Genomic DNA, 61,483 nt, shown 5'->3' on the forward strand with positions numbered 1-61,483 from the left:
AGAACGAGATCGCGGATACAAGCGGCCGAAATGAGTTTCCTCCGTAGGGTGGCCGGGCTCAGCCTTAGAGATAGGGTGAGGAGCTCGGACATTCGGGAGGGACTCGGAGTAGAACCGCTGCTCCTCCGGATCGAAAGGAGCCAGTTGAGGTGGTTTGGGCATCTGGTCAGGATGCCTCCTGGACGCCTCCCCGGGGAGGTGTTTCGGGCATGTCCTGCCGGCAGAAGGCCCCCGGGTCGACCCAGGACACGGTGGAGAGGTTACATCTCCAATCTGGTCCGGGAACGCCTTGGGGTCCTGCCGGAGGAGCTGGTGGACAAGGCCGGGGAGAGGACGGCCTGGAGCTCCCTAGTTGGGATGCTGCCCCCGCGACCCGGACCCGGATAAGCGGAGGAAGACGAAGTAACAACAATTTATCAGCATACGTTTATAGTTTCTAATCAAAGATGTCAGATATAAAACTGCGAGTTCTTAGTTCACAGACTGATAAAATACCGACTGCATCTAATAAACACACTCAGACATTGCATTTTTTTAAAAGGTACTCATTTTGTTTTTACTAAGTAATACATACATTCACTTGGATTTCTCAATGAATGTAAAAAAAAACTACTCAAATATAAAATCCAAAACAAACACCATTAAAGTAACCAGTAATAGAATAGAAATTTCAATTATTTTCTGTTCTTTGTTTAATTAAATGTTAAAAGTAATTAATTACAATCTGCCCTTTGATTTGTCAGGATGGAAACGCCATAACTTTTTTCGAGATCAAGGACTTCTCCGCCCTCTAGCGGGTAAAGTTGATATGCAGGAAGTATACTCCTCACTGTGATTTAAATGACCTCGCATTTACTATATTTATACATGTCTGATGTAGTACTGGGTCTGTCAAAGTGAGTGTCAAAGACCCAGTGAGGAAAAAAAATATTCACTTAAGAACTGAAAATTAAAATCTGAATTTCAAGAAAAATTTTATGTTCCCAGAATAAAGTAAAACTATCCAGTAAAGTATTTTTCAGAAGTTTTTCAAAATTATGCAATTTCACGGATAGCCTGTTTTTTTTTATTCCATTAACATTGTTCTCTTTATGACTTTGAGGTATTTTGGACACTTATTGTGAAGGACTGAAGGAAGAATGTTGTGAACTTTGTTATTGAAGAAGCCAAAAGCTTTGATCTTGTTTTCAATTAAATGAAAATTCGTACTTGTAAACACACTAAATACTCCAAAATGACATCTTTACCTGAAACAACTTTGGCAAAATGTGGCAAATACGAGTAATGTCTTTCCTTTTTCAAAAAGGACTTTTGTGAGAAAGGAAATGCGACATTGTGTGAATTCCACAAGGGCTCGCTGTTTTACAAACAGACTTGTGGAGTTTCAGGATAATTAAGTTCTGCGTCAGTTTCCTGTTAATAGAGAAAATTGTGGGTCTGTCCTGACAGGATTTTTATTTTTTTTATCCTGATAAAATGCCAGAAGAATATAACTTTTAAATGACCATATGTCCAATGTTCTTTTTTGGGGGGGGGGGGACATGATGTTTCATTTTAATCCTGGACACAATAGGCTTTTCTGCATGATGTTTCTTTTGTGAGATTAATTAAATAAACTACACAACCTGCTGTAGATCTATGAAGCCACACCTGCTAATCTGACATCAGACTTTTATAGATGTGAGGATTACACGGGTGCTCCTACAGTCGGTACCACTGGCATAACCTGCACCACCTGCTTCCTGTTACTTTAAATAATATTGATTAAAAAGCATTTGTGTCCTGCATTTATAATGTTTATCTAAAAGATTAAATTTAAACACAATCAACATTTTTAAACAATGACCTTGCATTCCATTGTTCATGTGCATTTAGCTTTGTGTCAAAGAAAGTACATTTTTTCCCCACGGTAATTCTTAAAGAGCAACATGAAAATGACATGCAGTAGGTGATCTTATGAGTATTTTAGGTTGTGGTTCATCTCGCTGATTATCAGTGGGAGGTTTCTCCAGTTATCTCTCAGATGTTTGCCTCTGACCGCTGACAGCTGCTGCCACATCCTCAAAGAACCTCAGAGGATACAGAACAGGGATGAGTTTCAAAGAGCTTGAAGAAAATGGTTGTAGTTGTGCTCCTGATCAGATGGCAGCAAATCCTTCTGATTTCAGTGGCTTCAGCTGTGCCCGCAGGAAACAGTTTCTGGATCTTCTCGTAGATCCAAACAAATCAAACAAGTTCAGATCTACCTGAACTCTTTTCTGCTCTACTTCACCTCTCAGTGTAACTGCAGTCAACGTCAGGTCCTTCTCATGTTCAGACTTGATCTGAAGGGCCGGGACCAAAAGATGTTTTTATTAGAGATCAGCTGTTGTCATTTTGTAAACGTGTTTGATTATGCTCAATGGAAAGTCCAGGTAACACTAACAGCTACAGTGGGGCCAAAGTGGAATTCTTGTCGTTCAAAATTTTAAAAAGTCACATAAAATAACCTAGAAATGTCCTAATTGTTCAGCCAGGCACACGGCCATACTAAGTTGTGTACATAGACATCTGTTTGCAGAAAACGTGTATAATTTTGGGTTGAAATTTTAAATTTCTGCTAGAGTAATCATGAAAACTGGTAAATAGCTTGAATTTGATGGAGTACTCTCAAGGGTTCTACAGCCCCCTAAGGTGCTTTACAACACAGTCACTCACCAATGAAGAAAACACATATTGACATGCTGGTGGTGATGAGCTACCATGTAGCCACAGCTGCCCCGGGGAGCACTGATGCCACCAGGGCCGGATTATCATTGTAGCATCACTGCAGACGCTGAACCAATCCGCCTGTCGATCTCCCGATCCCTCCTATCCTCACTCGTGAACAAGACCCCGAGATACTTAAACTCCTCCACTTGAGGTAGTATCTCTCCCCCGACCCGGAAATACTAACTAGCTAAATAGTTATCAGCTGTAGTAGTTAAATTCTGTTGCAATGAGCTGCTACGATACACATATAGGACAGTGTTATGGATATTTTGTAACATATTTTTGTTGCTGGTGAGAGAGGAGTGCTGCTGAAATGTTTTTCACTGCTTCTGGGAGTCCTGTACTTTAGCAACTGGTGTAGGTCAAAAGTTCATCTTGGGGTTAACAATAAAACGGAATATTTAGCAACTACTATTTTATTTGCACATCTTGAAAAGTTTTAGTTTAATGTGTTTTTATTTTTTCCATTTATTTTTTTATTCACTATACAGCCTTTTATTGTTGTAATTATCATATATATGTGCTACTGTCATAAAAATTCCCTGTCTGAAGGACAAAGGGATTTACTATTCAGTTTTCATGCAACGCAGGTAACAACATTATTTAAAAGTTCACAGTCCAAATTTGAAGAGAAAAAAATCAGAAATAAAAAAAAAGCTTTTTCCGGTAAGTTATGTTAAAAAAAACTACTTCCTGTGAAAGTAACGACTTCTGGTTAAGGTAATGACCCACCTTATCATTTTTCTCTTAGATACGTATACGTTTATGTACACATCTAAGAGAAAAACGACACGACGTTATAGTTTTTCTCGTCAAATCCAAACTACTTCCTGCAAAGGTAATGACCCGATGTCTTGTTTTTCCGGTTACGTCATTTCTGGCGACGGCAAAGAAGACGCCATCTGATGTCTGCAGCCAGATTTTTTTTTAATCATTTAACAAAGTGCAAGTATACATCAAGAGAACACAAGAGGTATTTATACAGAAGAATACATTTAACAGAACATTCAGCCAGGGGGATTAATTATACAAATATATGTAAAAATCTACAAGTATCAATTGTTTTGAGAGCCTTTTTGTTAACAGATTGAGAAATTAGATTAATATATAGTTCTACATCTTTAAGAAAATATGGCATCTTATTAGCAAATTTACATTTATGAATATGGAATTTAGCCAAGAGAAGTAACAAGTTTATTACAAAAAAAGACTTATACTTGATTCATACTTATTCATCACAACAGATTTCCTAATATAGTGTGTACAGTTTTTCCATAGAAAGTTTAAAATTATACGGTCAATATCTTGTGACTCTTTGAATTTACATCCATGAAAGATCTTATTATCTAAATGCAAACTAGTAGCAGCACAAGTTAATCTGGATATCCCTTCAGCTTTGGTAATCAGCACTCTACCTTTCAGTGATAAATCCCTCTGTGTCATGGTCTGCGTCTGCGTCTGTGTCTTCCTTCATGTGTCTCCTGATGTTTCTCCATCCCTCTCTAGATGCCCTTTTGTGTCTCATAGCGCCCTCGTGTGTCCTTTGTCTGCGTCTCAGTTATGTGTCTTATGTTGTAGCCCTTTAAAATCATTCCTCCCAGGTCATGTGTCATCCATTCCCCTGCTTAAGTCTCTCTCTGTGTGTGTGTGTGTGTGTGTGTGTGTGTGTGTGTGTGTGTGTGTGTGTGTGTGTGTGTGTGTGTGTGTGTGTGTGTGTGTGTGTGTGTGTGTGTGTGTGTGTGTGTGTGTGTGTGTGTGTGTGTGTGTGTGTGTGTGTGTGTGTGTGTGTGTGTGTCCATTGCCCAGTTCAGTGTATGTGTGTGTGAGTGCATTTGTGTGTGATGGTGTGTGTGTGTGAGTCCTTCCCGCAGTCTTTTTGTTTGGTTTTGTGTTTATAGTTTTAGGTTTATCTGTCCTCCTTTGGTTCTGTTTCCCCATTTAGATAATTATTGTCACCTGCTTCCCTCCAGCCCTCACTCCACACACCTGCTTCCTGTTTCCTTAATTGTTCTCCCTGTGTATTTAAGCCCTGTCTTGTCTCTGTTTGGTGTTGGTCCACTATTGTAATTCTGTGTAGTCTTCTCGTGTTTCCGGTGTCTGGATCTAGTCGTCTCGTGCCGCTTGTGTTTTTGGATCTCCAGATCTTTATCTGGATAGTTGGACTTTAGGCTCCCAGCCTTTTGGATTTACTTTTGTTTTTGGTTACTCCTAAAATAAAAGGATTTTCTTATTCAAACCCTTGCCTCGTGTCATCCTGGGTTACTGCATTTTGGGTCCTACCGACCTCGAATCGTGACACTCTGAAGCCATTGGTTGAGTTTTGCTTTTGTTTTTTGCACAATTGAAGCAAAGTTTTAAGAGCATCTTAATTTCTGGTCTCTGTTAATTAATATACCCAAGGAGTTGACCTCTTGTTTGACAGGGATATTGCAGATAACATCAATTGCACAGTCTTTAATTGCCAATGATTCACATTTCTTTGTATTTAAATTTAATCCCGAGGCCTGAGAGAAGTCATTAATTACATCTAAAATGAGGGAGACTGGCTTGCATTCCTTAAAAATAGTGTAGTGTCATCAGCCAGCTGACTAACAAGGATCTCTTTATCAACTATAGTAATTTCTTGTTCAGAACTATTTGAGATGTGAGTTGTAAGAATTTGGGTACAAAGTAAAAATAAGTATGGCAAGATGGGGCATCTTTGGCGAATACCACGTTTTAGGTCAAACCTAGGTGTGGAGCCATTTCTCATTTTAATAGCTATTTCCATTTGAATATAAAGTTTTAAAAGCATCACAAAAAAATCTCCAAAGCCAAACAATGTTAAAGAATGAAAGATAAATTGGCATTCAATTGTGTCAAAGGCCTTATAAAAGTCCAGGAAAAGAATAAAACAGTCATTGGGTACTAATTTGGAGTAGTCAAGTAAATCTAACACTAATCTAATATTATTAGAGACATGTCTATTTCTCATAAAACCTGATTGTGTCTCATCAATAATTGTGCCCAACACCTTTTTAATTCTATTAGCAAGCAATAAATCCACAATTTTATAATCATTGTTAAGTAAACATATTGGTCTCCAGTTATCAATTAATAGGAGGTCTTTATTTGGTTTTGGAATAAGAGTTATTAAACTTTGAGTAAGTGTTGGAGGCAAATTGTTATTTTCTATACTTTCTAGGAAGACCTGCAGTAAATGGAGCCAGATGACCAGAGAATGTTTGATAAAGTTCTGCAGATAAACCAACTGTGCCAGGAGATTTACTGGCCTTGAGTGCAGAAATGGAATGAATAGTTTCTTCCAGTCAGAGGGCTGTCGCAATAACTCCTCTCTGCAACATCTATAATTTTTAAGTTTTGGATATTGTTGAGAAATAATGACGAGCTGCCCTCAGTATATCTTGAGCTGTATATATTAGAATAAAATTTAGCACAAAATTCTGAGATTAGTCTAGGATTAAATCTAACATTTTACTGGGAATTCAGTGTTTGTCTGCTGATGTTTCTATAGCTGAATTAATATACCACACTTAGATAACACTATTCATTTTAAAAAGGTAATTAATTAGAGCCTTTGTGCTGGTTTGCTGCTCCAATAAACTTAAAATCAATATCCACAAAAACACAAGTTTGATGTAAGCTAATTACAAAATATGCTAATAACAGTGGGCGTGTTACACAAATGGTACAGTTTAGGAACGATGAATCATCTGGTGTTGATTTGTTGGGATGGGCCCATACCAACAAATCAACACCTTTTCCCCAAATGATATTCATGGAAGCAACAAGCAGATTATGAGATTAGAGCTGATTAAGGATGACAGAATCCAACATTCTGTTGCAACTCTGCCTGTTTAAAGCAAATCTCTGTTTCTCCCAACTGAGGCCATTTAGAGTTTTCCGCAACAGAGAATGGCATTTCCTCAGATCTTCACCTTAGATTTGAATCTGACTTATTCGTGTGAAGGTAGGGGTTGCATTAGGCTTAAATCCCGGAGAGAATCGGAGTTTTTCTGCTGCAGCTTTTGACGCTTTTTGCGGGTTTGAGCCCGTGACTGGAGTCGGAGGCTGTCGGTCGGCAGAGGAAGGGAGGAGGCAACCAGAGAGAGGAAGGAAACGAGGATAACGTCACGAAGACTCGGAGTAAAACGGGCTGAACCCATTTAATGGACGATCCTTGAAACGGGCCGGAGGAACAACCGGGGCCAATTGTGTCGGTTTTCACCGAATTAGAGAACCATGTTCTGGTTACAGTTCTGGCCGTGAAGAGGTGCAAACCCACCGGAGCGGAAACAGGAACACAGAGCAGCGGATTTCATCCTTCTGGTGGCTTTTTAGACATATTTTCTCTCCTGGAGCTCCACCACCAGAGAAATGGAAATGTGTGGAGCCTTCCTCCTCCTCCTCCTCCGTTTGCCTGTTTACTGAAAGGGAAACAGCCTGATCGTGACACTCGGAACTTTTCTTTCTGGATCGCTCCAGAACTGCATCTTTAATGCGCGACGAAGGCTCCGATCCTCCGCGGCATTTTGGCGACGTTGCTGTCAGATTGTGTTAAAAAGAAGCATCGGGGGATTTAACAGGTAGCCACCCTTCACGGAGAGCAGCCGTGGGTCAGCCCGTCTGCAAGATGGCTGGGCGGTGATTTTCCAGCATTTATACTCCAAACGATCTGAGCTAAGTGGATGTTTAAGAGCCTCACACGTGTGGGAAATATAAAGAGAAGATGCGTTAGCGAGAGCTAGGGCAGGTTTGAATGTGCAGGGCCAGCCTCCTGATGTGGCTCCAAATGCAGTGAAATAAAACCCCCATGAAGCGAATCTGCGACCTTTTGCTGCTGACTTTGTAGCCGCTGCCTCCTTGCTGGGGCTTTTATTTCAGGCCTGTACGTATCGATCACACACGGAGGCTCTGAAGCCTCCTCCAGCTGCAGATGTGGCCGTGCTGTATCAGATCGGTGGGGCTGGGCCGGTTCTGTGCGGGAGCTTTGGGTTTCTGTCACCTTGTGTTATGAAACATGCTCTGAAAGGTTAGGAGGCTCAGGTCGGTGGTCTCTGATGCAGTCCAGACCAGTCCAGGTGGGAGGCTCCTTGCCTCTGTGCAGTATGGGGTGCTGATTGTGCAGGAAGGCGTGTTCAAATAGATATTTAAATCTGAATATTTGGAATAAATTTAAATATAAAAAGTTACATAAAAAATGCAATTTTATGTCATTCAAATGCACTAAAATAGAAGTAGCCTATCAAAATAAAAGCAGGGTAAGATCTCCATCATAAGGTCTCAGATTTTCTTTGAATCTGATTGTTTTAAAGCAATAAAAATCATTTCAGCATATCGATTCTGATTCTTTTAAATATTTAGGTTTAACTTGGACATTTTTTTCTAAATATGCATGTAAGTATTCTATTTTTTTACATTTTTATAACCCTTTACAATTGGCACCCCATATTTCTTTGTCTGTCCAGTTTTGTAGTTGTTGCTCTAAAGCAGCTTTAACATGCTTATGAGCATCTGGCTGGAATCAGCCTCATCCTCCTCTTCCTCCTCACTCAGCCTTTCTTCTAGCCTAGTGAACTAGACCAAATTCTTGCTTTGCAAAGTTTGTAAATTATACATTTATTTAGTCCGGCTTGCCAGGCTACCTTTCTTCTCCTCATCGGCTAAATGAGCAACTGTGACAGGAGACTGAGACCCACGAAGCACCTCCTTTGGCTTCCATTAGTGTCGTGTGATCCATCTGGTCGCCGACCCCTCAAGGGAAAAGTCGTCTACTGTAGCTAAACGCTCTTCCACGCAGTGCATGTATGCAGGGTCCTGAGAATTTGAATAGCTGCATGTATGCAAATGCCGGCTGAATGTCTGAATGTATAACTGGGCTCTTGTACAGCAACAGGAAACCCGGCTTCCTGCTGAATGTGATAAACATCAGGTCTGACTGCAGGTAAACAGCTCAGAACGCATTCACATCCTGTGATGCTCTGACAGGAGATCTGTGTGTTTCTGCTTTAGAGGGAACGCTCCACCGTGGCTTAGTCACTACAGATTATTCTCCCTACTCATAAACAGATTACAAGTGTTTTTCTCACCATAGCTTTAGAAAATATAATCTGGGCTTATATTTATATATTTATACCTCCAAATCCAGGGCTAAACGTGTTTAAAGTCAATTATTTTACTTACTTAAATGTTTTTACAGTTGACTGGATTACTGAAAGTATAATAATCCCAAATGGGAATTGGATGGATGGATGGATGGATAGATAAGTTTCTACAGGAGCGGTTCATAACAAATCCGCTGCAGGAAACGTGCTGGAAGCAGACTGCAGCACTAAGCATGTCAGCTCCATTTTCACTTAAGTTCAACAGGTGGCGGTCTGCCACTCTGAAGTTGCAAGTGCAACATTCTGGCCACAGAGGGTGGTAGGGGGCTGGGTGGCCTTTCATTAACCCTGTAAAGGATCATTTTAGCACACACTGACTCAAGAAAATAACAGAAAATTTAGCATAGTATGGCTTTAACCAAGTTCTGTCCAGTTCCTCTAAACCTGTTTGGTTAAATGGAGACTATTGAACTTAGTTGTACGTTGTTATGTTAAAGGTAAATGTATATTGCTGATTGCATTTAAGCAACTAGGTTTAATGGAACCAGTTGACATAACTTGGTTAAGCAAATTCAACCTGTCAATTCTTAGAGTGCTGCTGTTTCCTGTCCTGAGCTCTGAATCTGGACACCAGCTGTCATAAGGCGAGGGGTGGGGTATGTCCTGGACAAAACCTGCTCCTTCAGCTCATCTCCAGGCCTTCGCTTTGGTCAGATTCAGGCAGATGTTGTGGTTCTGATGTGATAGCCAACGTTATGCTCCAATCAACAGGTGAAAGCTCTGACGAATTCAAAGATGAGTGAGCTGGAGCAGCTTCGCCAGGAGGCCGAGCAGCTTCGGAACCAGATCAAAGTGAGTCAAGAGTTCAACGGTTGTCCTTTCAAATTAAAATACAGACATGCTGACATGTTGTTCTTTCATTTTGGACTGATTAGGATGCCAGGAAAGCATGTGGAGATTCAACACTCACACAGGTAAATGACACTGTGACAAATACTCAGATAAATAAAAGTCATCATCATTTTAGGCGATCAGATTATGATGCAAGTAGAAACAAGATCTCCCCCTCCCGACTCTAACATGTCCTAAACCTGAAGTTACACAGAAAACAGTCGTGCCGTTTTGGTTTTTAGAGAAATACTGGTTTACACACGTATAATCAGAATAATGAGCTTACTGTTTATGCTTTTACTTTTACTTCAACCATATTTATAGTATTATCTCAAGTTTTTTTAATTTTAAAAGAAGTCAGATATAGGTGGATATGTTTAAGGACACTTTGGGATTTCAAAGCTGCTGCATTAAAACCCTGAAGTGGTTATCACTCTGAAATGTCTGGTCAGACTGTTTCCCTTCAAAATAAAACCCATAAACCACAGGGTTACTTCTCTTTTTTCCATCAGATAATTAGGTTTCCCATTTTTTATGCATCCCTTCTCTGTAGAATCTCACATCACATCATTAAATTCATCAAGTTCAACCAAATTTCATCCGTTTCCTCACTTAGATCGCTGCTTCTATGGATCCCGTTGGTCGGATTCAGATGCGAACAAGACGCACCCTCCGTGGCCACCTGGCTAAGATCTACGCCATGCACTGGGGTACAGACTCAAGGTGAGAGTCCGTGTGATGGTAAAATACAGCAGCTGCATCTAAAAACTCAAGAGCAAGACCAGTTTCTCCCGAATTTGAGTCAGGACGAACAGAAGAACATACACAGATTCACTAAGAAGCTGGTGAACTGGTGAAGATGCGGGGACTTCTGCATGATCTATGAGGACATTTGGTCATGTTTGCTGAGTGGGACATTTACACAGGTGTATTGTGTAAGGTAATAGTACAGTGTTCCCACCTGAATGATGCCTGGAGGACTGAAAAGCTGCAGAACTTGTACAAAATAAAATGTATTTTTTTGTCTCTTGCCCCTACAGAAATCTGGTTAGCGCCTCTCAGGATGGGAAACTGATCATTTGGGATAGCTACACCACTAACAAGGTGAAGGCTGCAATACTTTTCTTATGAAGTCAGTGCGGTGACCTGTCTGAACTAGAACAGACAGAGGAGTTAACTTTTCTCAGACTGTAAAAGTTGCTGTGAATGGTGTCAAACAGAACAGGGAGTGTTCTAGTAACTTTTTATCAGAACATTTCTTTCTGGCTTCTTTGCATTTCGACAGTCTGCAAGTTAAAAACCTCTGAGTCAACACAAAAAGGCAGTGTTCTTTCTACGGCAAGCCTAAAGTACAAAAAAATACCTATTTGTGAAACCTGCCTTTGCACACCTGGACTAAACTTTAATTCTATAACTTAAAACCAATTTCGGGCTCCTGGGAGAGTTAAAGAAACCCGCCTCTCCTTTCCTAGATCCACGCCATTCCCCTGCGCTCCTCTTGGGTGATGACCTGTGCTTACTCCCCCTCTGGATACTACGTAGCCTGTGGAGGTTTGGACAACATCTGCTCCATCTACAGCTTAAAGACACGTGATGGCAACATCAAGGTCACCAGGGAACTAGCTGGTCACACAGGTGAGCGAGCACTTTGGCCCTTATTTAGTGTTTAGTCCATTACTCAAACATTTAAAATGTTTGTGACTTCCTTGATTTCAGGTTACCTGTCATGTTGCCGTTTCCTAGATGACAATCAAATCATCACGACTTCAGGAGACACCACCTGGTGAGTCCTGCAGGTCAAAAACATCAACCTGTAGGGTAACCGTGTTCTCCTGAGCCGGTAATTGTTTTTGACCAACTCTTTGCTTCTTGCCCCAGTGCATTGTGGGACATTGAGACGAGTCAGCAGACCACAGTCTTCTCTGGCCACACCGGTGATGTCATGAGCTTGGCGCTGTCACCCGACTACCGCTCCTTTGTGTCAGGAGCCTGTGACGCCTCTGCGAAGCTGTGGGACATCAGGGACAGCATGTGTCGGCAGACCTTCACAGGACACGAGTCAGACATCAACGCCATCTGTGTGAGTGAGCCGGCAGTTCCAGGTTACCTGTGAGCAAACCACACAAGGTGGAGTTTGGCCCTTCTCTAGTTTAAAGGTGCATTAAGTAAGAGCTTTATAGCGAAATAATCACAAACAGTCTAGTGTCTCAATCAAATTGGAAGGAAGGTTACACTGAAACAGATTTCTTCCTCGTGACAGTTTTTCTCCTTTTAAAAAAAGCCAAAGAGGGATATAGTTTTTGCTTACAATCTGTCCTGCCTCTGTACTTCCTGGTTCCAGAGTCGATTATAGTTGAGCCTGCAGTTAAATCTCTTGTACCCCAAAGAAGCCACGGCTTTTGTTTTTGTTTTACTCTAATAAAAGGTAGAGGCTAATGCTGAGCTAACAATGCTAACGATTAATTTAAAACTAATATATCTACTGTAAAAAACAATCTCAAGCTACTTTTTCAGTTACCAACAACTCGATAATACAGTGAAATGTATTTATCAGCTTACTGTGTGTGACTCGTCTTAACTCATCTACAATCTACTGGTGCTGATCCGTAAATGGCTTGTTTGTTTTGATACGTTGACTGCAGTACCGAGATTTGACCACAAGGTGTCCTTCTTACCTCACGCTCCTTTAAATGGATACTAAGCAAATTTACTTGCTTTTAGCACCCCCTAGTGTCCGTTATTACTTATCTGTGGTCAAAGAGAAACATATCTCCTCGCTGTGCGTTTGTCTTTTTAACACCTTGATCTAACTGCTGAAAGCCTTCACCAGTTTATAGAGGAGCGATTCATAACTAAGTCAGACAAATCAGCTGTGTTCACGATCATGCAAGTAACGAGCTGGAAGCGGACAGCAGTGCCATGCATGTAAGCTAAAATGGATCTTAGTCAACAGGTGGCAGCCCGGCACGCTGAAGTTGCAAGTGTACCCTGTAAAGGGTCGTTTTAGCACATACTGGCTCAAGGAAATGATTTGGTAAAGTTACATAGTATAGCTTTAAGCTCCAACAATCAGGCTGACTTTATTATATGTGGTGCAAATTTCTGACTGCTCTCAGACACTTTCTGATTCGTCTGCAGCTTTCCAAAATAACCAAGTTATTTTGCATATGTTCTGTCTAAAATGTATCCAAACCACTTTAATCATTCTTCCAAATGTGCTGCTTCTTCCTCAGTTCTTTCCCAATGGCAACGCCTTCGCCACCGGCTCCGACGATGCCACCTGCAGGCTGTTTGACCTGCGCGCCGACCAGGAGCTGAGCATCTACTGTCACGACAACATCATCTGTGGTATCACCTCTGTGGATTTCTCACGCTCAGGCCGTCTGCTGCTGGCCGGCTATGACGACTTTAACTGCAACATCTGGGATGCCATGAAGGGAGACAGAGCAGGTGGGCAGAGCAGTTGTCTGTAATCAGGTCTAATGGTTTTAAATGGCAAAGAACGAAGTGATGCAACTGTAAATAAAAGCATTTTAAGGTAAACAGCAATGCAGACTAAACAGTAAGCCTTGCACAAACAACTGCTGTGTGAAAACTAAACACCCCCTCCTCAAAAAAATACCCTAAACTTTTTTTTTCTCTTACTTTTTTGACAAAATCCCAGATTTGAAATTTCCCAGTCGTTTGCTAGTTTTGTCTACTTCATACATGTGCAGCTACAGAAGGTCAGGGCACACTATTCCAGACTGAATTGCACATTGATGCATCATTGAAATCATTTTTTCATAACTGGTGGAAACACAAAACTTGTGGCTGAAATGTTTACAGAATAGTGGTCAGGGTGCTTCCGAACTTTTAAATATCTGAAGTTTTTAAACCGTTTAAACACAATTCAGGTTTTTTAACTCAAAGTTAAATTATGAAACTGCAAGTCCAGAAGGAAACACAGCTCAGCCATTATTAGACAATAACAGAACCGGATGTGGACAGCGATCACTTTGGTTTCGTGGCAAGACATTTAGACTCTGCATTTGTCGATCCTTCAGGAGTCCTGGCTGGCCATGACAATCGTGTGAGCTGTCTGGGTGTGACGTGTGACGGCATGGCGGTAAGCACCGGGTCCTGGGACAGCTTCCTTAAGATCTGGAACTGAGCTGTGCACGCCAGCGGGAAGCCCGTCCACGTCCGGCAGCCTCGGGACACAATTCATCCCCGTATTCACACTGTATTTAAGATTTAACAGCAACATTTTACTGTACATAATATAAATGACTTGCATATGAGTTTACACACACACACACACACACACACACACACACACACACACACAATGCCTGAAGATGGAACAAATCCTGAGCACATGCTTACACCACCCACTGCTGACAAAAGTGCACGGCAACATATTTGCGTACGTACACACACACACACACACACACACACACACACACACACACACACACACACACACACACACACACACACACACTTAATCTGTAAAATATCTGAGACCAAATACAGTTGAATCTTCAGCTGCACCAACAAAATAGAAACACAAGAACCACTGTTACCTGAAGCCTTTTAACACATCTCGACATGCCCATTATTTCTCTCTCTCGCTCTCTCTCTCTCACACACACACACACACACACACACACACACACACACACACACACACACACACACACACGTTTCTACGGAGACGACTCCGTCTTTGTTTACAATCACCTTCACTTTTTTCATTTTCTGTACTGTTTCTTTAGTCTCTGTATCATGATCTCATTAACGCTAAGGTGAAGAGTCACACACATTAACACGTCACTGTTATTGACAGCGTATCATGTTGATATCGTTACATACCATCACGTTCTAATGTTTTCATTTGCTTATTTACTTTTTCACATTTATTTGATCGATGCTTTCCCTGTGTGCCTCAGATACACTGATGATTAGAGATAATCGATACAATAAAATCAAACTGATAATGAAAACATAACCTGACCCATCTAACAAGGGCAGGAGCCAGTATTTGTACTCTGACTTTGTCACTGTATTATCTGGACGTTAATATGAGTTAACTGTACATAATATTAATAAATATAAGCCTCTCCTGTCAGCTGTTGTGCTTTGTGTTCTGTGAAAGCAGTGATTCTGACATGGCGGCTCGTTTTTATATTTTGTTTGGCTGATTAATTTATCTCGTGGAGTATTAGTGTTTAGCCACCAGGGGGCGCTGGTGTTCATTCTGGATCTCAACAGCAGGGGTCTCAGCCTTAGCTTTAAGTTGGCCAGAATTAAAGTCTCAAGCACTTTTTTTTTTTTTTACAAACAGGAATACCGGTACATGAGTTTCTTTTTTCAGATGTCAGAACTTAATACAGAACTTTGCCTCCCTGCACAAATCATTTTAAATATAAGACACAATTTTACTTCAATTAACAAATTAATTTGTCCCTTCCCTGCATTTTTACAGATTTCTCTCAGCCCATTGAAACTTAAAAAAACTCTTTCTGAAAATCCTAATCAGCACATTTAAATATTCCTTCTAAAATAAGAAAGTAGATGAACAATCTCAGCTCAGGTTCATTCATATTAGGCATCTGGGATGCAGAGACACGTCTGCGTCAAAATTATTTAACGAAGAGATTTTCTCTGCTTCAAAGCAAAGCTGCTTTAAAATGACTCCAGGTTGTTTGAAAACTAAATGCATATTCTCACTCTTTTTGGACGTTCTTCCATATGGGTGCCCCGGTGCATTCTGGGACCTGTAGTATTTGTACAGTACACCCCTGGGTCAGTTACAATGAATAATTTAAATAGTCATTTCACCACTTCAGAATAACTTCTCATTTTATGTTGGTAACATCTGAACTTAGTTTGATTATTCAAGTTTATTAAAACCTGGGATTCGTTTACATTTTCAGAGTACTACAAGGCTAATTTGGGTGTTTATGGTTGGCCGTTACATCATAAAGTGGCACGAGTAGGAAAGATTTAATGTTCCAAGCTTTATTCAAATCTGTGTCACATGCAGTGTTGGGCAAGTTACTTCAAAACTGTAATGCATTATTTATTACTTGTTACCCTCATTTTAAAGTAATTCATTACATTACAATATTACTGATTTTAAAATGTAAGGCATTACACTACTTTTGCATTACTCTAAGTTACTTTCAACAAAACAACTTCAGTATGAGTTTGGTAATCTGATGCCTGGTGAACTCATGACACATCCGGTGGAAGGTGATGTGGTGTCTGAGCTAGGACTGCTGTTAAAAACAGTTCTTTAGAATGATTGTTTATGTAATAAATGCAACAACAAACTGTACTCTCAGCACGCTGCCATCTTAGATTAACTGAGCGACGAGTGAGGTGGTGGGGGCTCCAAGCCTATTTGCCTTGGTCCCCAAATGCCTTGATACGGCCCTGGATGTGGGACTGACTTCTGGGGCGATCTGATTCTATCACATGTATAAATATTAAATGCTTATATATTATTGCTTTTCACTGGTAAAATTGAGTATTGGGAATAAATCTACCTACATTTTTTCTTTTCAAGCATCTTTGTTTTGTTTTCTTGATTTTATTTGAATAATTTCCTGCCCTTTCTCTCTCTAACCGTCCTGCACGTTGCATGTTCTCTCAGTCTTCCAGAAAACCCGTTTCCTAGATCTCCTACTTTCTAACTAAATCAGCCAAAGGGATCTTCACATGCGCTGCGCTCCAGCAGCAAAGCAGCAATGAGTTGAAATCACCGGAGCCCAGATTAACTCAGCTGAGGCAAAGCACGTCAGAAAAGTACAGAATACCAGAGAACATGTGCTGATATGAACGATCGCAGGTGAATTATTTTGTTTTAGTGGAGCGATTTTGTGAATATAGCAGCGGCCGCGCACAGGATGCAGCTGGATTTGAGCCGTTACCGCTGCGTCCTCCCTTGTCTGCAAAGCTGAGTCCATAAATGACGTAATATATGCAGATACTGGAACTTTTTTCGGGTTTCCTGCAATTTGAATTTTTAAGAAACGCATCTTGATTCTGGGTTTAAAAATGCATTGTAATTACCGCGTTACTGACAATTGTACCGAATAAATATTACCATTTTCTTTCCCTGTAATGCCTTACATTACCACATTACAGCAAAAAGCAATGTATTACAGTAATTAATTACTTTTGTACCGCATTACTCCCAACACTGGTCACATGTAGCAGTCTCAGGCATCCATCCCGACTCTGTCCTACTTCTATCCTATACTGCCCTCTAGTGGTAGACACTACAGTGTTGGTTACAAATTTTGCAGCCAATGAAAACAGGGAATTTCAAAATTTCCTACTGAAGAGTGGAAAGAAAACCACCCTCTCCTTCACCCAATTCAGACTTGTGTATGTTACGCAGTTTAAATAGGAATAAATGTGTAGAGGTCAAGCTAGGCAGCTCATTGACAGGCATTCACAAACATTAGTCTCAAGTAAAAGAAAACCTTTGAAAAAATAAAAAAAGAAACTCTTGGACAAAACTGAGATCAAGGAATTTTATTTTTCAAACAATCTGTATTAAGACATGAAGTCATTCAGCACAATCTTGAAAGATTAAAGTTTATAAGTTTATGAAATACAATCTAAGAGTAACCCTCTTACAAGTAACACAGATGTGGGCACATTCAAACACTGCAATAATGAAAAAAATAAGTATCAAGGAATCGTCTATCCTGATGATTTAGAGCTCTCCCACTTTTCCTCTCTGCAGCTACATCTGTCCATTCATGTGACCAGAAATATGAGCTTTGTGGGAGTATCGCCTCTAAAACCACTTCTAACCTGGTGATGAAGGCAGTTTGTGACTTGTCGTCATCCCGACAGGTGATTGTGTCAAACTGACTAAGAGAAGTCATTTCCAGAGTTTCCAAACAGAAGAGAATGATTTTAAACACAAAACCAGCCTACATCAATTCTGCCAAAGGCCACTGAAGATCACCTTCACACCACACAGAGATGGGCATTCAGGGTTTAGATTTGATTAAACGCCCGTATTGCTTATAAAACAGAGGCATCAGGACATTTCTGTAAACTCAACAGTGCCTCCTCCATCCAGCTCTGATGGATGCAGTTTTTTTTCCAAAGGGGTTCAGATCTTTTTTTTGGAGACAAGGTGCTTCTACGAAATTCAACAACCTAAATGTGCTTCAAACCAAAGCTTCAAGTAGAAACGTCTGCATGCTGATATTAGCCAGTAGGATGAAAGCAGCATCTCACCGAGCTGCTGTGACTGCTGGTAAAAAACAAAAAAAGTCAATAATGTTCTCCAGGGTTCCTTTTTCTTGTTGGTTGAATTAATGTTTGAAAAGGTTTCAGTCGAAGCTTTCTCCCATTGTCAATGATTTGCTGCAAGGATCTGAAACCCTTCTCCATCTTGGTTTTCATGAGTTTAAGTCAAAGAATTGTGGGTCACCCATGAGATGAAACCATGACTGATCAGAGACAAAAATTAAAAACTAAACCGGGCATCCCTAGAGGAAAATAGCTAATAAAACAAGGATAACTTTCCACCAATTACAAACCACATTAATGGCAGCTCAGTGAAATACTAGGTTCAGTATTTTAAGGCAACTTTACCTTTTGACTGATTTAGTTTGATTTTCAGTCTATAGAGTCTTATTTTCCATTAGTAAGGTCTTCCTGTATTTCATTTTGAAGTCGTGTGTTTTGGGTGTTTGCAACGCTTTCACGTCAAACTCACGTTTTATATGTTTTCTATTGGACTTAATTAGCTAAATAAACTTTTTAAAACACACACACACACGTGTGTGTGTGTATATATACATATTATACACACACACACACACACACACACACACACACACACACACACACACACACACACACACACACACACACACACACACACACACACACACACACACACACAAATCAAGCACCAAATTTGCAAACCAAATCATGTACAGCATTTCTGCAGCAGTTTTAGCACATTTGCTAAAATGAGCTAACACTCTGCTCTATAACAGAATCACAACTAAACCATCAAAGTCAGAATATAAACACCTTTTCCGCGTGTTAAACGAGTGTAAGTCACTGCTTTGGTTGATTTTCATCTGGGATGTTGTTTAACAGCCTGTAAAACTTCAGGGTTTTGTGTAAAATTTGATTATTTTGACATTTTAAAACAGACATCTCCTAAACCAGCCTTTTCATTTTATTAGCACTTTTCCATAGTTAATATTTTGAAGTCCCTGCTGCACTTGCTTATGACCACCTGAGAATATCATCAGCGAGTGTCCGTGCGGACTCTTCTGCTCACTAGAACCTCCCTGAACCCTGCGACGTGCACACAGCCGACTCACCTGCTGGTCTAGCACAACCACCACTAGTCCATCATTTAGTCAGACTCAAACACCGACGGGATGAAGGGCAAAGTAAAAACCCATCTTGGTAATGCTCAGATATATTTGACTGCTCTGCTTTAAAATACATTGTGCTTCGATTAACTGTATATAAATACAAACCTGTTTTATTGATGTACATTCACGTTCAGCTCTCATTCACATCTTATAAAATAGGCTAGTCTCTCCACTACCATGTCACAAACATCACTACAGAATAAACACTTATTTTATCTGTGCAGCATGAACCATTGTCTGAGCTGACGACACACACACACACTTCTACAAATATGTCTCATTAATGGCTTTTCTCTATGCTGGCTTTCTCTGAGTAGATCCCATCAGATCTAATAAACGTTTCATAAATTTTCTTTTATTGCCACTTTTTGATTTTCGGTTTGGGCCATCCATCTGTGGTGCCCAAAAATAAAATAAAAATAAAAAAGCATCTAAACTTTGTCTAAGGGGTAGTCTGGATTTCATTTAATCGCACTTCACTGGCACCGAATATTAATCGTGGTTAGGGAACAAAGAGTTGTGCCTCTTTATTAGACTACAAGCAAGAGACAAACTGGGTTCTTGACGCTTCTTACAAATTCTCATCTTCCCAACTCCAAGGCACTGCTTAAGCTGTAAACATGATCACAGATTGATTAGTAAAGTAAAATAAGAAGCCCCAGGTGGGTTAATGAGAGGATCTGTAGCTCATGGCACAAAAAAGTATTAAAACAAAAAAACGGAAGGAAAAAACATCTGACACAGTACTAAAGAATCTATTTCAATGGCTTCCATGCACACATAACTATCTATAATATATACGGATATGTGTAAACGTATGTTTACTGAAGTGAAAGTGCTTTCCATTTACAATTCTATACTCTCACTTTGAAACTAACCATTTACATCACATTTGATTTTACGCTCTTTAACCTGAAGTCCTTCGGTTTTCCTTACAGCTGTGTGGAATCTCTCTCCCAGTGTTTCTGCCCTTCCCCATAGCCGTCAACCAAGATGAATGGATTATAGATATTTGCTTCAGATTAATAATAAAATGTTATTTTCAGTCCAACCCTGAAATGACTGAAACCTTCAGGAACATCACGATCCTGTTGTGGGTTCACACCACACGGAAAGCCTCGGTCAGTGATCTGTGGGGAAAACCTCCACTGATGCTCTCCTTTCTTTGGCCTTAATTCAACCCATGACGCAAAGCAATGTGAACTTTGGCAGAATGTAAATATATAAAATCTACATGAAGTCTCGCGATTGCAGCCGTGTTCATCAAAGTGCTCGTCTTGATCGTCCTACGGGCCCACAGCGGGTCAAAAAGAGAGCGACTCCAGGGACCAAACAGCTCTCACACTAACGAACCGAAGAACTGAAATATAGTACAGCAGAGGAGAGCTCGCTCTTCGTTACTTCCTCAGACAGCTGATCCTCTCTAAAGCTGTCTCCATATTGCCAAGCTCTTTGATGACTCATGAGAATATATTGCAATAGTATGGCAATATTACAGTAAAATTAAGAAAACCAGTATGCTAACACTAACACTGAATCACTACATATAAATATTCCATCTGTATTTCATAAACCTGTGGAAATGGACACGAGTCTGATGAGACTAAAGTCTAAACTATAGGAAGAAAAGCAGGAAGTTTCTCCAAACTGATTTTAATTGTGACAAACTCATCAGACTTTGGATCGGGTTGATCATTTATTTATATTAAACTGTACTTTGTTATAACTACATAAAGCCTAATTTCTGCAGTGGCAACATCATTTGACATTCAGGCCAGAAAACAGAAAGCAGGTGTTGGTGGTCATCTACAGCCGTTTGACCCTGGCGGACGAGGCCCACAGCAGATGAAGGTTCCAGCGTTATTTACCTCTCAGAACGGCGGCTCTGCAAGAAGCTGGAGGATGAATCTGAGCCAAGTGTCAGGTGAAAGATATTTACAGTTTCCTCTGAAAATAATGCCTGCCTCAAAATGTAGGGCAGAGCCACAAGGAATGCTAACGTATTTAACAATTAGGAACTAAAATAGTTAAAACTAGACAAGTTCAAATAAATCAAGGTAGGTTATGTATACACTTCAAATCATAGGACATCAGCAATGATTCAGGATGATTCCAGGCAGCCTGTCATCAGACAGCCTCTGCTGAAACTGCATCATACGGAGTGTAGGCTGGAATGGATTCAGGCAGTGTGTGTGTGTGTGTGTGTGTGTGTGTGTGTTCTGTGAGACTTTGTCTTAGCAGTGGGAACTCTAAGTATGTGGGAACTGTAGAGGGAGTGTTGTTCACGAGGGTGTGCATGCGTTAGAGAGGATGTCAGATGCACTCGGTTCTGACCCTGTCGGTTTCACACGCCGACCCGGGTAGCAGCTCCTTCACCAGTTCATGATGCAGTTTCTGTTCAGAGTCATGAAGTACACCTGGCTGCTGCCTCCAGAACGCACTGAAGCAAAGAAGACCTGAGGAGCAGCACAGACACAAAGGAGGTGATTACAGAACTGATGTTGTGGTCTGATTCCCGCCTAAAAGACGAGCTGCATCCAGCAGCTGAAAGAAGTCGAGGCTGGGAACTTTTCTGGATGAAAAGCAGCAACATCTTGGGACTTCTGACAGCTCAGAACCTGTCAAAAATCTCACAGCTTTCAACCAGGAAAAGCCATTCCCTCCATGTCGCACGTTTTCCTTTGCTGATTAAAACAGCTTGTTTAGACAGTTATAGTTACAGTAAAGATCTCGACTTGCTGCTTTTACATTTTCAGGGCTTAACTGAACCTTTTATAGGCGTTTGTGTCTCTTACTTTGTCGTTCCTCTCACAAAGGAACTTCAGCCTCTGAGCTCTTTTGTGCATGAAGACACCGTCCAAATGACCGGTCTCCACTGAGCGGATCTCGATGGCCTTCTCCCCCCAGCCCATGATCTGGTTTGAGCAGATGTGAGCTAGAGAACAGAGTAACATTAGCATTAGCATCACACAACAAGAGCCAACTCTGAGCATGTGGCCGGATCGAGCCATACCAACAGAGGTGGGCATCTCGCCCCACTGCAGGACCACATCCTTTATGATGCGCCCGTAGGTGTTGACATAAACGCCTTCGTCCTCGTAGCACAGCAGCATCTCCATGCCGTCCGAGTTGGGCAGGAAGACGATGGCGTGTGGGGTCACTTGGCTTTGAATCTGTTCCAGATGAAATCAGAAAGCATAAACTCCAGGTTCCACTCCTGCTCAAATGCTGCAAACCAACAGCTTCACAACTCACATGAACAGGGATGTAGATGTCGTAATTGTTTCCAGAGTCCACGTCAATAGCATGGAAGCCAGCGCAGGACCCGTAAATCACCTTCAACCTCTGGCCTTCTTCCACCGTCAGGTCCACCAGCACAGGCCTGTGTGGCAGGTCTGCAAATGACTGTTTACCAGGTGAATGGAAGACAATCATCTGAAATGCTTCTCTGATTGACCAACCTCACTAATGGTGCTCATATGAAAGAAGAAACTTACCTTGAAGGCCATAAATTTGTGATAAGGTTTGGGCGCCCAAGCATAAACTTCCACTGCATTCTTTAAAGCGATCACCAGGAACTTTATCCTCTCATATTTCACTGAACAGAACAACATCTGAGACTTAGAATCAATAATTCACTCATTCACATCTATTCACTAGAACTTCTCTGGAGTGGAGCAGAACAACAGCCATCTGCTACCTACCCACTTTGTAGTGCACACAGCCCTCCATCTCCCCCACAGTGGTCCAACCCTGCTTCTTCTCCACCTCAGGATCGTTGTGGAGGATCTTATTCCTCAGCCATGCCAGGTAGTACACACGCACCTTGTTTTTCTTGCCTTAATGTTCACAGCAGAAATATTATTTAGAGTTGCTAAATGCTGGGGGTTTGATGCTGATGGATGAAGGAAGAATAAGAGAAAAAACTACTTACATTTGTTATAGTTCATTATTGATTTTTGTAAAAATCTCATCAGAAATGAAAACATGTTTTTGTGACTCTAAACTATCAGATTTCCAGCCTTTGGAATGACCAGGTGAACATCTTTGAGTTAATGAAGTAAGCAGCAGTTTATACCTGATATGGTGATGAGCAAGTTGAGACCCTCCAGGACATCCATCTGCTGGAACCTGCGGGAGTTGATGAGGGGGTACACCTTCCCCTGACCGCTGCGGTCCAGCAGCTTTAAGCCGTTCTCTGTGCCCACCAGCAGGTTCACACCTGGACACACAAATGAGCTTCAGCCATCACATCTCCTGTCGTGTGCATTCATTTTCCAACTTCGTTTCCAAATCATAACCTTTAAAAACTTCTGCATTTGTCCACATTGGTAATACAAACCCAATTTATTTATGAAGCGGATTCACTTTGTAATGTGGGTTTATAAAGTGAACTCAACAACCCCCCAAAACGCCTCAATCTGGATTATATACTTGAATGTACGAGCGAGTCGGTCCTCACCCCACAGTGCAGCACACAGGATCTCAGAGTTGAACCTCTTCTTGTACTTGCGGATCTCGGGCGTGTCGTTGGGAGGCCGTGTGTTGGTAGGATTAACGTTCACCATGGATCCTTTTCTCACTTCCATCTTCAGCTGCTCAAACCTAGAGCCTAGACACAGATGTTACAGATAGGAGGACAATTAGCCAAACTTGTCCAAAATGTCAAAACATAGTTTGATTTGTTTTTAAATGTAGTTTAATGTGCATCAACAACTTCATCCAAAACGCCACAATAGCATCAAAACAATCATGTTGTTTTCTTTATGTTTGACTGCAAAAGACAAATAAACAAGAAGACGAAAGTTCTCTAATAATCAACTCTAAGCACATTTAAAAATGTTCCGACTCACTGCTGATTGACATGTTATCTCCTGTTCCTCCCGGAGACTGGTACATGCCTAGATCTACAAAAGTAGTGAAGGAAGACTTGCCAGATGCCTTCACCAAACCTCTGGACTGATACTGGTGAAACAGAAAGGGTGGGTGAGATAAACAAGTCTACATAAACTCTGTGGAAACTTTCACCTTTTCACATCAGAGAATCATAACAACATGTGCTACTGATGCCAGTATCATACTGAAATGATGGCGTCTAGCAGAAATGATGGCATACATAGAAGAAATAAAAATAAACCCTAAAACCAGGGCTGACAAACTTAGCATCAGGACAACTTACATCATAAACAGAGTCTTTCCCAGGAGAGGAGTGAGTGGCTGATTCAGTGGGAGAGTGGGAAGGCTGCACCACATCTGGCAAGTTAGTGTATCCATTATGGCTCCTCTTCTCCGGGGTCTTTCAGGTCAAATAGACAGATACTTGTATTATGTGACGACAGTAAAGAAGCAGTAATCCCTTTAAACGTAGCTTGTGCCTTTTCTATAACAGGTCAGCTGCTTTATCGTCTCTGCAGGCTGGAAACATGAATGAGTTGAAGTCTTTACTGAGTGACTTCTAGCTGTCAACTCAATCAAATGTCAGTAAGTTCTTCAGACATCCTTGTTTTTATTTTGTGAAAACTGAAGAAAAGCGAGTCGACAAACTAACTTTTCCAAATTGCCGTAATTTTAATAAAACAAATTTTCCAGAGGGCATGAAGTCCTGTGAGGATGATGGCTGACCAATCCAGATGGTGACATAAATATAGGACAGCTACTGCTCCTGTGCTGCAGCTGAGCCTCAGAGCTGTCAGAGACGGCTGTGAAGACCTACTACTGTTAGCATGAACCTGCAGTGTGTGTCATTGTATCAATTAGGATACCAAAACTGTAATTTCACTATTTAAACCTCCCCCCCCCCCCCCCCCCCACACACACACACACACACACACACACACACACAAAACCCCTCAGTCAAGGAGACACTGTTCCTATTCAACTCATTAGGAGCCATCCAGAAATGCATGCTGTCATGGTCGTCTCCCCAAATATCTCAGAGATGCTTTATCTGACAAACTAACAGCATTTAGCTGGAGGGGAGCTTCAGGCAACTTTCATTAAAAACCTTTACAAATATTTAAGGGTCTAATAATAAGAAACCAGCAGATCACAGAATGAAGTGAATAATTTAAACAGTTGCATTGTGTCAACATTTAAATATATTGTTTATTCCTGTTTGATCTTTTATATAAACTAAATAACTGAATAAAAACAAATCCACAAAATAAAGTAAGGGACCTTTTTGTTTTAGTGTTGTTCTAAATTCTGTGTATTTCTGCACAAGTAAGGCCTGACGACTTTATGGAGGCAGATTAATGAGGCTTTAGAAATAAAAAGCGTTTATGCCCTTTATTAATTCTGTTAAACTGGAATCAAAAAAAGAGTTGCTATAAAAATGATTTTAAATCATTTTTGGAATTAGATCTGTTTGTTGAGAAGTTTGCAAAAACAGTAAAAATGATGTTATACTTCCTAAATAAATGTCTAACATGATGAGTTGAATGAATTCATCTCCCTGCTCTACAATATTTGCCACCATGCAGATTCCTCTGCAGAAATCAAAAAGCATCTTAAACATGATCTGAAGTTGGCGTGACTCACCCGCTGCACCAGCATGGTCTGGTCCCCATAAACTCCTGCTTGCTCCCCCTCTGCCTCGCCTTCGTCTTCATGAACCACCATGGTGTTGACCGAATCGGTGTCTGCATCCCTGTGACTGAACATTTAGGCCTACTCAGTTTTCCGTTACCTCATTTGTAAAAGTTTATTTGTGCAAGCATTACCGATCCGTTGGGCTTTCCTCCTCCTCTGCTGCCTCGCCACTCTCACTTTCTTCGCTACTTTCGTTGCTCTCTGAAGAGGAGGAGTAATCATTGGCCTTGACAGGAGGCCTCGGTGGCTCCTCGGCACGCTCCTTGGCATAGAGGCCATGATCCTGCACCCGCATACAGCTTTGTTTACTTTGAGAATGCATTCAAAACATTCTAAACAATTAAAGATGTAAAGAATGAGCACAACATTAACAAATGCATAATTACTATTTAGATTATCAAAAACATGAGTGAGGTCCCATCCAGAGAAAGTACTCAACTGGGAATCAAATGGTTTACAATTCAGGGCATCCTTATATTGGGAAAAATAACTAAAATAGTCAAATGGCACAAATTATAAACAGAATATTATTTAATTCAAAAGAAAAACAACGCCTCAAATGAATGAAGGCTTTACAGCATGCATGTGATTCTCCATAAACACGTAGAAGTCCAGGAACACCAATACAAATCCATGCAGGATCACACAAGACGACAGAGATACTAACCTCCCCTATTGCTCTCTTGTAACTCTGCACATTTGAGGTAAAGTCAAAAAACAAAACATGAGGAGTGATGTCATGGAGTCTGAAGTGTAAACAGAAAGTCCTTTTCTGCCTGGCAGCATGTAACTACTGATAACAGACATGAATAATAGATTCACTTATCAATTGCCTTACTGCGTGCAGTGATGTGTACGTCTATAGGAAAATAAACATTTATTCTACATAAGTTTACTTCCTCTGCCACTGCCTTTGTGATGATCAGTGCGAGTTAAACCCCAACTTTGTTTTTCTGCTCGTTAAAGGCAGAGTTTACTCATTTTTGTCAACCCATCTGCAGTGGTCTCTATATGAATGAGTGTGATCTCTGTGGGGTAAAAAAAGCTCTGGTGCTCCTGTTTCAGGAACTAGACGTTAGCCAGATGAGAGGTGAGCAGAAGATGGCAGAATTTGGTCTCATTTCCTGATATTCAGACATCTGGCCTCTGATTGGCTAACAGCAATGTGACTCTACCACTGACTGCTTGCTCTGCAACTTTGATGTTTTATCTCCACAAATAACTCAAGCCTGAAGGAGTTCTGCTGCGTGGTGGAGTTGCTAATGCTAACGGTAAGTTTCTACTAGTTGAGATGGGCTCTAGTCTTTCCTGGACACTAAACCAACCAACCAACCAACCAACCACAGCCTTCCCCGTTACAAGCCAACATGGGTGAGTCCATGAATGCACATTTTATATGTGATGTGGAATTGGCTGGCTGGCTTTTCTAATTCAATCTTTTACTTGTTTATTTACTAATTGACGAGTAAATGCAGAAAATAGAGGTAGAAGACTATTTTCACGTTCATCCTGCATGTGGCCAATCATAGCTCAAAGTTAACGATTAAAAAAATAGTTTCTCAGCAACCTTGGTCTTTAAGCACAAGAGGAACGTGATGCAGAAAGGGCTGTAATTAAAGAATCCCTGCTGTTAAATATATATTCATTACTGCGGCTTTAGACTGAATGCTTGATTAAGACGCACTAATGTGCTTGTCTAAGTAAAAGTGAGCATCATCTGCTGGTCCAGCCCTTATGCAGAGCAAGGAGTCCAGAGCTGAAATCGACTTAATGTAAGGAAAACCCTTGTAGTCGTTCTATGTTTGAGTCACTTCACACCAAAAATATGTTTGAAAACAAACTGAAGGAACAGGAAGTTTATCTGCAGCATGTATCATTTTAATTATGTTAAAAAAAAACATTTCTGAAAGTTTAGATGAAGAACTTACAGCAGGGCGCCCAGGACGGGAGGAGGTTCGCGACTCTCCCGGTTTATGGCGACTTTCACGAGAGAGGATGGGCGATTCCATTTTGGAGGAGCCTGGGAGGAAACACAAACCAAAAAAGCCCACATGAAATAGTGACTGAGTGTTGCTGTACTTCTGAACTAAAACTTCCTGCGAAGACCATCTGTTCCAAGGCAGGGACTCACTGAGGATACGATGCCTCTCCAGGGAGCCAGTCTGGGGCAGATTGGAAATTATGCTCATGCTGTCTCCTCTCTCCCAGCGATCGTTGCGGCTCAGATCTGGATTGCTGCAATGAGAACACAATCAGGTAAATATGTTATTACTACAAATCACTGCTTAGAATGAAACACTGAGTCTAAACGCTTGGCCTTCTTCAGTACCTGGCTCTTACTGGGTGCCTGATGCCAGAGGTAAGGTTGGTGTTAAGAGCTGTGGCAATAGATGCTGTCCTCTGGGGAATCTGTGGACAGAAACAGTACAAGATTTAAATTTTATAGTAGCTAAAACACACACATACATTACTAAAATGTTTTGTTTTGATTTGAAAGCTGTGTTGGAAATTAGTTCATAATTTGCTGTGTACACTGCTCCTTTAAAAATCAACCTTTGGATCGTACCTTGGGTGGGAGTTCAACATCTGGGAGGCGGATCCAGGGGCCACGATCCTCCCTGATCTGATGTGCCTGTGGTCCAGGAGTTTCAGAGGTGGGGTCCGAATTCTGGCGTACAAGCTCCCTGGAGTGGGTGGGGCGAGGAGTGGGGGTGAGGGAGGGATCCTGGGTGGGGAAGGCGGACATGTTCTTAGTGGGCTGGTCACAGAGGGACTGAGAGCGAGGGACAGGGGCAGCGTAAGGCTTCAGCGGAACCAAGTGAGCCATCTGGAACTGCAGCGGTGCAGGAGAACACCGGGAGGGAGAAGGAGCCGAGCAGAAGGGAGCGTGCACAAGACAGTCGGAGAAGTATGCCAAAGTCCAGAAGAAGGTTTATCAAGGGGATATTTTTATATGTAGAACCAACGTAAAACAGAACGGTGACAAAAAGGAAAGTAGAGAAAAAGAAATTAAGATTGCATAAATAACAGCAATAAAATCAAGAGTAAAGCAGCTAGAGTTAGAAAAGAACATCAGCAGCAGTTGCATGGTCTGGTTTTCAATAAGATTTGAAAGAACTAAACATGAAACCCTAAGAGACACCCACCTTCCCCTGACCACCCTGGGGTTCAACTGGCCTCTGCATGGGTGGGGTCTGAGCAGACTGGACCATTCCTGACTGGCTGATTGAGTCAGAACGAGACTGGATGGCCGTGTCGGAGACTGTGGTGCAGATTTTGGGTGAGCCCTGTCTGTTCAGCTTACTTCGCTCCTCCACCTGGGAAAAGACCAATGATGGAGTGGTTTACTGTGGCTGTGAAGGCTCTCTGCAGCTCACTAGGCTTCAAAAGCAGATCGTGCCATTACCTCACGGGCCCAGGTCGGCTTGTTGTTGGGCTCCAGGTTCTTGTTGTAGTGATAAAGCTGTGGCTTCTTTTCTTGTTGTTGCTGCAGAGACACCAGGTAGGCATGCTCCTGCTGCAGCTGCCTCTGCAGCCGCTCCGACTGACGCTGCTCTTCAAGCTGTTTGCGCTTATACTCCTCATAAAGAAAACGTACCGAACAGTGAGCGTGGACGAAACCCGCAACATTAAAGTTTCACTTATCCTAGAGATCCTTCTTTCATACGCTCTTGACGAAAAGATTATTTAGCCTATTTGTTCATCACTTTAGCCACAAAGGTAAGTCAAGTGACTTTTCCTTTTCCCCTTGTGAGTTGTAGAAACAGGTTTCTGCAGTGCGGCTAAAAAACGCAGGAAAAATAAAAGCCTCAAAGTTTCATAGATCGAACTACTAAAGTTATTTTAACATAACAGGAAGTTAATTTGCTACAGGTACATGTATTCTTTATGAATACTGATAGACAATAAGTAGTTTATGTAGGAGATGTCCTCTTCGTGCTTCATTTATCGTTTGTTTCAAATCGGTGATGTGGATTTGGCAGAATCATCATCAGATTAATGTGCTGTGCATGTAATCTATAGCAACAGCCTCATGCAGACAGTTGACTGGTTTAGGTTAGAGCTGGTCTTAATGGAAGCCACTCCAAGGCACCACAGGATGTCAGAACTGGAGCAGTTTTATCTTTTAGATGAAGACATATCTACTTCAGTGCTGAAAATGGCTGAATCCTCTGAAAATCTAGGTCATTGAATATCTGTTTAAGATATGCATTTACGGGAGCTGTAATTATGTTTTAGATCATCCTTGAGCATATCAACATGCTGACTGTGCTGATCTAAAATCTACTTATCCATGCTTATAGAACCGTCTTTCACAGCCTTTATCTCAGTTTGCTTAGAAGATCATTTGTTTTGACAAAAACAGAGCAGCCACACTGACGAGAGGACCCATCTATTTACAAAATCATATAAATCAGACAAGACAATAGAAGCTCTGTGAGCAAATCCTGAAATGATTAGGGCCTAGTTACCATTAGCAGTGCCTGCTCCTGAAGCAGCTGCTGCTGAAGGATTTCTAACTGCCGCTGTTCTTCTTCTAACTTGTGTCTTATGAACTCCTGCAGCGAGGTAAAGAGGCAGGGAGGAGAAGGGTTTAGGTGGTGATGAGACGACATGGGAGCGGGGTGGAAGGAAGACACAGATGAGAGGTAAATAACACCCTTCTTGTAAGAACAGAACAAGTGCTGTAATAATTCTAATGTGTAGGTGAACAGGTATTAAGTAGAATTAGTTTAGTTTATTTCAAACAAAGAAAACATACATTTTTAAAAAAAAATACCACAAACAGAAAAAATACATATCATCCCTTCTTCTGTGTTTGAAAAGGAGTAGGCTGAAGTGGAAACTTATATGTCCCTACCCCTTTATACAAGTAATTTTTACTTGTTTACTAAATCTAACACAAAACCGACATTAAAACAAACAAAATGGTACAAGTCACCAAAAACCACCAAATTATATGGAAAAAAAACAACAAAAGAAAAAAAAAACATCTTTTTACAATTGATACAATTTACTTTTCCTTAGAATAAAGGACACTCACATAAATCATCTATTTTCTACTATATACTTGTTCAGAATATGTTTTTTATAATTCATTTTAAACACATTTATATTTGTACTTACTTTAATTTCTTCTTCTAAATTGTTCCATAATTTAACCCCAATTATTGTGATACACATCTGTTTTAATGTTGTTCTAAACTTATGTATCTTTAAGTTTAGTGTTCCTCTCAGGTTATATCCTCCTTCTCTCTCTGTGAACAGTTTCTGTATTTTATCAGGCATTAATTTATTTCTTACTTTATACATTATTTGTGCTGTTTTGTATTTAACCAAGTCCTGGAACTTCATTATCCGTGTTTTAATAAAAAGTTCATTTGTGTGATCCAAATATCCTGCATTTGTTATTAATCTGATAGCCCTTTTCTGCATTGTTGTTAATGTCTGTAAATGACTTTTGTACGTGTTTCCCCAGACCTCTACACAATAGCTCAAATATGGCAGTAGCATCGTATTGTATAACATATAAAGTGCTTTCTGATTAAAAATATACTTAGCTTTCCCCAATAAAGCAATGCCCCGTGCAAGCTTCCCCCTAACATATTTGATGTGTGGCTTCCAACAGATTCTGCTGTCTATGACCACCCCAAGAAATTTTATTTCATATACTCTCTCAATTTTTACATTATTAATTACTATATCTAATTCATTGTGTCTTCTTTCATTACCAAACAACATAAATTTTGTTTTCTCTAAATTTAGTGACAGTTTATTTACATCAAACCATTTTTTTAATTTATTTATTTCCTGTGTGACCACATCCAGGACCTGTTGCAATTCCACCCCCGAGCAAAAAACATTTGTGTCATCTGCAAACAATACAAACTTCAAAACTTGTGAAACCCTACAAATGTCATTTATGTACATTATGAATAGTTTAGGTCCTAAGACTGATCCTTGAGGCACCCCACATTGTATCTGTCTTAGTCCTGATTTATGTTGATTTATTTGCACGTATTGTTGTCTATTTGATAAATAACTTTTTATCCAGTCCAATACTATACCCCTGAAACCATATTTTTCCATTTTTCTCATCAATACATCATGGTTTACTGTATCGAAAGCTTTCTTCAGATCTAAAAACAACCCTATTGCATGCTTCTTTTTGTCAATGCATTCTGTTATTTCCTCATTAAGATCAATCAGTGCCTGGACTGTTGACCTATTATTCCTGAAGCCATACTGGCATTCCGTCAGCAACTCACATTGATCAACAAAATTATCGAATCTTTTAACAAACAGTTTTTCTAATATTTTGGAAAATTGTGATAGTATTGACACAGGTCTATAATTTGTAAATTGATGCTTATCTCCTGTCTTGTAAATAGGAATTACCCTTGCTACTTTCATGTTATTTGGAAAAAAACCCTTTTGAAAAGAAAGATTACAAATGTGTGTTAATGGTTTTACAATGCCCTCAATCACATATTTCAGTGTTTTCATGTCAATATCGTTCCAGTCTGTACTGGTTTTATTCTTCATATTTCTAACTATCTCATAAATCTCCTTCTCATCAACTGCTCTTAAAAAAACAGACTTTTTATTTCTTTCAACATACTCTGTGGCATCCGTTTGTATCTCATCAACTATTATTTTTTCCTCCAATTTAGATCCTATGTTTACAAAATATTTGTTGAATTCATCCACTGCTTCATTCATGTTTGTAATATTATTTTTTCTCTCTATAAAATGTTGTGGATAGTTATAATTCCCTGTCTCTTTCCTAATTACGCCATTTAATACTTTCCAGATGCCTTTTATGTTGTTTCTATTGTGCTCTAACTTTTTAATAAAATATTCACGTTTACAGCTTCTCACTATATTTATGAGTTTGTTTTTATATCTTTTGTACTTTTGTTCTGCTTCTGTCGTTCTGTTTTTTATAAATTCTCTGTAAAGTGTGTTTTTTTTATTGCATGCATTTTGTAGACCTTTGGTCATCCACGGTTTTTCTTTATACTTATTCCTCTGAATATTTTTGATAACTGGACAGTTTCTGTCAAATTGACTTTTAAATATATTTAAAAAGGTATCATATGCTTGGTCTACTTCATTTTTTTCATAAACAATATTCCAATCTTGTTCTAATAGATCATTTTTAAGACTATTTAACCTCTGTTCTGTTTTCATTCTTTTATACATATAGTTAGTTCCTTCTGTTTCATTTTTATAATGACAGTCATAAGAAGCAAAAACCGGTAGATGGTCACTGATATCGCTTATTAATAACCCACTTTCCACCTTTTCTTCCATTATATTAGTGAATATATTATCTATTAAAGTAGTGCAGTGTAATGTTATTCTAGTCGGTCTGGTTATCAATGGAAATAAACCTAGACTGTCTGTTTGGAATAACGGTAATGGGGACAACTTCAGCTGAAAAAACGTTCACAACTGCATTAACTTTGTACTATAAAGATGCAAGTTAAATATGTGAATGTTTAAAGCATCAGACTCCTAAACCTGGTCTGTAAGTCAATCTGATGCCAGACTGCTGCTGCTGAGGACAGACTGGGAACAGAGCATGAGAAGCAGAGCGCTCACCCACAGAAAACTCATCTCTGGGTAAATACACTAATTTAGACCCTTGCTGCTATGGCAACCTACTCGTGGAATTTCACCACCAGCAACTTGCACTATGCTGCTGGTAGACACGCCCCCACTTTGCTCTGATTGGCTGAGTGCAGCTCTGCTTGTCCTGTGGTTGGTTACCTGCTCCCTCTCTGCCATCCTTCTATCTTCCTCCCGTCTCATATCGTCAAGTCTCCGGTGGGGACCTTTTTCTTGCTGCCTCACCATCTCTCGCTCTTTTCTCTGTTGCTGGGAGAGAGGGGTGACAGGAAATGGAGAAATGAGGATGCCTGCGCAGAAGATTTATCCTGCTTAAGAGCAAATTCTCTCCTGAAAAGAGCTGCAAGAAACGTAAAAATTTCCCTCTGGGATTAATAAAGTATCTTTGATTTGAAAAAGGAAGCCGGGGGAAAGGGCAAAGTACTGAAACAAATCCTTAAGATCCTAGTGTTAATATGCGTGTGTTGCAAACGTAGTGACAGTTTCACACGTTTGACAAAAACAGCCTTTATTTACTTGTATTTGGGTCATTGAAACAACAAGTTATGTTCTTTGAAGTGAGATGAGACATAAAATACCTCAGTTACTCAGCTTTAATGTTGGATAAAAGGGGTAAACCAAGATGGAATAAGAGGCCAGGGTGGATAAACACTGTGCCACATTACTGCAGTACAATAAATACTGTATAAATACTGCATAATGTTCAGAGCAACTGCAGCTACAGAAGTGTTATGCATGTCACTTTTCAAACCCCACTTACTTCCTTAAAGATTTCAAAGCAGCTGACACTTTGCTGGCAGCCCAACAATTAACAGAGTTACGAAGGAATGTCTTTCAAACTCTTCATACAGTTTTTTATCAGTAATGTCTGATGTAACAGCCTGCCAGCTCAATAACTACATGTCACCCTGAAATCAGGTTTAAGCGTGATGTAGGGAGCTCTGAATATATATTCAGGTCATGTATATATCAACACTTTGTCAGCTGCTATAATATTTAACCAGTGCGTGTACTTCGTACACACTGTACACATTAAACCAGAAATTAAAGATTAAAATTGTTCCTGCTTGACCTTTTTAACCTAGACATGTCAAATCACTATATGTCATTTCTTAATTATCTACTTACAGCAGATTGAGTGAAATTGTTTACATAACAGCAGCTATCTATGAACTGCATTAGTTAGACTACAGCAAATGGCCTGCAGTGCTGGTTTAAACTTTTGCAGAGAGGCAGGTTAGTGTTAGGGGAGAGAAAGCAGAAAGACTTGATGCAATCCAATAGACTTGGATGTCTGATAGGGAAATATTAATGCTAAATCTACAATGCATTTACCAAATCAAATCAAGTACCATGTGCAATTTAACTGATTCCATGTTTCTAATAACCAGAATGTCTTTTACTTTGAATAAAAACATTTTCGGCCTCTATTATTCTATTAGCACCACCTTTGTTGGTTAAAATGATTCAAATGTTACTTATAAAATAATTTAAAAGTCAGAGAATTTCTATTGGTGCCACGTAGAATGTAGTTAAGCATTTTACACAATCTACAAGTCCAGTTTCCCATCTGTTTAAATCGAGCCAATTTTGCAAGCGATTATTTTTTGAAAGGTATATTTATTACTTAGAAATGTATTTTGTGACAGAACAAAAGGTTAGTACTATTGATCCATTAAAAAAAACTAATCGTGACTGAACTACGTACAATTAACTTGAGCTATTTAATAATAAATGTGAACTTAGTAGCCTGTTAGCCTAGCTTAAACAGATTTACACAGATGGTATATATTGTTTTTAAGCTGTCGGTAAGTCCCTTTTGACTAACATCTCTGTAAAAACCTTTAAGTTTGAAAACTAAAGAAGTTGACCATTACCTCTTCAAGTCGACGACGTTGTTCCTTCTGCTCCTCAATGCGTTTCTGTCGATCGTGCAAAAGTTGCCTTTTATGCTCTTCAGGGTCGCGGCGCTGAGCTGCCAGTTGGGCTTGCTGCCTCTTGTGAGCCTCCGAGCGCTCCTTGTTTTCCTGCTGCAGCCGTTGGAAGTCTCGCCTTAAGGTGGACTCACCAGGCACGTTCAGGATCGAACTGACCATGAAAATAAAAATGACAAAATGGAGATATTTTCATAAGCTTAAAGGTTAAAGACCAAGTTCTTACTTATTTTGGAGAATGATCAGTCACTTTGAGTTTAACATGCAGGCTGAATGTGAAAATAGATTTCTACCCCTATTTCCTGCATTTACTTCCAACAGGAAATAGACAAGAAAAGCTTGGTTCAGATGAGCCTTACAGATCTACATCCCACCATCAGCATTTCACATTTATGGACTCACGATGGGGAAGGCTGTTTTTTTTATTTAGCGTGGTAGAAGCTAACTGTTCTAATTAGCAGCTCCACAACATGGCCAAGCTCCTTCAGGTTTGTTATTTGCAGAGATAAAACATCAACACTGCAAATGCAATCAGTGGTAGAGTCGTGCTGCTGTTGCCGAAGCAATTTCCCCAGAGAATGATTTACAAGGCATTCATTACTACTAGAGACCACTGAAAATGTATTAAAAATATGCGTGAACTTGATCTAAAAAGAATCAACCTTTGTGTAATTCTCACTGACACTCGATCTGTTTGATTCAAATTTTTCCAGGATTTTAGTTCAGTTCAACTTTGCAGAAGGTAAATTTGTTTCACAGGCAGCAGTTAAACACACAACAACCTCACAAACAACGATCTAACAGCAAACATACCAGAGTTCAACAGTCTGACTGCAGTGACCATGAGCGATTTTACAGGAAGCTGTTCTACATGGACAAGCACCATCATACACTGGTGATCTTCTTAGTCCCTACACCCCCAGCAGGTCCCTGAGGTCCAGTGACCAAAGCCTACTGGTTGTGCAGCGCACCAGGCTAAAGACCAAAGGTGACAGATCATCTGCTGCTGTGGCCCCCAGACTCTGGAACTCTCTCCCCCTGAGCCTGAGATCAGTGGACTCAGTGGTCTCCTTTAAAAAGCAGCTGAAGACTCACCTGTTCAGACTGGCTTTGGTGTGACCTTCTTCACCACCCTCCTTATTCTGCTCTCTCTACGTATTTCGCTTTTCCCGGGATCCACGGATTTCCCTCTTTTGTATTCATTTTCTCTCTCCCTTTCCTCACATTTTTTAATCAAATCTTTTTGTCATTTTAAACAAAATTTGTAATCTTTTTAAAAAATTCTTTATACTTTAAATTTTTTGCTTTGTGAAGTGCTTCATGATTTATCTTGAGAGGCGCTATATAAAAGAGTTTCTTTTTTTTTTTTTGTCTTTCTTACATCACCATCCTGACCTTAGAGTTGAAACTCGGCCCCTAATGGGTGGCCAGGATCGGATATAACAATTTTAGCTTTTTTTAGTGACCTCATCTTGTAAACCTCTTCTTCCCACAGGAAGCATCAGTGGCGCGAAACTTCATTGCTTCCAGCAGAATCCATTATAGTCTATGGGGGGAATTCAAACAGACTGCGATGCGATAATTCAGAAGCAGCGTGCCACTAAAGACAGGATTGGGTTCTATTTTTGCTACGAGTTGCTTCTGGGACACGTCGATTTCTGCAGTAAACATAGGGCTAGACAGAAAATTACACACGGTTTCGGTGTAAAACCTCCAGTAATTTTCAAAATAAGATTATTGCAACAATGCAATTTCATATCTATGTCGATTACGTCAATACAAGTGACCTAATGGCTTATTAACTCCCAGCATCCTTGGAGGAGTGCAACGGTGTGTGTGGCTTTAACCCTGGCAGTGGAGAGGAACAACATCAAACAGCGATAAACGTGATTTCCTTGTTTTTGGTTTAATGGCGGATGGCATTAAAAATATGACGTTTGAAGATTAAAGGAATCTTGTGATCTTGTGAGTCAAGCGAGGAGGAAGGCTAAAGTCTCTAGGGAGTCTCTCGAGAGGTGACGGTGGCACAGGAGTTAAGTGCTCGCCCCATAATCGGGAGGTTGCAGGTTTGATCCCCGCTCAGTCTGTCGCTGTCGTTGTGTCCTTGGGCAAGACACTTAACCCAGCTTGCCTGCTGGTGGTGTTCGGAGGCACCGGTGGTGCCTGTATACGGCAGACTTGCCTCAGTGTGCCCCAGGGCAGCTGTAGCTACAATGTAGCTCATCACCACCAGGGTGTGAATGACTGTGATGTAAAGCACCTTGGGGGGGGGGAGGGGGGGGGAGGGGTTCCAGCACTCTAGAAGGCGCTATATCAAATAAAGGGGGGAAAAAAGAAGGCTTTGCACCAGGCCATGTTTTGCGTTTACTACTTACTAAAAAATGACGAATCATCTGCAGACTTAATGTGGTGCCCAGTGAAATAGCTCTGGCAGTCTTTTGTGTATAAAACAAATAAATAAGATTTTATAGAACTTAGAAAGAAACCATCCGTTGTAATGACCTTGACTCTCTGTCATCGCCACGATTTTCTTCATCCTCATCGCTACCGCTGTACTCATACTCGGTCTCCTCTAGAACACAGAACCATAAAGAAAAGTTAAAAACTCCAATAACATTTATAGTGTATAAAGATACGGTCAGTTTGCGGTTTACCATCTCGTTAGCTTACCCTTTTCCCCTCTCTTCTTGCGTGTACGGTCGATGTGGTCCTTGAGCTGAATTCGGACCTGCCGCTCAGTGGGCTGATCTCTGATAAAGGAATGCTTGAGCAGCTGCTCTGTGGATGGACGGCTGTGATACGTCTTGACCAGACAGCCCTCTATAAAGTCTATGAATTTCTTGGACCTGGGAGGAAGGGGAAGGTTAGAGGATGATAAATTTGATGGGTGGGAGGAGAAAATGGGGAGGCATGATTCTGCTGACAAGAATCCTGTTTTAGTAATTATCAGAAACCTAATTAAAACATACGACTTTTAAATGTGCCGGTTTTCTACATTAGTGAAATAAGTAATATCACCAATTCATTCAGCTTAGCAAGAGAACTCAATTGATATTGACTCAAGTGGCTGCATTTAACTAGTCCGGGGGTCGGCAACCCGCGGCTCTTCCATCCATCTGATGCGGCTCTCTGTGCTTGTAAAATAATGAATGGATATTTAAATAAAATGCTTTATATTTTACTGCATTAATTTTACATCTGTATGCCAATTCTAAATGTAAAGATTGTCTGCGTAAACCTGAACAGGTCCAACCAGGTCTTACTGTGAGACCGGGTTGATGGGTCACGCTTGTGTGTAATCATAGGGGCTTTCTGAGCTGAAGAGGATGTGAGATTCTGGGCTTCTCCTCAGACGGCTCCTGGAGGTGTCGCCACATTGGAGACAGGAACAAGCGCTATTCAGCCAATGTTTCATAATCAGGGAACATTTTCTAAGTGACAAGTCTCTCTGAGAGACCGGGTTTGGAAAACGCTCGCTTCAGTCGGAGGAATCTTCCTGCATGCGCTCTGGTTCTGCGACGCACTCCAAGCCCCTCTCCACATCTTCAGCTCGCTGTGCACCGTACGTATGCGCTGACAGTGAGCTGCGCTTAGCAGTGTCTAGCTCAGATGTTCAGATGGGAATCTTTTCTTGAGTGATTTAGCTACATCTGCGATGTGCGAAACTAATAAAATGTCAGTTCGTCTGCATGCGTCGGGGTAATTCTTTCTATTCTTTCTCCGTCAAAATAAACGGTCAAATACGGGAACTATCCGGTCAACACAAGCCCTGCTTTTAACTGTTCTGTTTTCTTGTGAAAATTGTTGCAAATTTAACTTGATTAACACCAGAGCCAGGCGCACTGCGCCGTTATCTCCGTCGCTGTAAATGAGGGAAAAACAAAATGATCTGATCCTTTTCTGACCTTCCCCACCTACAAAGTTTAATTACAACAATCAAACGTGACAGAGCCTGGATTTGTATTCTGAACAGTCTAAACATGTTTTAAAAAGAAACGTATGACAAAAGGGGCACCTGCTCAGTAAAACCACCAACGGGGTGAAAAATATCAAAATATTGTAGGCAGAGACGGGCTACAACTTCTGGATCCATTTTATATCAATCGTTTTATTGATTATCGTCTTATGAAAGATAACTTTGACGTACACGAGCGACCGGTACTGGCTGCTGTCACCTGTTGTGATTGGTTAGAGCAGCTCTCTGCTGTCTGAGGGTAGGCCCCGCCCACAACGCCGCGGCTGCTGTGGCTCCCAGTGTTTTCTTTACTGTGGGAAATAGGTAATAATGGCTCTTTGATGGGAACAGGTTGCCGACCCCTGAACTAGTCAGTGGAGTGAAGACTGCATTAACTCATTCACTGCCAAAATTGTGCTTTTTACTGGGGTGGGCCTGGGAACGATCTCCTGGATCTTGAGAGCAAACATCACGGCTTTATAGCTGACTTCCATCCGTGTGTGTCACATGCCACGTGATCAAGAAGTGGACAATCCATGAATTAGGAGATGGTTTTGGGAGGTTAAGATCTGAGAAACTACTAATGAAGTCACTTTTTCTAAAACTTGTGTTTTTGGTGCAATATTATTGTTGAATATATTCATTATTTTCTTTTGTTTTATTCTTTACTTATTCCTTTATTACCATATAAAGCATTAATGTGATGATTTAAAACGAGAGTCACTAACAAATGTTTTCTTTCAGCATGAAGGAGACGAGATGAGCACGGCAGTGGACAGCAAGGCCAAAGTCTAGATAACGAAAATATGAGTGGAGTGAGTGGCAGAACAGCAACCATAAGTAGATGAGAAACGGAAGTTCTGTTATGAGAAAGTGTCTTAAGATGTTGTGGGGCAAAACAAAGTTTGTGAGGTCACACCAAGAAGCGCCCTTGGGTGAGAAGGAGAGATTGATTGGTGTCTGTATCTACTGACTGGAACTGCTCCAGTCTGCTTCTAACGATTATAAGGGTTAGGGTTATAACCCTAACCCTTATAATTATAATTAAATATAATTGAATGCTACTAAGGCCTGATTCATGCTTCTCCGTCAGCTCGGGGCTCTCCAGCAGGCCTGCAAGGATGGATAATGGCTTTGCGTGTCTCCACACTGATGCAGACGCAGAAGCATGAATCAGGCTTAATGCGAGGAATGTTTAAAAGTAGGGATGCACAATATATCTGCATCAATATCGGTGCTGGGCCGATATTAACAACTGATATTTTTACCATCTTGTTTCCATTTGTTTATCAGTTTCAGAGGGTGGGGTGGGGTGTGTGTGTGTGTTTGTTTAGTAATGTGACAGTAAGTGTAAATGGGTGTGCCCATAATAATGTAAATTTAGCTTTAATAATTTTCATTCTATACAAAATCTGATTTTAGATGCATTTATATCAGTGTATTGGTATCAGCAAATATCGGTTATCGGCCATAACAGTGATATTAATATCGGATATCGTTATCGGCCCAAAAATTTCATATTGGTGCATCACCATTTAAAAGAAATGACCAGCAATTTATTTTAGAATTTTTTCATTAAATCAACTAATTGTATGGTTGCTGTTTTCAGAGCTGTTCACAGACCATTTAGTTTTGATCAAACATCAAGGGGAAAAGAAACAATGTCTGAAAGCTGTCAATAACAGATGTGGGAAAGGCAATAGGAGCAAAAACAGGGTTGGACAAAGTGTGCAACAAATTAATTTCATAAATCCCAGCTCTTTGTTTCAATCTTAAAAAGACACTGAGCTAAATATCCTGCAATTTCTTACAATAATCATGATCTCCAGTCAGTGCTGCGCTCGTCACATGTTCACTTTTTCCTTGCAGTTAAGAGTCTATTGTTGACTGAATGAAGACTGCACTGCCAAATATTTCACCCGCCTGCTAGAATTAACACCCCCCCCCCCCCCCCCCAAGCCATCATTGTAGATTACGTTAATTTGTTGGAATAATTTCAATTCAAAGCAAATAGATAATTAAAATCTGTAGAGAGGGAGTCTCTAAATGCTCCATCTGATCCTATGTCTCACTACATGGAAATTCACTCCAAGTATCATTATGCATCTCAGACAAAATTCATGTACTGCACAATTCAAGAGTATTTGTGATGCACAAAAAAAAAAAATAGAAAAGAAAGTCTTCCAGACTTCCTGAGAAAGGCTGCAGGATGGTTGCTCACTTACCATTTTTTGGATTTAAGTTTTGGAGGGGGGTTCCTGGGAATCAGAAACAGGGCTCTCATCGGGTGCATGTCGCACAAGGCTACAGAAATAAAGAAGATTATATGAGTTAAATCCCACTGCCAGTGCTGAGAACAAAGGGACAGGCAGAATAGCTGTGTTAGACTGTTTCCACTCTGTGTAGTTTGGAAAATAATCCTAAACACTCATCATTTTCTTTCTATGCTGAAACAAGGTTACAGCTGTTGTTATCCAATCTTCCCTGGTGCCTCAGGCTTATCGCTAGACTCAGTGTAAGAGCGAGGACTGTGAGTCACCGTGTTCCCAGTGTAGGTAGGTAGCTAAACCGGACTGGTTAGCTCTGAGTTTCACAGTAAATAGGCTTTCATAAACAAGGGCTTTGGACAGCGTGACTCAGACTGCCAAAGGCAGGTGGATTTTTTCTCCCCATCTTTTAAATGGCCGAGTGAAAGAAAGACAGTCAACCTGACAACATGCACTTCAACACAACATGCATCCATTTTTAAGAATGGATGGGCTATTGACAATATGCCGGCATCTCTGATCATTTCCTGTCAGTGTCTCCCATTTATATCATATTTATAGATGCCTCGAGCAGAAGGTTAATGTTTGGTTACTTTTAGAAAACTGAAAATCAGGTCAAAAATTTTACGTCTGACGAAGCAAACCACACTTTCACATATGATTAGTGCCTTTATGCATGCTGAATAAAAACAGACAAATTTGTTCAATACCTTTAAAACAGAGTCTAGTCATTTATGTAACCTAACCCAGCAGGTTAAAACTCAGGGCACAGAAAAGCCCACAAACCCCTAGCCCAGCAGGACCAAGTCTGCAACATCAGAGCCGAGCTTCAAACAGGAGGATTTGGAGACTTATTTCTTGGAATTTAGATATCTTGCCTCGGATTGGATAAAAGCAGCTTAACTGTGCCACTAACTCTGTTTGCTCGGAGACATGGATGGTTTATCTCCACAAACAACAAGCCTGGACGAGCTCTACCATGTGTTTGAGTTGCTAATGCTAGCAGTTGTCTTCTGTTGAAAGAGACGTTTTCTGCCGATTCTGGACGATAAAAAAACAGCCTTCCCCATCGTAAGTCCAATTCACAGTGTGACGTAGATCTGTCAGGATTTTCAAATCCTAGATTTTCACCATCTATTTTCTATCAGAAACTAATGCAGGAGATGGGTGTAGGAGACAATTTTCATGTTCAGCATGCATTAAAAACTCAAGAGTAACTGATTATAATTATAAATAATAATTACAAAATGTTCTCAGTCCAGGGTTCTTACAGGTTTCATCAAGTTAAATTCAAGATTTTTAAGACCTTTTTAAGACCTATTATTTTAAAAATTTACTTTCACAGCCCTACCAGCAAAAAATAAATCCTTGAACTTGTGTTCATTTACTTATTTCTTTTTTATTATATTTTTCAAAACCACTAGGTAGAGAACAGCAGCAGCGTGGTTTGAGCGTTCACAGAAAGGGTAGCTAGGAAATGTAAAACAAATGTTTTACAGCATCAGTGGGGCTGGGTACCAGTAGATATTTCCTGATACTACTACTTTAAAGTATCTTTCTGGAGCTTTCCCTTTTCAGAATTTATATATGATTTTCACTAATCTATAAAAGTGATCGTCTCATCATGTACTGTGATATAATTTAAGCAATACATTTTTTTGTGTTAAGCACGCCCCCTGCCCCGCAGAGCTCCATGCAATTGGAAACTGAGCGACGACCAGAACTAACCAATAGCGTTGGACTACTGCTTACATGCTCCAAATTTAAGGAATACCTTGGCTGATGCAGAGTTGATGAACTTTTCACGGACAAGTCTTAAAAATATAAATATATGAAAACACAACATGGCATGAGAATAATACTTGTTAAACGTGTTTAGCTGCTTTTTGGGCTACAGAAGCACATTAATAAAAAAGAAACATGAAGTCTCCATCTTAAAAAAAAAATAACGAATCAAGATACTATTTGTGTGATATGCTTGTCAGCCACTAGATGGTGCCATTGGATAAGAGCTCTTGAAAGAGACCAACGATACCTGGTTTTTGATAGCCGTACTTTAATGATACTTTTGTTGAAATCTACATTTTTTTTATTTTGAGGACAACAAACTACTTAAATGTTTTGTTTTCATTGTTTACATTATTTAAATAAATCAAATTTCTGATATTTCTGATTTTTGCGGCACAAATCATCTTGCTGGTGTTGCACAAAGTGCACCCAAACGTTTTTTGTTTTTTTTTGTTTGTATGTTTTTTTTTAGCATTTGCATCTGCGAACTGCTGAAAGTGTTGTTGAAAGAAGACATCTCCTCCACTCATAACGTGACTCGGGATCAGTGACGTAACCCACGGTGGCACATTGGGACATTCTAATACTTTTTTCCTGATATCGGTACCTACCAAATGTTTTCACTCAGTCCCACAGAGGTCTAGAGTTCTGGCACCCAGTCCTAGGCGTCAGTAGACGTTTCTCATGGTCTGCTGACATTTTCTGCGTTACTCCTCAGCTGGACGTCTGTGTGGTCTGTGTTGTGTTTACCGTTTTGCATCACTGCTGTAGTGCAGGAGCTGAATACATCATGTGTTCAGAGTATTTTGGCCTGAGGCTGCGCTGTGTTCTTAATTATTGGTCCCGCCACTCTTTATTTATGCTACGTTATTTAATAAAAATGATTGTGGTTGACAAATGAAACTTTAGAGGACAAATACAGTATGGATAATTTACAAACAGCACACATTTGAACACCCAGAGGCTAAAATTCAAGACTTGAGGTATTATTCACAAACTACTAAATTCAAACGTTTTAAGACTTTTTAAGACCCCGCGGAAACCCTGTCAGTCAACCACACCTTTAATTACACCTAAACGAAAGAGTAGCAACAAAATTCTGCCATTTTTGTCACTTCCTGGTTGACTTCACCTTTGGCTGGCCCAGTCTGCCCCTTGTTAAACCAGCTATTCTCAGAATGAACCATTTCTCTGCGGACATTATAACATTACTGATTTAGATAGGAAAGCCGGTCAGAGACTTAAAGAGCATTATGCAGGTTAGAGACTCCCATGAACCAATGTTTACAGAAACAGAATAGAAACTCAGTTTAAACATTTTTTTACACAAACATAAATTATTTAGGCTTTTAGAGTCATTTTTGTGAGAAAGTTTATTTTTTTGGCCAAACCAAGTGACGTCATCTGAGGGAGTCCTGTTAGCTTAATCCAGTGAAAAATATAGATTATAATGCCGGCTCTGACACAGAGGAAAATTTAAATGTTTACAGTTATACTCATGATGGACCAAAACCATAAAGTTATGAGTTTGCTGCACGCCCCAGAGAGCAGAGACAAACCAGAGGGAGAAACGATCGGCCAAAGCAGAGAGATTAAGCAGGAGCATGTTAGCTTAAACTCGTGCGCTAACATCACAATATTGTACAGATGACTATCTTGTACCAGACAATTAAAATAGTATCGGTCAGTTAATATTAATACTAATGAGCGTCTGTCAGCGGTCTCATACTCGTTAATATCCGTTCACGTATCGTAGTTTAGCTTAGAGAGAGGGAGAGAAACGCCCGTCATCCAGTTCTGGAGCTCATGCGGGCTTCTGTGAGCTGGATCCCACCCAGACACCAGCGAGATAGTTGAGCTGATATTTTTAAAAGCTGCACATGATCCTTCCCTAGAGGTTCACGGTGGTTCTGATCTGGTTCCAACCCAGAAAGCTTGCTCGGCTGGTCCACTGAGCTGAGAGAGATGCCTGTGATCCGGTTCTGGAGCTCATGCGAGCTGGATTTGACCTAAACACGAGCGAGACAGTCGAGCTGGTATTTTTAAAAGCCGCGCATCCACTCCTGGTGGTCCAGGCGGCGGTTCTGATCCGGTTCCAACCCGGAAACCAGCTGGCCCGCTGAGCCGCATATCTCTTCTGGTGGTCGGTTCTGACCTGGTTCTGACGGTGATCGGAGCTCCAGAAATCTGCATTTAATTTTTTAAACCCCGCCTCGGATCTCCAGAGCCCAGGGCAGACCTCCCTGTCCCGGTACCGACCGATGTGGGCTTCAGAAGTCCGTCTTTACAGCTGCACAAAACGCCCTCAGGCACGGAGATAGAGGCATTGTTTCTCTTATCTGGAAACCCGTGGACTCGATGTCCAGACAGGCTGGAGCTGGTACAGCCTTCACACACTATAATTTATCTAAATGAACACAATCCAAAACTAGTAAACACACACTGACTGGATAACATGACCTCTCTACCCTAAAACCAGCCACTCTCCACACTGAGCTGAGGCAGCGCCTTGCTTCTAACTCATTTAGAAACAAGCTTTACTGAGAAAGGCCACGTTCTACTAGAAAAAACTGCTGTTATGTATTTTAAAACCAAATATCCACAATAAGCTTTCTAAATAGTATTTTTGGACAGCATTTTATATGAATTAGAAAAAATGTTTAACCTGCAACTTGCTCTTTAACAGACTTTTTGGTTTGCTACGTTAGACACCCCAATCTGCCTGTATTGAACAAAAACAAGGTAAATTGAGTTTTAAAATCTATGACCACTTTAAGGTGGAGTAAAGAATATCAGCTTTTCTTTAGTAAAGAGACAGGATTTAGGAATCATACGCTCTTCTGCTGTGCATCAAAAATAATTGGACAATTCCTTCAGAGGAGTTCATGGAATGGTGTGTGGACTACATTACTTTCTCATTAATAAATGCAGATTAGAGTTCTGATTCAGGTCCAAGCATGGCACTTGAAAAATATGCTAAAAATAAACAAAATGCTGTCAAGTGAGGAAAAAAGTAATTAAATGTTCTGTTCCTCATCCAACTAAGAGAAAAACCCTCGGCAGAAAATAGATCATTATTTTTTATGTAATAACATCTTATTATAGCAAATCCAGGCAGTTTGCCACAAAGTGCAAACTAGTGACAGCTGTCAATAAAAAAAGTTTCAGCTAAACCAAAAAACGTGATAACATACTAAAAAAAACAAAGCACATAGATCAACTTCCTTTAGATCAAATGTCAACAACTCCAGCAGTCAAGGACTAGCCTGTTCTAGTTTTAGACACCAGGGTTAAATGAATGAATAATTAACAGGATTGTGCAGAGGTCAGCACGGTAACAAGGTAATTAAATCATTTGATTCAGTGGTAGTGTTCGAGAAGGTAACAGAAAAACTTGTGGGACTGGAGATGGTGACTCTGGCTTTAGTTGAAGTCAAGATCATCTTGTAGTGACATCATCATAGTGTGGGTCTGCATGGTTTGAACTAGGTCAGAACTTTGGGAGATTGGGATTAAACTTCATCTCAGAATTACCCAAAAACAGCTGAGCCAACTAGATGAATGGAGCTTTGCCAAACTGGAAACCAAGACAATGAATTAACAGTTCACCAACCAAAATTCAAAACACAAAGGAAGCAATATTTGCAAAAAAAGTCAAGAAACTTCTAAAAGAGATTAATTTACTGGTTACTACTCATAACATCTTAGCCCCTGAGAAAAGGGAAATATGTATAAAGTTGTCTAAATAATTATAGCTGTGTTATGCTTCTTAAATTAATGTGAATAAGTACATTTTAATTCTACTTCAATATATTTACTTCATATTTACTGTTACTGTACGAAGGTCTAAGAAGATATAAAATGAACTGAGAAACCAGCAAGTGGAGTAAACAGATACACTGCTTGAAATAAACGTTTGTGTTGACAGGTGTTTTCCATATCCCAGTTTCTTAATCTCATTAAAAAAGTACCAGTTCTATTTTTAATGCGTGAACACTGACAGATTCAGGATTTCATAGCAGTCTTCCAGAAAATGTGTTTGACTTCCAACGTAGCTGTGATGTTCTAAAACACAAGTACATCCCTAAATGAGATTTCATGTGAACAACTTTCAAACTGTGCCGATATAAAACATTAGCTGACCAACACAGACATCCCATAACAAACGTTTACAAAAAGCTCATCAGATTTTCAATGATTCTTAGGAATTGCAACAGATCGAGGCAGATAGATCTCCCCACAAACCAAAGAGAAATCTGTGCAATCGGCCTCCACCAGCTCACTACTCCACTATATTAATTACAGTGACTCAGCTGTCCATCTGAAGACAGACAACAAAACTGAACTAACTTATTCGTTGGGTCTTCTGAGATGACAGGATGTGAACCATTTCTGAATGGACAGGAGGTACAGCTCAACAGCACACAGGTGGAAAGAACAGGCAGACAAAGGGAAGTATGTACTTACGAGGAGCTCCTTCTGCCATCTCAATGGCTGTTATTCCTAAAGACCAAATATCGCTCTGGAAAAAAAACAATTCAGCAACAGATTTTATATTTCATCCTTGCAACAGAATGCACCCACAAAAAAACTATTACAAGCTGCAGTTACCCTGAAATCATAGGTAGAGTCAGGGTTCTCATCACAGGCAATAACCTCAGGTGCCATCCAGTAAGGGGTGCCAATGAAGGTGTTCCTGCGTCCAACAGTTCTGTCCAACTGGGCACTCACCCCAAAGTCCACTGTGGAAAATTAAAAATGACATAAATGAGGGGATTGCAGAAAACACAGATTTTAGGAAAACAAACATTCAGCATATTTATTTAACATACCAAGTTTGACCTCTGCATTCTCCGTTAGCAGCACGTTCTGCCCTTTGATGTCTCGATGGATAACTTTATGGGCGTGAAGGTGAGAAAGGCCCTGTTCACAGACACACAAGTCAACTCTGAACAAGGAGCAGTGAATGCAGCTGCATAATTGATTTGACACATGCAACTAGGATTTCTCACCCTTAAGATCTCCCTGCAGATGTAAGCGATCCAGTCTTCCTTCAGAGAGCTGCCTTTAGTGTTTTTCACCAGGTCGGTCACTGATCCTGCTCCACAGAACTCCATCACCAGCTGTGCACAGACAATACAGAAGCTCTGAGGTTAATGAGGAAGACTTCCGTAATGCTGCTAAATCAGATGCAAACATGGACAGACCCAGAGCTGGTCATCGTGTCCTGGTGGGCTCTTCTTCACAAAGGCACCATAGTACGTGGCTATGTTGCGGTGGTGGCTGTATTTTTTCAGCATGTTGATCTCTGCTTTGATCTCCTCTTCTTCCTCCTCTGTAACATCCATCACTTTGATGGCAGCCAGTTGGCCTGTCTTCACGTGACGGCCCTGATAAAATAAATAAAACTACTTGTAACATGCTAACGGTATTCACTATGAAGTCGGGCTGGACAATAATTCAATATCGATATGAATCCATCGATAGACGTGTGGTTCAACAGGAAAAAAAGAAGTCAATAAAAACTTTAATGAAGTTTCCTTTCTTTTTTCATCATACAGCCGATCGGACAGCTTAATACCAGAGTCATGGCTTATTCCCAACCAATCTAAAGCACACGCTCCATCACCAAGCCCTCCTCTCCTCCTCTCTGAAGCCAAAACGGAGATGTCACAGCAAGGAGAGGCGGAGGAAATTTTCCCATAAAGAAGGTACAGTAGATCACCAGGAGTGTGAGTCTGGTAACACAAACAACTAGTTTTATTATAAAGTAATGACATAAAAGGGCCAGGGCTGCACTTAAGATATATTTCATACCTGTTCTATACTTACCAATAATTATTGATATTGTTCAATATATCATTTTTGTTTTATATGCTTTTCTCTATATCATCCAGCTTTTTTGTTGTAGCTTGTTTCACAGAATCAAGTATGGCTAATTGCTAAATCACATCCTTTTTTTGCTGTTTAACATTTTATTCTGAGGTGTTTTGAACCATTTAGTTGTCACCATTTTAACTCTCCTCATTCAGATAGCTTAAAAATCTACTGACACAGCAACAGGCTGCAGCTTATATAATCAGGGGATTTAATACATCACAAAAGAACCAGTGTTCTGACTATCCGTGCTTCATCGTCGAATTTTCCTACCAACGCGCATTTCAACAGCTGATTCAGTCTGTCCAGGTTTACTGAAAATCGGTAGCTACTGTTATTATGAAAAAAAAGTGGATAGTGTAAGAAGCTGTTTAGTCATTTCATTAAAATTAACCCCTTAGTTGCTAAAAACATTTGAATATTCCATGAACAATGACAATTTACCAACTACTTTCACCCATGTCGAGAGAGTGATTCATAAAAATGGAGATTTGTAAGACGTTAGCTCTTACCATTCTATTTCTCTACCTAATCCTTTATTAGACAAATTAATCCACATAGAACAAATATGCTTTCCGTCAATACTTATAGTTATTTGTTTGAATGTATAATTTGAGATTATTATACAACTATGATAAATTTATTATATGTATAATAGAAAACTTTTGGATATTAATTTGGGACTCTTTCAGAATGACTGTACACAATGGGAGAAATTTCTTGTTTACAGTATAATACCGATATTTTAGAAGCCATTTACAAGCCAACTGTCAGGTAAACATACAGCAAGCAGTAATTTAATAAAACAACTTAAAGAAATACTTTCAACTTGAAGGTCACAGTAAGTAACTACACTCAAAATATAAACGCAACGGCAGTATAAGGTACACCTGTGCACTACTCATGATGTCAGATCAGCATCATGATGTGGCACACCTGTGAGGTGGGATGGATTATCTCAGCAAAGCACAGGTGCTCACTGTCACATTTAGACTGATTTGTGAAAAATGTTTGAGAGAAATGGTGATATTGTGCATCTGGAATGAATTTTAGATCTTTAAGTCCATCTCATGAAAAATCGGAGCAGAAACTAAAGTGTTGCGTTTATATTTTTGTTGAGTGTAGATAAGTGACGAGATTAAACGTAAACTTCCACAGGTAGCGCGTCTCGACTTGTAAACAGCCGGTGACGCAATAATCGGCATGCGCTGCGCATGCACATTTCCCCAAAGTAGCACATTTCGACGAGGAGCACGGATAGTCGGAACACCGGCACTAAAGAAGGTTATGTTGACAAGTTTCAGCTTCTTAAGGAGAGATGGCTAATTACATTAAGACAAAGATTAGACTTTATATGGATCACGGAGGATTAACAGCTCACCTTGTACACCTGCCCATATGTGCCATTACCAACAACCTCAACCAGCTCGAAGATTCCTGCTGGATCCTAAGAAAGAAAGAGATTCAATTATTTTACACCAAATATAGCCCAAAGCACACACCATTTGTATTTTCTACACAAGTGAATTTAAAATGGAACAAACACTAAACACAAAGCGCGCCATTTATTTTACAGTTTATTTGCTTTGTTTTTCCACGTGTACCCTTCAATGACAAGGCTGTGCGTCGAGTTGTTAAGCTCACATTTCTTCAGCCGACAGTCTCCATCAGATAATAAAATGCTACTGAACTGCACCTGTTCTTATCTGTTCTGCAACCTGGCTTCAGTTGTTTCGCCAGGTAATTCAAACAGATCTAAAATCACTAATTGTTAGACTGATAAAAATAACGTGAGGGCTACACCAGATTTGAAGAAGCCCTTAAACTCCTCCCACAATGTCAAAACATTTTTGAGCCAAACATCTCACAAAGCAAGAAATAACCCCAATGATTCCACATTGTACATCATTAAAGCAATCAAACTCAATACTCATTTTCATTTATTAACCATCTGAACTTCATCTTCCTACCCACCCACATAATCTGACATTAAACAGCACAAAACATTGATTCTCAGATTCACAAGTATGGATTCCAACTAGAACTTCAGCCTTCCTCTTAATTTGTTCAGATTATCTTTCAATGCGCTGAACACACATTTCACTGACACTAATAACAAGTAGGTTGCTCTGACTAAATATGCAACCCCCCCTCTCCCTCTACAGAAGCAGTTCCACTTTCATGTAATTTCAATATGGCTTTAAGAAGGTGTGTGGGTGGTGAGACTGCTGCCTTGGGTTTAGAATGTACACCATGACCTATCCCGCTTTCATCTATTTCCAGTCATCTATGTTCAGCCTTCAAAATAAAGATTTTCTTTCAGGACAAGGAATGCAGGAAATGATACGATAGTAGACGAAAAAGCAGACAGTTGATGACAAACATAACGGACAGATTTATAGGCAGGTTATGCATAAGGACACAAAGGAGGAGCAACAGTGATGTGAAACAGGATGCAAGAGAATGATGGTATGGAAGGGAATAATGTAATGATTGAGTGGGTGGAGAAGCAGAGGCGGTAGCTTCACCCACATCCAGCACAGAGAGTGGGAAGAGAAGAATGAGCTGAAACAAGGGGAAGGGTACAGTTACAGTCAAAGAGAAACATCCACAACATACAGCCAAACAAGGTCCAATTATCACAAAAAAGGCAGGAAAATTATTCTGTTAGAGGAGAAGAAATCTGCAGTTAGCCAGCTCAAACACAAACCAATGCACATGTAAGATATGTCAAAGTGTCATCTAATAAAGACTACAACAAATGCTAATAAACAATAGTTTACCCACACAAATATTAAGCTTTGATGTTCAAAAAGCAACATGAGCTGAAAGACACTTGTTAAGGTCCAAGGGGAAGTTGATACCACATTTCCTGCAAGGGTGCTAACTCTGCTGACACGGGAAGTCTTTCAGGAAAAGGAACAAAAAAAAAAATAAAATAAAATGACATGGCTGTGGTTAAAAAGCTGCAGCTATCAACCAAAAACACAGCCCAAAACTTATGAATATAAAAAAGAAATGTCTCCATTTTGGAAATAAATTTTTTGAAATTTGAGTGTCTTTGAAAATGATGACACAAATTTAGCATCCACTGGTTTAAGCCTATAGAGGCCAGTTTGAGTTTTTCCACTTTGACATGATTTTACAACTACCCGCATTTTAAAACAGCAGCACTCTTGAGTTCATCAAAATAAAAATCACAAGAATACATTTCTCATGGGTTTCATTTCTAGAGGGCTGGTTATATCTGCTGATCATCATCCAACGTTATTTTTATACTCAAAGGTGTTCGCCTAAATAGGAAGATAAGACATAAAATCTCCAATTCCAGACACTAGCACAAGCATGCTATTATTTGGATTTTTTCTCAGTTCTAATAGTATTATCTACAATTCCAGCAGAAATAAATGCCAATCTGCAGAAGACATGCTTTTGTAGTGCTACTGGCATTTGAATCAAGTGTTTTGGTCCAAATAATTTGTTGATATCTGTGTGCAGTAGTTTGTTATGCAACGCTGGAGCCCTTCAGCATTTTGCTGCAATATTTTCTCAAAGATGCAATAATTAAGCCACTGAGACGATCTCGTCTCCTCCCAGAAGAACTTTAAAATGTCTCTTTTGAGCGTCAAAGGCATTTTATTGTTGCAGACAAGAAAGGAATAGACAGGCAGGCATGCACGCAGGTGGGTGCACACACGCACGCATACACACACACACACACACACAAATTATTTCACATGTCATGGCAATAGCCTACATGATGGGAAGTGCCAACAAAATACTACATGACAAGCATGGTTTTTGACTGTGAAATGGTAAGATCTGCTTCTGATCATGTTGCACAAAGACTTACTTTTAAATATTTTTGCAAGACTTTAAAAACACAAACACGACTTCGTTTGAGAATTAAAGAGAAAACCAAACTTTTATTTTTGATCAAACACAAGGCCTCTACAAGGCACATTTAAGTAGTCAGTTTCCAAAATCACAAGAACACTTTCACACTTGTATTTTGTGGGTGCTAGCCAAGAAGATCTAGATAAAATAAAAAAAGAAACCTCACAATAAAATACAAGCAAATGGGACTGATGGTGTTCAAAATGAAACTGCAGGAACACCAGCGGTGGGCTGATTTGGTCAGACATCAAAATGACTGACAAAATATACATAGTCATCTTATTCATAAACAAAACAAACAGAAATAGAAATAAAAGGACTACATGATGACATATCTCCTAGGCAACCGGGGTGGGACAAATGCATCAAGATGAGGTTCCTTGACATTGAGAAACACCCCAGATTTTTAGGCTTTATATTCACCTACTGATTAAAACCAGGTGTGTTGGAACAGGAAAACAACAACAATGGATAGAGGCACTCAAGGACCAGGATTGCCTACCCCAACAGTACCATTTCCACTGCATAAAGACTTGTTGACACAGTATTACAGAGTTTAGTATTACAAGAAGCTAAAATGATACAAAATGTTCTGATTGGAGACAAAAAATATCCATTTGCATTCAATCAAATGCACATTTTTAGTCTTAATTTGATTATGTTAGTGAATTTGTAATTTCCTAAAATTTTTCTAGTGATGCATATTGTTTCACAAAACATATAATATTTATTAATAGGATAGGTTAACCCTAACCCATAAACAATTGAATTACAACCTTAATACTAAATAATCTTAATTTCTACTCCAGATCCTTTAAAAACCAATCATCTTTTTAACAGAGTTTGCATCAAGTGTTTACACTTTTCTAGGTTTTGTATTCACATTGTTCATTTCCTGCCTGCAGCAGAAAAACTAGTTTGAAAATCCAGGCAGCATTTTCCAAATTAACACCAGGCGAATAATAATTTGCTAATTTCAATTTTTGACTGAAAATCTCAGATTAATAATAATTTAAAAAACAACTAGATTTAAGAGCCATCAAACCTGTAATATTTAAAGAAGTAACACGTGGAAGAATGATTGCAAATTGTAGTTCAACCTGACCCATTAAATACCATAACATTTACTGTTGATGTGATTCAAAAGAGATTACCTCACAGCAATCACACTGACATGATAGAGCATTTTAGACCGGAAAGACCAAGACTGTCATGAGAAAAATGTGCCAGGGATGTTTGTTTCTCCAGATACAGAAATCAGATGACATTTTCTGCAAATATCTGTGATTTTAAACCGCACAACTGCCTACAACACAGGGGCCGGGGGGTGTTTATTTCACCTCAACTTCGTTGCGTGGGCTGTACTAGGTAGTGCTTGTGTCAGAGGAAAACTCAGATGACATAACACCTAAAAGAGTCTGTCTGCGGTGATTTTACAAATTGCTGCACACTTATCTCGCAGTAATAATGATAATACTCACCCTCAGAGCTGCGAGGTCGATGTCGTCCAGGCTTCGTGTGGGGGCGTTTTCAGACATAGCTTAGAAAACTTATGACGTTAACCAACAAGTAAGCCACTCTTATTCAACAAGGAGAACTTTGGGGAGAAAATCCGTGGCTAATCACGAGGTTATAGCGGCCGAATCTACAGAGACCAATTAGTGAACCGGATCTTTAAACGAACTGAAGCTGCTGCGGAACAATTACATTAGCACATCCATCACAAGGAAAGACCGTCACAGACGCACCCAGCTGGCTAGCTCACATCAACTCTGGCCGACAGCTGTGGTGTTATCCGCAGGAGTTTTACAGAATAATCTGCAGATAAAAATAAACAAAATAAGCTCAGTTTAAATGTTTTTGTTTGTTTGTTTGTTTGTTTGTATTTGTTAGCGTGCCAGCTGGTTGGTCATAAACGCTAATCTAACAACTGGCAGAATGCACCTCCGCTGTTGTTGAACACCTTACTGCGTTCATTTTGACAAGACGCTGCGTCTCTGCTGCTGAAAAACATCCCAGCTAATGTTACATTTAATACACAAACACACGCAGAGAGAGAAACAATACCAGATAATGTCCCGCTGGAACATTAACTGTGCTGACAGAGTATGAGACATTTACGCCATTGAAACGCAATGGTTGCTTTTAAGAAGAACACAACGTCTGATATGATGGCGTCCGGGTCCGTCCGCACCAGAACCGATCGTCAGGCTGTCATTATTAGCCTTACATGGATGTGCCGCCACAGTTACTTAAGAGCGGATATTTTACAATAAATGCCTCGTTGGAAATACAGTTCCCTTTTGCTCAAAGTTGTTATTTGCCAGTTTTTTTACCCGAGCCCAAAGTAATCGGAACAACCCGACTCAGGTGTGCACATACGATCCTCGCGCTAACGCTGCTAAGCTAGCAAGCTAAACTGTATTTTTTCCCAAAACAATAAAAAAATAAATAAATAAAACTTTCCCTCTTAATCCATTTGCGGTGTTGACAGTCGCGCCTAGCTCTGCCAACCTTCCGGGGGAAACACAGCAAATGTTCACGACAGCCACCATTAACTCATAGGCTAGATAAATCAGCTCGTTTAAAGTTGACCGTTGCTGTCCTTCTCCGGTGTCCAAATTGGTAAAAAAAAAACGTAGTCCAATGGTGAAATATGTGGTGCAGTTTCTACCTGCCGATAAGAGCAAAACTTGTTACTTCGCCATGTTTTGCCTCCTGTCCTCCCTCCCACTCCAGCCTTCATGTAGTCCTGTGGGTTTGTACTGACTGCACACAAACACTCCTCAAGTGTTTTCTGCTCTTCAAGGGATACGGCGCCTCAGCAGGGACAAATCACCTCAGAACAGATTTACTGTGGGCCCCAGCAGCTCTGCAGCTCTGTCAGTTCTGTCTAAAAACATAAACTCTTCTGCTGAAGTTTTATTACTCCAAATGCTGCCAAAAACTTCAGCAGCACATCTAAGTATCCTCGGTTCACCATTTCTTTCAATCTCGAATTTGCTCAACAGGTCATAAATGCTGTGGCTATTTTTCCCATTACAGCATACTTTGTTTTCAGCAGATCATAAGGCTTTTATAATAAATAATGCATGGATCATTTCTAAAGCTGTCCACCAAGATTCCAAAATAATAATTTGATGGAGGATAATAACTGTGGTTGCATTGCAAAACCTCAGATAAATATATTCTTTGTGAAATAAAGCTGAAGGGAGGGTTTGGATTTCTTTAATGGTTTCTGTGGAAAGGTTGTTAACAGTTAATATCTGTTTTAGATCGCTCTAGGAGTTTGGAGAAATCAAAATGAGTTCTGACCAGGTTGATGAGCCACTGACTAATCACAGCAGAGCCAGTAGTAACTAATTTTTCAGTTTGTCATCCTGACTTTAATTGTGGTTTATGTGAACACCAATTAGAAAAACTTCCATAAATTACATTTTTTATCTAGATATGATTGAGCAAGGAAATTTGCACTTGTGATGCTGCAGATAGAAGACATGGTGTTTGCATGAACTAACTTTTTACCTAGCCTTAAGCTTGGGGCACACTGGAGACAGACGCACCACACCGCTGTTTTGGGAAGTTGGTCACACAGGAGGCGCAGCTGAGCGTTTCTTCCCTCACCATCTTGATCAGAAACACCTACAGGAAACTGAAAAGATTTTACTAAATTTTGTAAGGAAAAATAAGTCACACCAGTTACGTAAGACAATACTCATGAATTCCTATGAAAATGGAGAGTTCAATTTCCTAAACTTTGAAACGCTGCATAACACTTTTAAGATAAACTGGTTCAAACACTTGATCAAAAATCCAGCCTCAATTTGGAATGCTATCCCTCAACATGTTTTTTTCTAAAGTAGGCGGTATTCATTTTTTTATGGTCTGTAACTTTAATATTGATAAAATTCCCTTAACCCTTTGGTGCATGAATTATGAAATCTTCAACCATGATTTTTAAACAATTTTTTTCATTTGTCTTTAGGTGTGAATGAAACAAATTTCAACAAACATTTTTTGTAAAATTTTATAATTTACAAATAATTTATTACACGTCCATCTCAGTGGACAGCGTGCATTCTGACATGAAATATGTTGGCTTGACTTACTGAAGTCCAAATGGAGGGGCTCAAATGCAATAAAGTCTTCAACAGCTGTGCTTAATAGCAAAAACAAATAAATAACAATTTTGAGTACCTGTCCACTGTAGTGACCACTATGCACCAAAGGGTTAAAATTAAGTGCTTTTCACCGCCAGGCATTCTTGGCATGAAGTCAGATTTACAAGCACAACTTCAGCCCTCATAAATACTTCATCTGGAGTAACAGGGACATTCTGTACAAAAAAAGAACATCTTTTTAGAAAACTTGTTTAACAGTGGTATTGTTTTGGTAGATCAATTGCTTGGTAATGAAGGCCTTCTTTATACATATGAAGAGTTTTTGAATAAATATGGTGTTCCTGTTTCTCCAGATGAATATGCAAATGTGGTTATGGCAATCCCAGCTGGAATATGCATGTTATTTAAATCCCTCTCTAGATGTAGCTTACAACCAGCTGTGATGTCTCCATTACACACCTATGTTGGCAAGAGGTGTTTCTCAACTCCATCCACAAATAATAATAAAATAATTAGAGCATTATTCCAACAAAATATTTGCACATAGGCATGCCCATTCATATTGGAATAAATTTGTACCTGAGTTATTATCGAAAAATGTCTGGCTCTTACCTGACCAGTTTCTTATTACAAATAAAGTCAAAGAAGTTTCCTTTAAAATTACACATAGAATTTACCCTGTTAACCCCTTCATAAAATTCAGGTTTAAGAAAGACATTGAAGTGAATTGCTGTTTTTGTAATAACTTTCCAGAAACTATTGTACATCTGTTTTGGAATTGTCAGGTTATCAAACAATTTTGGCTGAAGATCAATGATTTTATATGTATCAAGATTGATCCAGACTTAAAATTATATTGGAGAGATGTATTGTTTGGGCATTTTGTAAATAAAAAAAAATTGAGAATTCTAAAAATATATATTATTAATCTTATAATATTGCTGGCTAAATTCCATTTTCACAAGTGTAAGGTTACAAGTAGAAAGCCAATTTTTATTAGCTTTCAAGACAAGCTGAGACAATATGTTTCCTCCATCAGAGATTCTTCTAATTAAAAAGCCTTAAAAACGTTAGTTGAATGGTCTACATTTAATTTATGAATCATTCATGGTAAAATATTATCTAAAGCAATGTAGAGGTATGGGTTTTCTGTTTAAACTGTTTGGTTTATTGGTCTGTTAACTTTCCCCCTAGTGTGTGTGTTCATGTTATATTCAGTTCTTTTTTATTTTGTTCGCTTATTGTTCACTCGATGTGTTTCATTGACCATTTCATTTTGAACTATGCTTTAAATGTCCCTCACTGTTTTATACAATTTTGTTGATGGTACAATTTTATCAATAAAGATGAGTGAAAAAAAAAAGCTGAGCACTTCTTGGAAAGTCACACGATAGTCATAACATCACACGGGATTTGTGAACAGGAAGCAGGAAGTGACTCTATAGGGAGTCACATCCGCATCACAGGTCCCCGGAAGAACGAAAACCATGAATGCAAGTCAACAGGGCTAAAAACGCTATTTTCTAATCTGCTTTGCCTTACGCCCTGCATCACACATATGTTGTTCTGCAATTTAAATGAAAACTAATGATGGGTGTTTTGACCATGCCTGTCACACACTTTGAGATTTATTAGCTTGTAAAACTTTGTCATTTGCATGACTACAAACTAAAAATCAGCACGTCGCATATGTGACATCACCACATAATCTCCTGTCCACAAAGTAGCTGCTACTTACCACATGACCAGATTTATGGTGGTTCGTTTCTCCTGTGGGAAGTTTGCTGAACTTACAGCCATTTTCCCCTCAGTTTTCTCCGTGTCTGGTTCGATGACATCACTTTCTTGAAGCGCATTTGTAATTCTGGACTTCTTTTCACACAAAACCTAAAATAGCGTTTCCCCCTGTTCGAAAATAAGCGCGTTCTTTGTATCCAAATGAGTCTTTAAAATTCACGGACATCATATGTGAAATCCATGGCACAAAACAAGTGGAATTAGAAAATAGTGTTTTTAGCCACATTGACTTGCATTCGTTTTTTCGTTCTTCCGTGGACCATGATGAGGTAGACTCCCTATTGTTTACACATGATCAGAAATTGGCATCGTGTTTTGTGAGACACCAATTCATTAAAATGGGTAAGCATGCTTTTTATTAGAATATTTTAAGATCACTAGTACTCTAAAGTTATCAATACTGCGGCTGGGTTTGTGCCTTAAAGTCTCTCCGCGTTATGTCTCTTTTAAAGTACTCCACAATGTTGTAAATGACAGCGACGCTTGAAATAGAACCGGTGCCTATCTTCAGCGCCTGGGCACTGCGCTTCTAGGATGCAATGCGGCGCTCCCCGTGTAGCCCCTCTCATCAACTATAATGGCTCTTATTTAAAATGACAGTGCAGATGCAGCGCGACTGTCACCGGTGTGCCCTAGGCTTTAGTGTGACCAGCTGCCAGTTCGTTAATCCTATTAGAACAAATCTATTTCTCCAAACTGAGGCCACTCAGAGCTATCAACATCGGGTAAGATATAACTTTTCCACATAGAACACTCAATGCCAAGTTATTTTAATGTTTCTGATAATTAAAGGCATTTTATTAAATGTTCATTTTAACAGTGCTGGACACAAACAATACAATATAAATGTGCTTAATGTTAAAAACAGATGTTTTTATTGTAATTTAATTTATTTTTTTATAAACAAAATAGTTACATTTTTAGATCATATATAAAATACAGTTTTGGTTAAAATGATGAGGCTACAATAAATGATTTCAAATTAATATAAGAGCTGATTTAAAGTTTAGTTCCACAGAAAATAATAAAATGGAATAAGAAAAACAAAAATTTATGCATAGGTTACACATACAAATATGTGAATGATTAAAAACTACTTCTAAGTTAGTGGTCCAAACAGTGTTAAATAATTAAACCACAGATCTGCAAACAAAATATTTTTACATGACTGTTAAAACTAATACACAGCAGAGGTTATCAATCTGGTAGAACATGTAAAAAATGCAGTAGTGGTGCTGACTATTAGTCCAAAAATAAGAATGTTCATAATAAAGGCAGAAAATAAATAAGGAATTTCTGCAAATCTAGCATTTAAAAGACATTTTTCAAACATGAATTTTTTGCTGTGTAAAAAATGGTAGAAAATATCCTGCTTCTATGAGTGTGTGACTGATTATATAGTGAAGAGTGAATATTAAAAAAAAAAAAAAAAATTAAAAAAAAAAACATGTCCAACCAGATGGTTTTACTGGCTCGTCTGTAAAAGGTGCTTTAAGTAGAATCAGTGCTCATGTGCAACTCATCTCACAAACCATGGAGGAGGTGTTGTTGACATGCAGAGATCTATCAAAATATTACATAATAGTCTGTGCAGTTTCACTTGCTTCTGATGGTTCAACTAGTTCACTCATTATTGGATATAAACTTATTTAGGACAACATTATGAACCTCAATGAGTCATTCTGGGAGTCAAAACATTTGTATACTTGTAAAAAAAAAATGGTTCAGCTTTTCGTTGGAGTGTAAAATCTGAGAATTACCGAAGCATCCTCACCTACATGAACCATTCTGAGTCCCAGTCGTCCTCAGAAAGCAGCAACTCTGTTATGACCTGCTACATGATGTCACTTATGCGTAAACAACATTTCAGAAGGGGGAAGACTGCCTTCGTAATACATCATGTAAACAAAAGTAGTTTGCTAACATGTCAAAAGTGTAATGTACACAAAAATATAAAAAGTGCCTTCGATTATGAAAATATAACCCGATTGTGTCCAAAGTTGGCAGTCTCAGCAGTCAGCGGGAGCTCCGTCAGACACATTCGATCACTTCTCAGTTGGGCCTCAACAAATGCCTCGTGCCAGTGAGCAAATATAACATAAGGTAGACACACAACGCACTTCCACGGCACCTAGACAGGACATGGAAATAGCTGCGCAACACAAGTCAGTGCGAACGTTCTGCACTTGACTGCTGACAACGTGGTAAAATTATCATCCACTTGGTTGTCATGGTGACAGAAGGAAAAGCAAAAATCAACAGTAAATCAACCCAGCACCCTTTAATCTTCTTGTCTTCGCTTTTCTTTTCCCACTCACATTTCTTCTTCACATAAAAAAACAACTAAATATGCTAATTCCTTGTATTCGAGTACTTTCTAGATCCTGGAGGAGCCATTCAGATTTCGTAAGCCATCCCTCAAATCAGCGCTCTCCCTTTCTGCCCTACCGAGTCTTTATTTC

The 61,483-nt window shown here is 39.8% G+C and overlaps 2 protein-coding genes across 4 annotated transcripts; one reads left to right on the plus strand and one right to left on the minus strand.

The window, feature by feature from the left end:
• The first annotated feature begins 7,131 nt into the window (after positions 1-7,131).
• Positions 7,132-14,077, plus strand: gnb2 (guanine nucleotide binding protein (G protein), beta polypeptide 2). The gene is made up of 10 exons (XM_015960926.3): positions 7,132-7,337; positions 9,627-9,707; positions 9,791-9,829; positions 10,363-10,469; positions 10,787-10,850; positions 11,219-11,381; positions 11,463-11,529; positions 11,625-11,826; positions 12,980-13,196; positions 13,793-14,077. Exons 2-10 carry the CDS (start codon positions 9,651-9,653, stop codon positions 13,897-13,899), a joined length of 1,023 nt encoding a protein of 340 aa, XP_015816412.1. The 5' UTR covers positions 7,132-7,337; positions 9,627-9,650; the 3' UTR covers positions 13,900-14,077.
• A 7,370-nt stretch (positions 14,078-21,447) lies between these two features.
• Positions 21,448-54,873, minus strand: mink1 (misshapen-like kinase 1). Of its 3 annotated transcripts, none has more exons than XM_015960931.3 (32): positions 54,585-54,873; positions 50,588-50,653; positions 48,537-48,719; positions 48,342-48,452; positions 48,162-48,252; positions 47,941-48,071; positions 47,797-47,851; positions 41,500-41,578; positions 37,990-38,165; positions 37,822-37,891; positions 35,263-35,473; positions 33,527-33,634; positions 30,223-30,309; positions 29,157-29,330; positions 28,897-29,067; positions 28,317-28,475; positions 28,080-28,159; positions 27,882-27,985; positions 27,679-27,770; positions 26,418-26,441; positions 25,882-26,033; positions 25,700-25,814; positions 24,339-24,455; positions 24,013-24,124; positions 23,622-23,771; positions 23,238-23,381; positions 22,864-22,998; positions 22,657-22,757; positions 22,415-22,564; positions 22,173-22,332; positions 21,955-22,094; positions 21,448-21,615 (listed from the first exon to the last, which is right to left on the minus strand). In XM_015960931.3, the coding sequence occupies exons 1-32, from the start codon at positions 54,639-54,641 to the stop codon at positions 21,532-21,534; spliced, it is 3,789 nt and encodes a 1,262-aa protein (XP_015816417.3). In that variant the 5' UTR covers positions 54,642-54,873; the 3' UTR covers positions 21,448-21,531. The 3 variants fall into 3 exon arrangements, with proteins under 3 accessions (XP_015816417.3, XP_015816415.3, XP_054586559.2); XM_015960929.3 differs by having other exon boundaries at positions 28,317-28,583; XM_054730584.2 differs by lacking the exon at positions 26,418-26,441 and having other exon boundaries at positions 28,317-28,583.
• Between the last annotated feature and the right edge of the window lie 6,610 nt (positions 54,874-61,483).

The sequence above is a fragment of the Nothobranchius furzeri genome, chromosome 10 (assembly GCF_043380555.1).
Source record: "Nothobranchius furzeri strain GRZ-AD chromosome 10, NfurGRZ-RIMD1, whole genome shotgun sequence".
NCBI classification, from domain to species: domain Eukaryota; kingdom Metazoa; phylum Chordata; class Actinopteri; order Cyprinodontiformes; family Nothobranchiidae; genus Nothobranchius; species Nothobranchius furzeri.

Coding starts and splice junctions, on each gene's coding strand:
- mink1 (XM_015960929.3), bottom strand. CDS start 54,641: ATGTCTGAAAACGCCCCCACACGAAGCCTGGACGACATCGACCTCGCA. Junction 26,442..27,678: donor CCCGTCCTGGGCGCCCTGCT/GTAAGTTCTTCA, acceptor TCAAATGTGCAG/AGTTACAAGAGAGCAATAGG. Junction 22,333..22,414: donor ACATCTACATCCCTGTTCAT/GTGAGTTGTGAA, acceptor CATCTGGAACAG/ATTCAAAGCCAAGTGACCCC.
- gnb2 (XM_015960926.3), top strand. CDS start 9,651: ATGAGTGAGCTGGAGCAGCTTCGCCAGGAGGCCGAGCAGCTTCGGAAC. Junction 10,470..10,786: donor CACTGGGGTACAGACTCAAG/GTGAGAGTCCGT, acceptor TTGCCCCTACAG/AAATCTGGTTAGCGCCTCTC. Junction 11,530..11,624: donor ACTTCAGGAGACACCACCTG/GTGAGTCCTGCA, acceptor TTCTTGCCCCAG/TGCATTGTGGGACATTGAGA.